This window comes from Gallinula chloropus, assembly GCF_964237585.1.
Source record: "Gallinula chloropus genome assembly, chromosome: 12".
Taxonomy (NCBI): Eukaryota; Metazoa; Chordata; class Aves; order Gruiformes; family Rallidae; genus Gallinula; species Gallinula chloropus.
Genome location: NC_140097.1, coordinates 22,463,582 through 22,531,059, shown reverse-complemented (window position 1 = coordinate 22,531,059; position 67,478 = coordinate 22,463,582). Strand labels below are relative to the sequence as shown.

General features: G+C 57.5%; 4 protein-coding genes across 5 annotated transcripts in view; 2 read left to right on the top strand and 2 right to left on the bottom strand.

Annotated features, from left to right (window-relative positions):
* Positions 1-7,026: 7,026 nt before the first annotated feature.
* GLYCTK (glycerate kinase) lies at positions 7,027-19,603 on the bottom strand. Its single transcript, XM_084269743.1, has 5 exons — positions 19,543-19,603; positions 10,679-11,035; positions 10,159-10,310; positions 8,777-8,952; positions 7,027-8,153 (listed from the first exon to the last, which is right to left on the bottom strand). The coding sequence occupies exons 2-5, from the start codon at positions 10,963-10,965 to the stop codon at positions 7,248-7,250; spliced, it is 1,521 nt and encodes a 506-aa protein (XP_084125869.1). The 5' UTR covers positions 10,966-11,035; positions 19,543-19,603; the 3' UTR covers positions 7,027-7,247.
* Positions 19,604-20,915: 1,312 nt separating this feature from the next.
* WDR82 (WD repeat domain 82) lies at positions 20,916-37,266 on the top strand. The gene is made up of 9 exons (XM_084269580.1): positions 20,916-21,195; positions 25,794-25,891; positions 28,997-29,063; positions 29,275-29,374; positions 32,794-32,910; positions 33,910-34,065; positions 34,194-34,263; positions 35,606-35,748; positions 36,240-37,266. The coding sequence occupies exons 1-9, from the start codon at positions 21,035-21,037 to the stop codon at positions 36,267-36,269; spliced, it is 942 nt and encodes a 313-aa protein (XP_084125706.1). The 5' UTR covers positions 20,916-21,034; the 3' UTR covers positions 36,270-37,266.
* Positions 37,267-40,242: 2,976 nt separating this feature from the next.
* On the bottom strand, positions 40,243-47,026 carry PPM1M (protein phosphatase, Mg2+/Mn2+ dependent 1M; the record flags this gene model as incomplete). Its single annotated transcript, XM_084269819.1, has 11 exons — positions 40,243-41,346; positions 41,593-41,741; positions 42,018-42,125; positions 43,058-43,121; positions 43,556-43,674; positions 44,001-44,085; positions 44,458-44,570; positions 44,994-45,248; positions 45,778-45,901; positions 46,402-46,638; positions 46,818-47,026. 11 exons carry the CDS (start codon positions 47,024-47,026, stop codon positions 41,202-41,204), a joined length of 1,608 nt encoding a protein of 535 aa, XP_084125945.1. The 3' UTR covers positions 40,243-41,201.
* An 8,953-nt stretch (positions 47,027-55,979) lies between these two features.
* The window catches only part of TWF2 (twinfilin actin binding protein 2), a 15,213-nt gene continuing 3,714 nt past the window's right edge, over positions 55,980-67,478 (top strand). For both annotated transcript variants that reach the window (XM_084269670.1, XM_084269669.1), the window contains exons 1-4: positions 55,980-56,249; positions 60,972-61,150; positions 62,624-62,719; positions 63,478-63,582. In XM_084269670.1, the coding sequence (XP_084125796.1) occupies positions 56,153-56,249; positions 60,972-61,150; positions 62,624-62,719; positions 63,478-63,582 (477 nt within the window). In that variant the 5' untranslated portion in view covers positions 55,980-56,152. The remainder of the gene's footprint in view (positions 56,250-60,971; positions 61,151-62,623; positions 62,720-63,477; positions 63,583-67,478) is intronic.

Here is a 67,478-nt window from a genome sequence, read left to right as displayed (position 1 = left end):
CTTGGCCTGCCACATGCTCTTGCATTTGGCTTTGGATTCTCCCTGTGCCCCCACCAGTGCTTCTCTTGTGATGTCATGTGCCCCCCCCCCCCACTTCCTTGGGTCCCCATGGGCTGTCCCCCACCTTGGTGGCCATGCCACCGAGCCCACCCTTACAGGCAGCCTGTCGCTGGGACAGACTGGGAGGTGGTGGCCTGAGCTGTGCCAGCTGCTGTGGCTGGCTGGTTTGCTTCAGCGCTGGTTCATTAATATCAAAGAGCTAATTAGGATTCCGCAGCCCTCCCTGCCCGTCCCTCTCCTTCAGAGGATACTTGCTGTCTGTGGGATTTCGCCGCAGCCCAGTGTCAGTGGCCGTCAGCCCGGCTCCATCCCAGCCTCTTGGCTCCCAGCTGATCCACATGGCTAAAGCCCCTTGAAGCCGGGCAAGTGGGAAGTGATATTTGCCAATAATCCCCTGCTCCCCCAGGCAGGCTTCTCATATCATGGGTTATTAAAAACAAAAACCCAGGCAGCAATAACCGGGCCGCAGAGAGCCTGGGCACAGGCTGTTCCTGGTCACACCCCACCCAGCAGAAGAGCCACATGCGGAGGTGGCACAGCACAGCATGGCTGGGTCTCGTGGAGCAGCTCTAGGCTGAGCCCAGCCCCTCTTCCAAGCAGAGAAGGGATGAGCCACGATATTCTTCCTCCCCGGGGAGTGCGTAGGGATTCCCAGGAGTTGCAGACTAAATCCTGCTCCTCCCTGGGGAGGCTGCAGGGAGCCCTGGGGGAAGCAGGATAAACCCCACTACCGCTCACCGGGGCCACCCATCCTGGTGCTGGCATCCCCTGGTCTCAGCACCTTCCCCAGCGACGGGGCTGGGCAGGGGTGGCTCCGGCACTGGCACCTCGCAGGGACAGAACCCACCTCTCCTCCCAGTTCTGCTTTGCTTTGCGGGGCTTTTGAGGAAACGTGCCCAGAATTGGGGGTGCCATTTCCAGGGGGATGGGGCAGGGATGCTGTCCTGGCCTTTTCCATGCAAAGAGAGCTCCAAAATCTCACCTCCTCGAGGGCTGGGCTGTCCCATGACACACCTGTAGCTACGACACGGAGTCCCACTGCCGCTCAGAGCATTTCCCTGTGCAGGCTGGGGGTTTCCTTCAGGATTTAAGTCAACGTTTCCCCTTAAAATGTCACTCAGGAAAAGCATTTTTGGGGTTGTTTTTTTTTTTTTAACAGCAAAAAGCCTGTGATGACATTTTAAGCGGAGAAGAAAATTGCTGCTTGGTTTGGAAATGTCAGCTGCGAGCGGGGCGGCTTTGGGGATGGGGTTTTTCTTTTTCCTATCCTGGTGCTTCCCCAGGGAAAAGCAAAATGGTTTCGTTAGGCTCATGTAAGCACTGCCCCCCCCCCCCCTCCATCCCCCAGTAAATCAGTGTTTATTTATTTATTTAATCCGAGAGCACCTCGTGCCAGGAGCAGCCCTGAGCTGGTGGGATGCCAAACCCGAGCCCCTCTGCCACCAAACCCTCTGCCACCAAACCCCAGCGGGGACCCACCAGGGCTGTGCAGAGGATGAGCAGGGTCTGACGCTCCCCCCTTCGTGCTCCCGGTGTTCCTTCACGCCGCTCGCCCCGAAAAATCACTTGTGCCAGATTAGGCTGGAGACTGGAGTTATCTTCCTTTTATTTATTAGGGTAATTATGTCTAATGATTCACATGCTCGTGGAGAGTAATTACTCCCAAACCCAGCCCCGGCAGCGCGCCCGCCCGGCCTGGGCGCGGTGATTCACAAGCGCCGCTTTCCCTACGGTTCCTCACTGCTCCCCTCAGCGCTGCATCCTGGCTTGTGTCAGACACAGTGTGGCCAGTAGGTCTGGGGAGGGGATTGTGCCCCTGGACTGGGCACTGGTGAGGCTGCACCTCGAGTGCTGGGTCCAGTTCTGGGCTCCTCACCATCAGAAGGACATGGAGGTCCTGGAGCGAGTCCAGAGAAGGGCAACCAGGCTGGGGAAGGGGCTGGAGGGCAAATCCTCTGAGGAGCAGCTGAGGGAGCTGGGGGTGTTCAGCCTGGAGAAGAGGAGGCTGAGGGGAGACCTTCTCCCCACCTCCCCTGCCCTGCCAGGAGGGTGCAGAGAGGTGGGCGCTGGTCTCTTCAGCCAGGGGACAGGAGATGGGACAAGGGGCAATGGGCTCAAGCTGCCCCAGGGCAGGGTCAGAGCAGATGGGAGGCAAAAGTTCTTCCCTGGCAGAGTTGTGGGGCTGTGGCACAGGCTGCCCAGGGAGGGGCTGAGTCACCTTCCCTGGGTGTGTTCAAAAAAAGGGTAGATGAGGTGCTCAGGGATGTGGTTTAGCACAGGATGGGGATGGTTGGAGTTGGTGATCTTAAAGGTCTCTTCCAACCCTGTGACTCTGTGACTCTGTGATTCTGTGCTCCGGCCTGGAGGCGGCTCAGGAGCCATGGAGGACCTGGCAGCACCGTCTCCTGCTGGGAGCTGGGTGCTGTGGCTTCAGCCTGTGTCTCCTCCCTGCCGTCCCGCTCCCTGAGCGGGCGTTGCTGGGGGGTGTGGGTGGGCCAAGGCCCTCGGGCTGGGGGACCCGTGGCTCTGTGAAGAGCCGCGGCACCTGATCCAGCAAGGGCTGGGGGTGCCCCCTCTGGGGTGGGGTCGACCCCTCCAGCCTCCCAAAATGTGGCTCAACCCTTGCCTTCTCACAGCCCCCGGAGCAGCGGGGGGGGCAGTCAAACCCTCCTGGTTTGGCCCCTTGCTGTCAGCTGCTGGGTGTGGGGACCCTTGCCCGGGGACCCCTGCCCCTCTGCCACACAGGCCCCACATCTTCCCCCCCCCCGCCAATACCTGCACTGTGCTGGTACCATGCAGGGAGCGCTGGCTGGTGTCTGTTCCACCTCCATCCTCCTTGGTGGGGTCCCCACAGCCGCTCACACCGGCCGGCACCTGGCTGCATCTGGAGCTCGGGAAGGCAGCCGGGGCTGCTTGTGCTCCCACAGCTCCTTGGAAGCTCTCGCTCTGCCTGCTGGGCTCAGCTCTGGGTCAGATGGGGGTGGGCTGGCTCCTTCTTCCAACACCCCTGCCACCCCCTGCCCTGGGGTTTGTGATGGAGCTGGGGTTGCGGGACGCTGCCCTGGGGGGGTCGATGCAGCCCTGTGGACGATGGCAGTGGAAGTGGAGGGTCCCTGGGCTGGAGGAGCCCTGGGATGGGGGGTGATGCTCAGGGGTGGGCAGAGGGGAGGTCTGGGGGTCCTGCAGGACAAGCCTTGTCTCAGATCGGGGGGGGCTGGGGTGAGCAGCTGCTGTTAGCTGGTGGAGTTGGCAGCATGTGCAGCTGCCCCACAGGACCCCTCTCTGGTGGCTCCGGCCTCCTGTGCTTTCTCCTGGCTGGAACAGCCTCTCTGTCCGACGCAGGGCTGCCCTGTGTCCCCACAGATCCCGCTGGGGGGGTGTCCTGGGGGCTCCCCAGGGCCTAGCCCCATCCCAGCGGGAGCTGTGCCGCTGCAGTGGGACCAGCCCGTGACCCTGCCAGCACGGAGCAACTCGCAGCCTGCTGTCTTGTATGGCTTTTTATTCCTATGTGATTATACATCCCGCTTCATATAGGGATTGAAGCCGTGCAATACACCGGGGTCCTACGGCGGAGAACAGCCCCCGTGCCACGGGAGCCAGCCTCGGATCAGCCACCAAATCTATCCCTAGGGTGCAGGTGGAGAGCTGCTGGCGTCAGCTCGGGCTCTATCCCAAATCCCAGGCTCCCCAGCCCTCTCAGGGGGCAGATGAGGGGTGCAAAGCGGTGTTGGGGTGAGGCCCAGCAGAAGTCTCCCCTTGCACTGCCTCCCCTGATTCCGCACCAGGGCTGGTGCAGGGAGCTGCAGCAGCACCCATGGGCCCAGCCCTGGGGTGGGAGGTCCTTGGGGAGCCCCTTGCCTCACTCCTGCCCCCTGCTCACCCGGGAGATGGGGGACAGCCTCCCAGTGAGGGTGCTGGGAGGAGGTGCTGCCAGCAGGAGAGGAGGAGGAAGAGGAAGAGGAAGAGGAAGAGGAAGAGGAAGAGGAAGAGGAAGAGGAAGAGGAAGAGGAAGAGGAAGAGGAGGAAGAGGAGGAAGAGGAGGAAGAGGAGGAAGAGGAGGAAGAGGAAGAGGAGGAGGAGGAGGAAGAGGAAGGAGCTGGGGAGTGGCAGCAGCAGAAGAGATGCCCCAAGCACGACGCCCTCACCGTCCCTCTCGAGGCCTCCGCAGCCCTTCCAAGGTTTGTGTTGAATGCCACATGTTGGCCACAACAGCCCTGGTGTGGGGAGGGGGCAGGCAGGCCCCTTCTGGAGGCAGGGCCTGTTAACACCTGGTGACATACCGCCTATTAATCAGGCCCCGTGCAAAATAAACCCATTCCCATTTGTCATTATTGGCCCCTTAATGAAGTGATAATGGGAGTGCTGGGGAGCCACGGTATTAATGTCTCCGAAGAGGCAAGAGCAGAGCCAAGGGCGCCAGCCAAGAGTTTTAATTTACTGCCAGAAGCTCGTGCTGTTAATAACACAGTTAGTCCCCGGCCCCCAGCGCTGGCTGGCTGTGAGCAGCCTGCTCCAGAGAGCAAACCCACCCTGAGCGAGCCCACTCCCTGCCCAGCGCCTCTCCCCACAGCTGTCCCTGTTGGGGTTGGAAACAAGCAGCCAAGCAGCTTGTGTTGGCCTCGCTGCTTTCTGTGTCTTGTCTCCTCAGGTGAAGGCGGCCGGCATGCGGCGCCCGGCCTGGCCAGCATGGGCAAGCAGCAGGACCCTGCTCAGCTGTGGCAACGTGGAATTTGCTCCTGGCAGGCTCTGGCAGCCCAGAGGTGGGTAAGCAATGCTGCTGCATCCTCAGGTGCAGCCCTTACCTTGTAGATCCTCGGGGAAGCCTGACCTGCGTGGCTCCTGAAGGGACTGCAGGGCAGAGGGAGCGGTGGAACGCAGCTCTGTGCTGAGTGTGGCCCCGGGGAATGGCATGCGCGGCGCTCCAAGGGGTGCACCCACACCAAACCTCCTCTGCTCCCTCAGCAGGAACTGCACAAGGTCTCCCCAAGCAATCCCTCAGAACCTTATCCAGTTAACACCTGGGAAAAGTGGTTTTGCAAGCCGGGTGTCCTTGGCCAACCTCCCCCCACATCCCATTATCTCCTCATTAGAAAAGGAGGGACAAGTTCAAAAACCCAGCGGCCCGGGGAGTGCGGGTGTGAAGAGCACTTCACACAGCTCCAGCCTTTCAGCAAACCCTTCGCCAGCCTCCTCCCCTCCCCAGCACAAGCCCTCCGGAGCGCTGGTGGAAAGGCACTGTTTAGAAAGCAAGGACACTGCTCCAGGGATGCGTGGTGCTGCCTCTGTTGGCGTTTCCCGGGAGAAGCCGACAAGCCTCAGCCCAAGGTCTCCTCAGCAGTGCCAGCGGCAGCTCCAAGGACTGGCACGGCGCTGGGCAGCACCGCAGGGCTGTGGGTGGGTGGCACAGGGGCATGGTGGGCGCAGTCTGACACGCCGGGCCTGCCGCTGGAGATGCCGGTGACCCTTTGGCTGGGCACCCCAGCCCAAAACTGGAGTCACTCTGGGGTTCACCACAGCAGAACAGGGCAGGAAGCATTAACGCTTTGGAGCCAGCACTACCCCGTTACCCTGCCTGCAGCCCGGAGTTCTTTGGCTGGACCGCTGCCCGCGGCTGTGCCCCCGCGGTGCTGGCATGCCGGGCATGTGGGAAAAGCCAAATGCTCTGAAACCTGCTGGAGACCTCTGGAGCAAAACACGGAGCACAAAGCGGCTTCTCCTGTGCGACCGCGGCTGGACGCGGTGGGGCACAGCGAGCTTCCCAACGCTTGGCAGGCAGAAGCCCAGCAGACCTAAAAGCTGTTTGCCAGCGCGAGCGAGTTGGGGCATGTCAGGGAAGGCCTTCAGCCCCAGAGGACAAATGAGATGCGTGGGTGAGTTTAACGTGCCGGAGCTCTGAAATCCCCCGGCTTGTGCCTCGACACCACGCCTGGGCTGGGGCCCAGACAGGCCAGCTGCCAGCCTGGCATCGGCAGCGCGCCCTGTGCTGGTCCTGCTGATAGCCCTACTTGTTAGATATTGGCTCCAAAACCAAAGCAGGAGGTGTTGCAGCCTCCTCAAAATTCCACCCTCCAATCCGCCTCGGAGCAGGGCGCAGCACGACTGGAGTGAGCCACCCCGACTCGTGGTGTTGGCAGGATGGTGTGTTTATGTCACGAGATGAGATCAGCCTCACTGAGCAGGTCTGTCTGTCTGTCTGTCTGGAAGCAGCCTAAGTCAAGCGTGTCCTATTAAATTAGGGCCGGGCTTTCAAAGGAGCTCAGCTCCTGCCTGGGCTCTCTAACAAACGGGCTGATATTCTGAGAGTCGGGCTGCTGAGCCCTTTGAATATCCAGCCAAAGCTGCTGCTGTGCCTGTTGCTGCAGGCAGGGCTATTCCGAAATCCGGCCCCACCATGGGCTCCCCATCCCACGAAACTCATCCCTGCTCCCCCCCACTGCCCCGAATCGCACTGCTGTAGGTGACAAAGCTGTGATAACCACGCAGGGAGCAGCTCCCATCACAAGCGCGGCTCCGGCAGCTCTGCCCTTTGATCAGCCCAGCAGCACAGGGCAGCAGAGCCGAGCGGGAAGGTTTCCCTGCCTTTTGTTCCACAGAATTAGCCGAGTTAATCGGAGTGACAGCGGCTTCTGCCTCCACGCAGAGGAAAGGTCAGTGGCTCGGGCTGGATGCCTGACTGTTTTCTAGGCAATCGGAAAACAATGCTGGGAAAGCTCACAGCACGGGTGCTGCTGGCCTGGCCTGGAGGCTCTCTGGACAGGGATCAGCGGGGAGGACATCCCTGCGAGGGATGAAGGCTGGGGGGAGAAGGGCTGACACCACCCTCTGCGTCCCTGGTGCTGCCTCGGCATCGGATAAAGCACCGGGAACCTGCAGCAGCCAGGGTGAGGGCTCTCCCTGCCAGCCTCCATTTCCCCACACTGAGCGGGCAGCAGAGCAGCGGCTCTCCCCAGAAGTGCTGAACTCCGTGTCCGTGACGCGACCTCCTACCTCCCTCTGATCCCAGTTTCAAGTCCTTGCTTTTGCCAGGGCCGTCCACTTGTGTTTAATTAGCGGATTCTTTCTGTCAGGGATATTAGCAGCCCTAGCAGCGAGCCCTGGCTGAAGCAGTTTACGTCTGCCTGCAGCGTTGAAGCCTTCATTTACCCCAGACCCAATTAAACACGCCTGGATATCTGCAGAGGGAGCTCTCAGGACCTCTCCGTGGCTCTAATTAAAATGGCCTGGATGTCCATGACATTGGTGCCCGTCAAGCCGGTCATCAGGAGGTGGTGCCCACTCTGGAACTGGCTGAAGAAGGTGTAGGAGTCGTTGTTGGTGAGGAAGGCCTCTGCGTCAAGCCCCTCCCGCAGCGCGGCTCCCACCAGCCCAGGGCCGCAGACGGCGCCCGCCGCCTCTGTCGGCCCGTCCTGCCCGTCCGTTCCTGCGCTGAGGAAGACGACCTCCAGCCTCCCCAGGGGGCTGCCGACGTCGGCAGCCTGCGCCCTGTGCAGCTCCAGCCCCACGCGCAGGGCGAGCTCCTGGTTCCTCCCTCCCTTGCCAGGCCCTTGGAGCCGCACCGTGGTTTCTCCGCCGGCCAGGATGCAGACGGGTCTTCCGGGTCCCAACCCTCGCAGGGCCTGCAGGAACTCGGCAAGGTTCAACCCCGGGATGTCCAGCTCTGCCGCCAGCTGCAGGAGATTCCCTCTCACCTCCTGAGCCCGGGGCCCTTCTCCGAGGCCGGCGAAGCCCAGGCAGACCAGGCGGATCAGCTGGCTGTACAGCGCGGCGACGCGGCCAACCTCCCCGCAGACTGCTGCGCTCAGAATCAGAGCGGCGTAGCCCAGGGCCTGGGCCTGGCGCTTGGCCTCGCCCAGAGCCAGCGTGTTGGACCCGATGAGGACGTTGCAAACGTGGGAATAGTCTTCGGGAGCAGCGGGCTTGGCAGGAGAGCGGGACAGAACGGTCTCCACGGAGGTGGGCAGGCTGTGCCGCAGGCTGTACTTGGCGAGTATCCCAAGGCAGTCCTGGGCGCTGTGGGAGCTGGCAGTAGTGGGCCCACTTGCTATGATGTCCAGGGGGTCACCAATCACATCAGAAAGGATGAGGCTCACCACCTACCACGAGAAACACCCGCCGATTATCGAGAGGCAGAGCCCAGCGATCACACCAGAGCCCTGGAACTGCTGCTTTGAGTTACACCTGCACCACCCCCATGCCCAAGGGGGTGGGAGCGGGTGGACCTGGGGCCATTTTTGTTTTAGGGTCCTGTGACAGTCTCCTTGCCCTTCCTGAACTGACAGAGCTTAACAAACCTTTGACGCTGGATCATCGCGTTGGAAGATGTACCCTGTGCCGCTGTGCCTGCCAGGCCGGGCACCTGGTGTGGGCCCAGCGGCAGCACATGAAGAACGGGTCCCAGGGGAGCCAGGAGTCAGAGCCAGCCTCGGGAGCGCCGTGCTGGAGCACCGGCACCATGGCAGGGCCTGTGGGCGGGGGCCTGTGGGCAGGGGCCTGTGGGCAGGGGCCTGTGGGGTGGCTGACACCCGCAGAGTCTGAGTTCCCCTGTCTCTGTCTCCCCAAGAGTTTGGGTCCCCGATGAAACCTGAGCCACAGCATCCCAAACAGCGCGCGCAGAGGTTGCTCAGTCCGGGAGGGGAACCCTTAGGTCACTTGGTTAAACCTGTTTTGAGGGCAGAGGGGTGATCTCTGGGCAAGTAGGGGCTTCCCTTCAGTTTACCTGAGCGGGATACGCGAGCTGGGCCAGCCCTCCACCCTTCAGCAGGGACAGGGACTTCCGGACAATATTCAGCTCCTGTATAGTGGCTCCCCGGGCTGCCAGCATCTTCGTGAGTTCCTCCTTCTCTCTGAGGAGGATGGGAGGGATGGGAGCAGGCAGCAGGGCTGATCCACCCCCTGGGATGCAGAAGAGATGGCAAAGAGTATCAGCAGGGCAGGAAAAGGAGGATGGGGAAAGCCAGGCTGGTCGATGCCTGAGTCTTTCCTCTTCAGAACACTGCCCATTTTGGCTCTTTTCATGCAGGGCCATGTGTAAAAACACCAGGCACTGGAAATGCAGAAAAGGTTCTAAAGGAAGGGCAGAATGGATGGGAAACAGAGTGGGGAAAGGAGCAAGGACTGAGCAGAGGGTGCACAGCTGAAAGCTGCTGTCTGAAGGCAAAGCCTGCGCAGGCATCTGAGACAAATCGGCATCAATAAAACATGATGAGCAAGAGAAACAAATGCAGAGCCTGTGTTTCAGTCACTGGCTGGGATCTAGCAGGGAGTCGGGAGCAGCCGGGGACTGGCTGCTGCGTGGAGATCCTGTGCAGGCTCCCCGAAGGGTTGAGGAGTCTCCTGGAGATCCCTGGAGCCAAAGGACAGGAGGAAGCCCAGGGGAAGCTGCAGACAGCTCAGCTAAGTGCCGGTTGCTTGGGTGTTTGCCTAATGGCACTCCTGTCTCTGTGCCAGAGTGGGCTGCAGCACCCACAGGGGAACCAGAGGGAAAACAATCCCTGAGCACAGAGACCAAGTGGTTTCAGCAGGGCTGTGCCCAGCCCCTGTGTGCTTCTGCTCCCCAACACCCACCCACCCAGCCTGGGGTGAGGTCACTGCATTCCTCTGATGCCCAGTACCCGCCGTCCTTCTGCAGCCACAGGCCTGGGAGTGTTCAGGGCTGACCCCACCGGGCACCCAGCCCTGCCTGGGAACCTGGGGCCTTGTTTCCCCTGCAAAGCCCTGGGCAGGGTCGGTGTGGAAGCTCAGCTCACAGACTCGTACCCCTGCCCGAATTCAGGGCACGCAAGCCCACCAAGTGCTTCCTCCTCTGGGTCTGCATCCCCAAACGTACGGAGGGGGCAGGAGGAAAGGGTCTCCTTGCCAAGGGGTGGGAGCAGCTGGCGGGCTGTGCCCAGAGATGTCACCTCCCAGTGGTGGCACAACCACAGGCCCCAGCCTCTGCAGCTCAGCCCAGTGCTGGGAGGCAGCGTGTCCACTGCAGCAGCGGGCAGCCCTGTGCCATCCCCTGCTGCAACCCTGGAGAACAGCTGGCAGGCAGAGGGGAGAGGAAAGACCACAGTGCTCCCCTGCAGCAGAGCTCATTCCTTAGGATCCCCCCCCTACCTGAGATGAGCACAAGGAGCAGGTCATCTTCAGTCAGGCCCTCGGCCAGCTCCCGAATGGCAACTGCTCCCTTCAGAGCCTCCAGGTCTGGGAGGTTGTTCCTGGCACCTTCGATGACCTGGATTTTGCTGTGTGGCTTCAGGAGCATCTCCCTGGTGAGGTAAGTGAGGGAATCACACCAATGACACATGCACCTCCCTGGTTAGCCAGGCTGTCCCGCAGCAGGGAGTCGGCCCTGGCGTGCTGGGGGTGTGCAGGCAGTGATCAGGGCAGGGGGTGGCCTTTGCTGAGGGTCTTTTCCCATGAATTGGGGTGGCAGTGCATCCAGTGCAAAAGAGGGGCTGTGGCACTGGTGCCACTGGGATGTGATGGTGGTTGAAGACCAGGGCAGTGCGGTGGATGGGCTGGGCACCAGAGTGAGGGCAGCTGGCCAGGACTGAAGGGGGGTGGCAGTGACATCCTACAGAGGACAAGTCTGGCAGCCCACTTCCCTGCCCAAACCACCCCGAGCCCTACTTACTGCATTCCTGCTCGCTGCAGGCTCTCCTGGATGCCTAGAGGCACACTGATGATCCCCCGAACGAGGTGGTCTCCCAGGATCTCTTCTGCTGCTGCAGCCATCCCCAGCACAGCTTTGCCGAAACCCACCAGGTACAGGTCCTTCTTCACTGGAAAGGCCCGGCCCTTCACCAGCAGCTGAGGGCACCCATCTCCCTGGAGCTTCACAGCCCTCCTCAGCATGGGAGCTGGCTGGACGGTGCCCACCGCGCTGCGGAAGAGGGTCAGTGCGTGCTCGCGGAGGGCCATGCTGCCCAGGCCAGCCACTCTGCTGACACTGGTGAGCTCTGGACAGCTCGAGCAGCTGGCACGCTCCAACCTGCCAGGGGAAGCAGAAGAGACAGGGGTGACACAGGGAGGGGCACAGCATGGACCATGCAGCTCTAGTTCCCATTTCTTGTAGATCTCAATGCGCTATCAAAGCTCTGCCCAGGAGGGAGGGGAGGGCAGCGTCACACTCAAACTCCCCATCACCTTGTAGCTCCCTTGCAACCCTCAGAGAAGGTGAGCCCTGCCAGCCAGCTCCTCCGCTGCTGTGGCTTTGCCTCTGGCAAGCCTCTGTTTGCATGGTGTTTGATGCTTTTCCAGACTGTGGAAGCTGCCCTGTGTCCTGGGGAGAGCAGGGAGGAACGGCGTCTCCCTGCGATGCCTCCCACCCTCACGCTAGCCAAACGCTGACCTCACTCCCTGGCTGCGCGTTGCGTTGCCCCGCGTGTCGCTGCAGCGTCGGGCACGGGCTCCAGGGAAACAACAGCTCGCTGGCTGCTGAGCCCGTGCTGCTGGTGGCCACAGAGAGGCCTCCCCACCAAGGAGCAAATTAACCTTAAGGCTTAATTCGCTGTTATTTTTTCAGTCCTCTCGTTATCCATTAAAATCACATTTAGAGCCCAAATAGGATGTGTCTGCAGAAGCCCATTTGAGCTCGTCTCCACTGATTACTGGCATTATATGCAAGGGATGACTGTGGACCAAAGGCTCCTGGCTGCTCAAGGGCAGACACTTGTTCTGACAGAGGAAAGGCAGCCCTGGCCAGCATTTCCCCTTCCCTCTGTGAACTGGCGGCACGTTCACTGCTGGTTTATCAGGATCAAAGATCCCTGTGATCCCTGTGATCCACACCTCTCCCACTTGTGGCAATTACGGCACAAGCAATTAGGGCAGGGGGCCAGGAGGCTGGGGCAGCCCTCGATCACAGAACTGTCCCAATCACCTGAGATAATTAATCCTCTCTAGTAAATGGGTGTGTTTTATTGCAAGGCCAGTGGCTGGCTGCTGCTGGGAGAGCTCACGAGTCCAGAGGTCCCTCTGCTCCCCGGCATTGCATAGTGTTAATCATTAAGCCAGACAAGTTTTCCAACAGCTCCTCCGGGTGTAAATCTGCCTCATTTTGCTGCAAGACCCCAAGGGCTCTGAAGACCTTCGTGCAGGCTCCTTCTCAGGCCATGAAACTTGGACACACTCTGAAATCTGCCAGTGAAGGGACCCGCAGGTGAAACTGTACCGAGAATCGGGTGTGCCAAAGGAGAACATGGCTCAGTGCTTAGAAGGAACAGATTTTAAACATGAAACCCAGGACACACAAACTATCTATGCTCCCTTTAGATACTGGTCAGAAGGACTGGCTTTTCAGTCACGAAGAGAGAGAAAAGTAAGACAGGGCATCCTGACCTGTCACTGAAGTCCTAAACATCACAGCACCAGCAGTGTAAAGCACTGAGCCTCAGCCCACTTACAACAAGGGCCAGAGCAACCCTCCTGACACCAGGGAAGTCAGCTGTATGCACACCTCTCAGCAGGGCCACGAAGATGATTAGGGGCCTGGAACATCTCCCCTATGAGGATAGGCTGAGTAAGTTGGGACTCTTCAGCCTTGAGAAGAGAAGACTAAGGGGGGACCTAATTAAAGTTTATAATTATCTTAAGTATGGGATGCAGGGGGAATCAGCCAGCCCCTTTTCAGTGTCTGTGGAGACAGGACAAGGGGCAATGGCTGCAAGTTGGAGCACAGGAAGTTCCGCACCAACATGGGGAAGAACTTTTCCCCAGTGAGGGTGAGGGAGCCCTGGGACAGGCTGCCCAGGGGGTGTGGAGTCTCCATCTCTGGAGAGATTCCAGCCCCGTCTGGACGCCTATCTGAGTGATATGTCCTAGGGAGCTGCTTTGGCAGGGGGTTGGACCCGATGATCTCTTGAGGTCCCTTCCAACCCCTACAATTCTATGATTCTATGATCTCTGTTCCCAGCGTGTCTAGATTCACCTGGCAGCACAGCACAACCAGGGGAAGGTGTCACAAACAAGCAGTGCATCATGCCCCGGGCTGGCTCCTCTGAGCCGCACACAGGGGTTGCGGGAGCGACTGGAGAAAAAAAGGCTTAAATGGAGCCAGGGGAGGGTAATAAAATCAAGCCCCAAAGCTTTTAACAGGCCCTCTTAAGGCATCTCTTGATGTTTCTGTGCACGGCTGACCCCGAAGGCGAGGGGAATTGAGCACAACCAACCAGACCTGCGACCGCGGCTCCTGTCACACGCGCCCTCCTGGCAGCTCCGCTCGGCTCCAGCTCCAGCCGTGACACAGCGGGTGGGAGTTGTTCAAAGGCAATCCTCTCCTCCTGGGGCTGGGGAAAGTCAACACCGGCTTAATTCCTCTCCCACTGGTGTCCAGACTGCGAATGCTGGCTCCGGAAAGCGCTTCACTGCCATGCCAGGCATGCGAGCTGTCCTCTGCACTCTGAACTCAGATTGTATTTTAACTGCCAAGGCCTGAGCCAGAGCCTGCTGAAGTCAGTGGGTGTCTTTCCAGAGCCCCTGAGGGTTGTAGGGCACGCTGCCTGGCACAGGTCTCATTCTGCAGGTGTAAATGCAGAGTAAATCCGGTGTAAAACCCCCTTGCAAGCAGAGGTTACCCAGCTTTACACCAACCCAATGGAGAGCTGAATTTGGCACAGACCCATTAGCTGTGGAGGCCTCTGTGTGTAACTCCACTCCCTGTCAGCTCTGATTAGACACGCAGGCTCACTGGAGGCTCCCCTTGGAATGGGGGTGCTGCTGCTGATGCCACAGAGCCATTTTTATGTAATTTATTTATACAGTCTCCAGCACTGGTTCCTAAATGTCACCAGGGAACAGCTATAAATCAGCGCTACGAAACCCACCGGAGAGCTTAACGAAAACTAAACCTCCTACTCGTCCTACTAGGGCTTTAAAACCCAAGATCAAGTGAACCAAACATCACCCCACACCAAGGCACAGGCAGCCTTGGAAAGAAAAAGAACCCAAAAGACAGCTCTCAGGCTGCCTCTGGGGACGGCGGGTCTCGAGGTGATGTACTGGCCAGTTAGCTGCTGTGCACTGCACGTGGGGAAACATCCTCACATCTCCTCACCTTCCTCATCCCACTGCTGGCTGGGAGGCACCTGGGCCAGGAGAAGGGGCTGATGATGCAACTCCCATTGCTTCATGCCCTCATCTTTGTTCCCCAGTCTCTCAGGGACATCACAACCAGCCCTCTTCTACATGGATATAAAGTGACAAGCTGTAGGCACCAGTGGGGCTCCAGTTTTACACCTTCCCTTTGTCCCTGCTCAGAGCTGGGGTACAAGATAGTCTGTTGGAAAGTTTTCTAGAAGTTCTCACTAAGCTTAGGAGGAAAACAATGCTAAGAATTTCCTGTTCCAAAGAGAGCAGGACTGTCAGGGGCTTAGATTAATCCCCTTTAAATGAAAACTTCCCCAGCCTTCAGTGATGAGTAACACTCCCCGTCTCCACACTTGCTGGCGTGCATTATGAGCTCCCTCTTCACAGGGCTTCTCCTCACCCCACAGAAATTTTCTCTCTGACAATAAAAAGCAGCAAAACCCCAGCTCCTCATTTTCCCCATCTGTGGGAAACAGGGAGGGAGAGGAGCTGGACTGTGATAAAATACAGGCAAAGCGCTCATTAGCATTACCTTTCATTAACTTTTTAATTAAAGCAACTCTGCAGGCAAGGAGCCAACGTCAGAGGGAGACAGCAATAAGCCAGCACTCAGGGAAGAGATGTGTTGAGCTGCCAGGTAAGTCAGACAGTGGCATGAGACCAAAAGCACAGACATGGGAGGTGTGTGTGGGGGGCTACATCCCAAACCATAAACTCCAAGTCACACTGGGGAGGAACAGAGTGAACAAATGGGCTGGTTACGGACACACAGTGAGAAAAAGGAGCCAGGGCCTTGCTCCATGGCAGGTACTGGAAAGCCAGAACAACATTGCCTCCTTGGCCCTGCCTGCCCACACTGGGTAGAGCTGAGCTACTCCAGGGGCTGCCTTGGGGGTCTGTCCAAGGGTTTGCACCACAGGCTTGTGATCTTCTTGAAGCTGGGGTGATTGGGCTGGCTGCCAGCCAAGCCAGTCGCACGCCCCGAGCGTTTTGGGTGCTGTAGGATGCTGTATGTTAGTGCTCTGGGATCTCTGCTGTACCTGAGATCTGCTGGGGTCAGAGGCAGTTTGGTTTTAAGGTCACTGGGATGTCTCTGGACTTCCCCAGTGTGGCAGTCGACAGTGGCTGGCCCCAAATCCCCGGGGGGCTTGGAAGATTTGAGACGACACCAGACCAAACCCCAGTTGTTTGAGGATAACTTGGAGCTCAAACCCTAAAAGCCAGAACACATCTCTGTCACAGCAGCGAACTACCAGACACAGCGAGCTCTGGCAGTGTCTCTGGCTACTGGTTTCCCTTGCTGCATGGCTTCCCTCTGGCCTCCTGGGGTGGGTGGGAATCACCGGCAGGCTGGCCAAGGCTCACTGCTCCCATTTTTCATACGTTACCCCAGGAGCTTCCCTGCGAAGCACAGCAGAGCAGAGTTGTCTCTGCCTTTGACCCCCATGTGCCCCCTTATGACACAACGTTTCTATCACCTGATGCATGGACTGCAGCTCGCCTGGCAAACCCCGCTCGGCCTCAACTCGCTGCTCCAGGCAGTCCCAGAAGCCTGCTAGAAAATCTTCCAGGAGATCATAGAATCCCAGGGGTTGTAAGGGACCCCCAGAGCCCATGGGGTCCAACCCCCTGCCAAAGCAGCTCCCCAGCTCATATTGCACAGGGCGGCATCCAGACGGGGCTGGAATCTCTCCAGAGATGAAGACTCCACCACCCCCTGGGCAGCCTGTCCCAGGGCTCCCTCACCCTCACTGGGGGAAAGTTCTTCCCCATGTTGCTGTGGAACTCCCTGTGCTCCAACTTGCAGCCATTGCCCCTTGTCCTGTCCCCAAAGACACTGAAAAGGGGCTGCCCATTCCCCCCTGCATCCCATCCTTCAGATATTGATATACATTACTAAGGTCCCCCCTTAGTCTTCTTCTCTCCAGGCTGAACAGCCCCAGCTCACTCAGTCTTTCCCAGGCTGCACTGAGCCCAGGAGGAAAACCAAGTAGGGAAGGTTCATTCCAAGCAGCTGTTCTGGGAGGATTAGATGGGTGGGGGGGTTGAAGATTAATGTCTTTAAATATTTCGGAATTTGATTAATTTTTTTTCATCTCCACACAGATTTGTGTCAGGGAAGGCAGCAGGCCTGCCGGCGGCCTGGCTCTCCTCACCAAAGACACAGGCCCTGACAATATCCTTGAGTTCCCATGAGACAGTAAAGTTACTCAAGCTGAGAGGATTTTGATAATCACCTTCTCAAAACACAGCAGCCTTGATGACAGGGGTACAGACTGCCCTAAACCAGGAGGAGTTATGGGAAGGTATTTGGGAGTAACGGAACATGTTAAGAACCAGCCAGAATAGATGGTCGAAACAGCCGGTGTGCGGATGCCTTTAGACATCACAGGTAAAGTAACGATGTTTGGCTGGAAGAGATGCTCATCAGAACTCGATATAATCACTAACCAATCAGTGGGGTGTAAACAGTGTGTGTAACCAATTAGCAGTTTCTCAGCTTGCCACGTTTGCAGTAACAGATGTCTCTAATCTGTGTGATTCCACCCAAGAAATGGCTTCACCTAAAATTCCTATCGAGTTGCGTGTTGCCCATCGCCCATCTCCACAAGATCTCCATCAGGTTCCCACACTGCCTCACCCCTGGGCTGTGAGAGAAAACATCTGCAGCCAGGATGGACCAGCTCACCACTGCTCTGCTACACACAGACAGGGTCAGAGATCCTTCTGCCCTCGCTCACTGATGCTCCTGCATCCATAACTGGGCAGGAGGATGGTGGTGGACCTGCTGGGCAGCACGGCAGGAGCCAGGCTGGAGGCTGAGTACCAAGAGCACGCCGAGCTCTGGGAAACCAGGAGCCCTAATTTCCAATACCCATCTGTCTGTATGTTTTGTGGAAAAGAAATATGTTGCTCTCAGGACTGATTTACTCACCAGGAAAGTGTCAACAGGGTTTCCTTGCCTTTGATGGGGAATGTGGCCTAAGGCCAAGCATGGGGAAGACAAGCGTTCTGTTCAGCATTTTACATATATAGATCAGTGTCATTAGGAAAAAAATTAACTGGGTTTGACATATGCATCTTACTAGTTTTTCTAGGTCACAATCCCTTCGCTCTCTATCTACCTTTTGGAAATGATTTTCCCATGTGCTGGGAAGAAAAACCTTTCACTGAAACACCCTTCTGTAGCTCAGTGCAGAGCAGCGCTACCTCGACGCCAAGTCGACTCCCTTTCATGCTGCAATTTCTCAAACTACCTATTCTGAGTCAACTTGCAATCAAGAGTTGAGAGTCATTTAGAACCCAGGGAAGCATGGTGGTATTCTGGAGAAGAGGAAAAGTTGCCAGCCTTGAGGACTGGAATAGCAGGAAGGGTTTGAAATTCAATACCACAAAGTACAAGGTCATGCTCTTTGGGATTAACAGCAAGAAATTACAAGCTCCTCAACTGGAAATAACCTAAGAGGAGAAGGAGCCAGGAATATTAATCAGTCACAGGATGACAATTAGGGCTGAGACAAGGGGCTGTGGGGAAGGCAGAGAGTGACAGATGTGATCTCCCTTGACTGGAGTGAGGTTTTTGACGCTGTTCTCATGCCGAAGCAGCGTGCTCCGGCCCGATGCACCCTTCAGCTTGCTGACACAGCCAGAGCACAGCTCAGGAGGGCAGAAATCAGTGGCTCAGGGTCCAGCTGACAGCATCAACGAGGACTCTGTCGGGGTTGGTGTCACCCTATGGCTTTGTTAGTGAGCTGGAGGGTAGCACACTGGGGGAGGTGCTGATGGAACCACCTTCCTGACCCTCCAGGTCAGGGCCAACAGAACAGAAACCTCACGCTGCTCAGCAAGGAGAAGGGTGAAGTGCTGCTGCTGGGGCAGGACCCCCGTGCATCAGGGTGGGCTGGGAACCAAGCACTAAAATCAGCTAGAGAGCAACCTAATTGCAGCTACAGCTACTTGAAGGTTGGACAACAAAACCCACAGTGGAGATGAACCCTTCTTGGTAGTGGCAGGAGGTGTAAGGAGCAACAGCCACGACCTGCCAGTCAGGACCTTTGTAGCAATAAAGTCCTTTTTAGAGAGGGCTGTGTGGCACCAAGTGGGCCATGCAGAGCAGCTGTGGTCTCCATGCTTGGTGCCTTTCAGGATTTGGGTCAGCAAAGCCATGGCCAAGCTGATCTTGTGCCTGGTGATGGTCCTGCACTGAGGAGGAGAGCAGCACCAGGTGTTCCTTCCCCCTGTACCTCTGTAATTCCATGTTGGAACTGCAGGGATGGGGTTTGATGCTTCAGAGCATCATGCTTAGTTTCAAGAGCCTGTAAAGGGGTTGTAGGACCCAAGACCTCCTCATGAGCCGTAACTGTCACTCACAGAGAGTCACTGCTCCCAGAAGAGCCTGATGGAAAAGCATTCACAGAATCACAAGGTTGGAGAAGACCTTAAAGATCATCAAGTCCAACCATTCCCATCCTAAGCTAAACCAGATCCCTGAGCACCTCATCTACCCTTTTTTAAACACAGCCAGGGAAGGTGACTCAGCCCCTCCCTGGGCAGCCTGTGCCACAGCCCCACAACTCTGCCAGGGAAGAACTTTGCCCTCCCATCTGCTCTGACCCTGCCCTGGCACAGCTTGAGCCCATTGCCCCTTGTCCCATCTCCTGTCCCCTGGCTGAAGAGACCATCGCCCACCTCTCTGCACCCTCCTGGCAGGGCAGTGGAGGTGGGGAGAAGGTCTCCCCTCAGCCTCCTCTTCTCCAGGCTCAACACCCCCAGCTCCCTCAGCTGCTCCTCAGCCCTCCAGCCCCTTCCCCAGCCTGGTTGCCCTTCTCTGGACCTGAGCAGTGCTGTTTCCAGAAGCATCTCTCTGAAATTCACATCTGCCCATCTGAGTGAGCACAGGCCCATCTGCACTGTGCACGTTACAGTGGTATCTAATACAGAAATGCATAGGTAGAACGGCCGTGTTTGATCAATATTACTCAAGCAGCAATTAAACATCTTTTTTTTTCCATTAGCTAGTTTTGCAGGGGCATTATCCATAATTCCTACTTAATATGACATTCTGCTAAGAGATCCAATTATCCTGCCAGATAAATTCCAGCTCGGTGTAAACTGACAAACGAAGTTCCACCGATTAGGAAGAGAGGCAGAAGGAAGAAGAAAAAGGGAGTGACAAAACATCAAATCAACAGCCCACGGTGTTACACAACTCTAAAACTTAGCTAAGTACTGGAGGTGTTTGGAGGTACGTTGTCTCATGATGGTACTGGTGGGTGAGTCACCTCCAGGGCCTGCACGAGACGGATCGGGGCCGATCACGGGATTCACAGCGCGCGGGCGGCGTCACACGGGCTCTGTGCTGCTCTCACATCTCTCAGCGCCACAAAAACCAGTCCTAGGCCGTGAGCTGACCTGCAGCGGGGTGGCTGACCCCGGGACCCTCCCAAGTAGCGAAGGTGCCTCTTGCTGAGCCTCTCCCTAGGCGCCGGTGTGAAAAGATCTTGTCCCTGTTTCAAAGCAAAAAAAATGGGTGAATGGCTCTGGCGAGCCGGTCCCAGCACAGCACCGGGAGGTGAATTGGGCTGGGCGTCCAGACCTGGAACGGTGAACGCTGATGAGCAAACGGGGAGGGGTGCGGGAAAGGGCTTTTGTCTCCCCACAGCGCGCACGGTAACGTCTGAGCGCGGCTCTGACCACAGGAGGGCAATGTTACCCCCCAAAGCAAGCCCAGGCTCGGCTCCCGGGGGCTGAAAAGGCCATTAACGTTTACGAGGCACCGGTGGGCTGGCCGGGCTCGTTGGTTCGGGGGTTCTGGGCCCGGAGAGGCGCGGAGATGCGGCCTGACGGCAGGAGGGGCCAGGCGGAGAGGGAGGGCCGGGGATCCCCGCGGCGGCCGCTACCGCCGGGAAGAGCTTGCTAAGGTAGGAGCCGTCCAGAGCCGGGGGCACTCCCGGCGCCGAACACCCCGTCGGGGCGCCGCGGTACCGGATGAAAGGGGGGGGGGGGGGGGGGGGGGGGCGGCGACTGCCGCGTACTCCACGGCGGGAGGGGGCGACTCAGCCCGGCCCGCGCGGGCGGCAGAGCGCGGGTGCGGCCCTGGGCTGCTGCGCAGGGCGGAGCCGCCCCTCCCCGGCCCCGCCGCCACGGGCCTGCTGCCGGCCCCGGCGGGAAAGGCGCCGGGACGGAGCTCCAGCTGCCCGCGGGCGGCGTGAGGCTGTTCCCGCCCTGCGCCGCGCCGGATGTGACGCCCCCGCCGCCCGCTCTGCGGGGCCGTGTCACGCCCTTAACCCGAGTTCCCTGCCCGCCGCCAGGCGCGGGTGGGTAACTGACGGCCCGGCCCGGCCCCGTCGCAGCCGCCTTGCCTTGCCGCGGGTCGTGCCCTGCCGCGGGTCGTCCCTTCCCGCCCCAGGCCTCCCGCGTGGGGCGGGGACGCCGACAGCCCCCCCCAGCCGGGAAGCGGGCCTGGCCTTCCTGCCACGCTCAATATGGCCGCCGAGCGCGGCATCCCCCTCCCTCCCCTCCCCGCCCTCCCCTGTCCCAGCAGGCACTGCGCACGCCCCGCGCTCCCCCAACGCCCCGCGGCGCCTGAGAGCGCGGCGCCTCCCGCCCTTCCCAGGGTGCCGTGCGCGCCGCTTCCCCCCCCTCCTCCCTCCCTCTCCCCCCCCGCCGCTGGCGGAGCAGCAAGATGGCGGACACAATGAGGGGGAGCCGCCTCTCCGCCGCCTGAGCGGGCCCAGCCGCGCCGCGGGGCGCCGCCCGCCCCAGCCCGCCGCCCCTCCCCGCCCTCCGCCGCCCCCCGCCGCCCCACGAGGCCCCACCCGCCTGCTCCCGCCGCCGCCCGGAGCCCCGCCCGGCTCCCTTCAGCGCCGCCGCCGCCCTCGGCGCGGCCCGGCCCGGCGGCGGGATGAAGCTGACGGACAACGTGCTGCGCAGCTTCCGCGTGGCCAAGGTCTTCCGCGAGAACTCGGACAAGATCAACTGCTTCGACTTCAGCCCCAACGGCGAGACCGTCATCTCCAGCAGCGACGACGACTCCATCGTTCTCTATGACTGCCAGGAGGGCAAGTGAGTGCCGGGGGCCCGGCCGGGCCCGCTCCCCCGCAGGCCCGGGGGATGCCCTTCCCCCGGGAGGGTGGGGACCGGCGCTGCGAGAGGCGCTGGTGCGGCTGCCGTGCCCGGCCTCGGGGCTGGGGGGGCTAATGGGGCTGGCCCGGCAGGTTTGGCTGTTCTCTGGGGCCTTTTCTTGGTCGGTTCGCCAGCGGAGGTGGGGGGTGTGAGCGCTCGAAGCGGGGGGTGCCCCCGCCCGTACCCCCCCCCCGGTAGGCTGGAGCCAGCGGTGATGGTTTCTCAAGCCTGAGAGAGTTCAGTGCTGTGGGAGCCGAACAGTCGGGGAGAGCCGAAGTGGGGGGGGGGGAGCCTGGTCATGTTTCCAGGCCTCGGGATCGTCACAGATAGGCAAACTGACTGCTCCGTGTTTAAGCCTCCCTCAGGGAAGTAGCTCTTGCGAGTGCCGTGCAGATGTGCCATCTTAAGCCACCTACTCTGAGTGTGAAGTGCTTTAAGGCCAGAAGGAGGTGATGGTGCAGCATGTGTTCACTGTACCTTCTGAAAACTCGGCGGTTAAAACCCGGTTCCTAAGCGGTGTCTGGGGGTGTTGCAGGTAAAACTGACCCCCTGTGCTTTACATCCTGTCCTCCAGTTGCACTCTTACCCATAAAGCACAGTCAAAACACACACGTGGCTTACACACCTCTTTAAATGCCCTGTTAATTGATGGTGTATCAGTCAAGGGCTGTGTTTGAATTCTGTTCCTTAAGGGTGATGAATTCGGGGGGGGGGGAGTGTGTGTGTGTGTGTCTCCCTGACCAGAGCTGCCCAGTTTCTCTTGCCTCTTTCATTGGTCACCCCACGCTTCTTCACGTGCAGCCCCTCGAGACGTGGCACCCTTCTTCACAGGGTAGAGACAAGCAAGTGAGACCAGCAGTAGCAGCACTTGCACTTGATGTCTATGAAGAGAAAGTGAAAGAAAAGTGAAGATGCCTATCGTGGAGAGACAATAAAAGGGACAGGGTAATGCAGGAGTGACAAGGAAATGGTTTGGGAGTACCAGGAGGGCGATGTGTTCGTTTTGGGGGTATTTCTTAGTGAACCAGGTATTCTGAATCCTCATGCTTTTGGGAGCAGACCAAACACATCATGCTCTCTGTGTTTGAAGGACTGCATCCTGAGTAGTCTCCTCAGCTCCTAGATCACTTGTTATGTGTTAGTTTGCACTCATAACGCTCTTATTTGAAGTCAGTGAGTTTTTATTTATGAGAGAACAGGCAACTTTCCAAGTGTGGTGTCTGCCATGGGTGGTAGTCTGGATCCCAGCTGAGTGCAGCAATAGAAGGGCTTAGTGATGATAGTGGAGTTTGGGTCGACTGCTTTTCCCCTTCCAAACTGGGTAAGGGAGAGTTTGCTGGGTTGAAGGTCCTTTCATCCCTGTCCCCATCTAGCACTGATGTAAGCTTTTCCAGAGGGTTTGATTTAATTAAGTTAAATGTAGAAGATTGATGGTTGCCTGCTGCAGTGCTACAGGGTAACGAGATTAATTCCATCAAGATAACCCCCGATTCAGGAGGCATTTCTTGAATGGTTCTAAAATTATTCCTTATGTGCTATCAGTTGTAAGTGTGATTTTTTTATTTTTGAGGTACAAAGGGATAGAGGGCATGTGTTCACTAGGAAAATGTTATCTATGAATTGCTTTAATGGGAGATTCACGTGGAGATGATAAAATCAAATCCTCAAATGGTCATTGTTGGGGCACGGTGGAATTTTGGCAGTTGCAGGCCTATAGGTGTGTCATTTTGGTTTTGTGGCCTTTATTTTTTGTCAGTTTGGTTGGTTTGCTTGTTATTTCCCACTAAATCACCTTCCCAAGGGCCTGGAACTCTCACTTGCCTCCATATATGTCACTGCTAATGAATATAATGGCCAGGAGGACATGCCTCACTTGCTGGGTTTGTGTGCCATGCCTTGCTTCATCAAATGCTCTGGATGTTAAAACTTCTCCCCATGTAAAAGTGGGAACACTTGCTGGGGTTTTTTGTTTGTTTTTTCCCTATTAAGGAGTGGTTTTGCTGGTAGAATGAAAACGTTGGTTGGGTTTGGTTATTCATTAGGTTCGGCCTCACCCAGGTGACTTCTGTTTTGCCATAGAACAATGAGCCGTGGAGCTGAGAGAGTCGTAGCAGTGTGCCCAAGCCCCATCTCTCTGAGCTTCAGTTCCTAAAAGTGTGAGAGCAGCTTCACCAGTGATGTGTGGCCAAGGACAAGATTGTCTCCTGGAAACGCGCCTTCCCTTATCAGCTGCATTCCCGGCACAGGCAGCAAGCTGGAGAAATTTGCCCTGCTTCATGACCATCCAGTAACTTTGGACCCGAGATTCCACTTCTGTTTCAAAATGTGTAGGCAACTAAATGGTTATTTTATTTGGTTTAACCTCTTCTGCATCACCAGACAGCTCCATAATAGGCCAAGACTCAAAAGCACAGCCAGGAGGCTTGCCTGAGTCTGTTGGGGCTTAGGGGACTGAGCTCTGGAAGCTGTTAGAACAGTTGGGGTGCTCAGCAGTCCTTGGAGGCTGGGAACAGGAGGCTCCTGCCTGCAAACCTGTCACCCTGATAGGGTATAGTGGTGGTCTGGCAAAGGTTTGCCTTCAGTTTGGTATGTTTGGGTTTTACTTTCCTTATTTTAGTGTGTGTGTTTGCTACATAACAAGGTGATGGGTCTGGACCGCCCGCACAGCCGCGGTGTTCACCGCACACGTGGCGGTGGGGCCTGGTTTGGGACAGTGGCTTTGCCCACAGCAGTAGCGAGGTGAACCAAGGCACAGACACCACAAACCTCGACTGTGACGCTGTAAAGCATTTTTCCTTGGCTATGCTGCCTGATTCACAAGTGGGTGGGATGGATTAACCTTAAGCTTCGAATTATATTTTGTGATTTGTTTTAAAAAATAGGCAAAACTTGAGTTTCTTGTGGGTGGGTTTAAATAGCCAGTTGGGAACAGGCAGTTGATTTTGTGTCGGCTTCCAGGAAAACTTCCACCTTTCTGAAAACACAGAAGTACATCCTTTCCTTACTTTTGGTAAAACTGCTTTTGTTTGTCTGTCCATATTTATTATCTATGCATATATTGAGTCCATATCTGTTTGTTCTGAATGGATGTTGTAAGCTTTAAACTTCCCATAGATAAGGACAGAGCAGATTAGGCACCAGAGTCTTAATTGTGTTTTGAGGGGTTTTGCTCTCTGCAGAGAGCAGTATGGAGAAGTGTATCAGGCGTGGTGTTACAGACCTTTGGTGTCTAAATTTACACACTGGAGGTGCTGCTTTCAGTTTGCATCAGAAGAACTGATCCCAAAGCCTCCCAGAGGAGCTGAGGGAGAATCTGTTGAGATGTGGTGTAAGTGGGTCGGGGGGTGTACGGGTTTTAGTTACTCCCGCTGTATTGGCTTTCAGTTAATGGGACCTTGTCCCCAGCAAGTTCGTTTGAAGTCAGAGCCCTGTGGCTTCTGCTGCTGGGGAATTGGTCTTTAAGAATGAATGAATGGTTTTGTTCTGGTATGGAAAGGCTCCAACTTATGCTTGTGTCTGGGTGTGTCAACTTGAGGCTAATGAAAGCAAGGAAGAAGTTGAGCATTTTAGAAATACCTTGTCTGAGGGTGTAGTCTGATAAACTTTGCTTTTGGCAGCGGTATTGGTTTAAATACTCTCCTGCTGTTTGTTTCCATTCCCATGCTGTTCTCTGTTTGTGTTGGTAAAGTATTTTGTGGGCTTGTGTGATAACCAGAGTAATGAATTTCTGGATTAAAAATAACCCCCGGAAGAGACTTGTGTTGTTTCCGACGCTGAGCGGTACCCCGGTTGGTCGGCTGCTCAGCTTTGAAACCACGGTGCTACCATAGTTGAGGAAGAAGGGGGAAGGAGGGTTGTGGGGACCTTGCAGTGGTTAAACAGGTGCCACAGTTTAAGGTCAGCTCTTCTATGTTTGCTTTACAGGTGAAACTTCTAGTACTGCAGCACTTTGGTTGCTTACCAGCTCCCTAAAAATCCAACTCTCACTAGAATGTCTTTACTATTGTTGCTGATTGTTACATTTGAGCTTCTGTTTTTAATTAAGTTCAGATATGAGCATAATTCTCAAGTGATTTGCGAGTCCCTGGGTTACTGTTGCTTTTATAGACCACTGCTGTATGTGTTTGTGTTAATACCAAGAAGCCACGTTCTGAAACAGACACCCTGTTCTAGGTTTTGCAGTAACACAGGACAAATTGACAAATTATTCTCATCTAAAATAAGTGTGCATGGGCATGGGAGGGATAAGGCAGTGCTGCTTGGCAGGAAGGGCTCCTTTGGGAGAGGGAAAATCTCTTTGGGGGGATTAAATAAGTGCACTTTGCAGGTGTTGCAGGGCCTCACCAGGCCTGGGGATGATGGATGGTCTTGGAGAAAGCCCCAAGGTCCTCTTTGAAAGCAAAAGCTTTCCTTTCTTTGTATGACACATGGTCTGGCCACTTGAAAGAGTCTTGCAACGGCTCGGTGAAAGCGGGCTGAGGTCGTGTGGTGAGCTTTGTGTTGCAGTGAGTGCAATTATTTCTGCTTCCTTCTGACAGACCAAAGAGAACCCTGTACAGTAAGAAGTACGGAGTGGACCTCATCAGGTACACACATGCTGCCAACACTGTCGTGTACAGCTCCAACAAAATAGATGGTAAGTGATCTGCTGGAGTTGGCCGTGGTTACTCTCCTTAGGTTAAAAACTGCATGCCTGGGTAAATAGCTCTAAAGAGCTGGGGGAAATGATAGCAGCTTTTCAGTGATAAATGTGCTGTCAGGGACAGAGGAATTAATGTTCAGCTCTAATGTACAACTCTGTGACGTTCCCTCGGGTGTGCCGGTCTGAGTTCTGGTCGTTGCTGCGATAACTGAGGGATTAAATATTGTTAGTGCCATACAAGTTCGATTTGTGATTCTGCTGGTGGCTTTTGCTGCTGGATAGCAGAGCAGGCAGCCTCCTGCATTAATGTCCTATGCCTGAGGTGAGGGAGAAGGAGATTTGGCCAGAAGGTAGGATAACTGCTGTGGGTCCAGCCTGGTAGGTGCACAGGTCAGCTGCAAAGGAAGGGAATGTTTTTCTGTTCTCTGTACTTGGCAAGTGACCAGCCAGCCTGGAGGAGGTCACAGAGCTCCACTGAGATTAGCTGTGCTTCTGGTAATCTGTTTTGCTGTGTAATAGACAGAATAGACCCACTTTCATGCCGTTTTCTCCCCAGTTAGTGTCTGTGATAGCTACACTCTCATTGGTGACATCAAAGGGCTTCTAGAGCTTTGTGACAGGCTCGCTGTTTGTGCTTAATTTAAAATTCACAGGTCAGTACTGGCACAGATAGCTCTGTGTAGTTCTTCCTAAGGTTGGAAGCAGCTAGTGTTCATTGCAGATTTTGCCTCAGATTTGCTGTGGGTGTCTGAGGGTTCTTCAGTGAACAAGGCTTTTAGCGCAGCACTTTAGGAATGAGGTTTAACTTTGCATTTGTAAGCTCATCATCATTTCTGCAGTAGTGGTTTTGGGTTTGTTTGACAGTAGAGGTGCTGGTGCCTTGGCGTGTGCACTTGATCACTTAAGCAGTTTAAGAGAGTCTGAATTTGATGGAATTAGGAAGGTGGGTTAAACTAGAACTAGCTGGGCCTGAAACTAAAGGACATGCTGTTTGGGGTTTTTTTTAAAAAATTATTTCCTTATGTCATATTTCTGATTTGGCTGTTGTTTAATTTGCAGTTTATTAACAATTAACATCTTAGTGAAGCATTTTTAATGCTGTTTTAATTGTGAGTTTCTATTTGTAACACCTGGTAAGCCTTTGAGGAACCAAAACTTAGGAGCCTTCATCCCGCAGTGCGGCGTTCTGGTGAATAACTTGATTAGAAGGAGAGGGAAAGATAAGGCTGTGAAAGTACTTGTTGCTCTTAGGATGAGAGTGCCTTGTGCCACCACTGGTGTGTTCTGTAGGGGTCCAGATACCCTGTCATCCCCAATGTGTGTGGGTTTGGGTGAGGTGTGATGCATTTAGCGTTAGCTATTGGGAGGGAAACAACCCAGGAATGCATTACAGGAGAGCTGGAGTTTGCTCCCAAGTGTTTTATAGTTTGGAGTTGCTACCCATCTGCTTCTGAAGATTTCCTCAAGACCTTTGAACCTAGTTCCTCTTGCCTGATTCCAGGCTGAGGTAGTAGTTTGTACAGTTTGAGGGTCTATGATACCACCCGGTACAGGAGATAACTGTACAGGCCACTGCCTTGCCTGGGACAGAGCGCTGCCAACAGAAAGGATCGCAAAGGATCGCGCTGCCCCAGGGCTTCCTCTGTAGCAAAGGAAGATGAAGTTCTGCACAGATGCTTCAGGAACCAGGTAATGGCAGTACTTGGAGGAACAGCTAGAGATGTGTCTTGACAGCGTGCTTGAAGCGTGTCACTTCTAGCCACCGTGGGAGGTGACACTGGTCTCAGGGATTTATATTTTGGCTAGTCACCTCAGGTCACTTAGAGCCTTTGGCAACAGTGTGTCACCAGCATCATATTCCCGGCTTGGTCAGTCAGCTTTTCTCTTGTTAAATACTGGAGGGTGGTGTGAAGCTCTGGTCTCAGCTTAGTGTGAGACCTCAGGCAAAAAACTGTCACTTGATCTTTTTTTTTTTTCCACAGAAAGTAAATTTTCCTGAGTGGCCCTTTCAGAAAGCCCTGAACACAGGAACCTTTAGGAGGGTTAGAGTGCTGCTCTGTGCACGTTGCATCCTCGTGGCTCTTGTTCTTCTGAGTTAAGAGTACAAACGTTCTTTTCCCTCCAGTTCTTTGGAGCATCTGCAGGACTTGTTGCAGCCAGGTGGAGACTTGCAGTAGCTTAAACTGGTGTCCTCTAGTGTGAGAAGGGATTTTTTTTCTGATACCACTTTCAGGTAGCAGAGGTTTCACTTGTGTTCTTTATGTTTCATTGCCCAGATGGGCCTACATCTAAAAATGAAAAAGTGCCCTCTGAGTTTTAATAAATGTACCCTCTTAGAAGGATGTCTTTTTTTACTCTTGGGAGAAAGCCTTAACAGCATCTCCCAAAGTTCTGGGCTGCTCTTGGTATGCTTCTCTATACTCAGAATAAAACCACCACTTCACAAACCCCGTTGTGCTGCTTTGATTTATGCAGTATGTTCTTAAGATTGCTTTAAGTGGGCTAAGCTTTTGATAACTCTTCTGTCCTCTGTTTAAATCTTAGCTGCCCTAAGTGCAGAGATTGTGTGAAACTGTTGATTGGCAGATTAAAAAAAGATTTGCTACTCTTTAATGGTCTTGGGTTTGGCTTTGAAGATCGTGGGGTTTACCTTCTCCTTGGCTAAATGCTGGAATGGGCACACTTCCCATGGTTACTGTTTAGCTGGACACAGTTGCTGGACCTGCACGTTGGCACCACAGCAAGATTGATGCTGTTACTGACTTTGTAAACTGATAGATTTTGTGAGAATGATGGAATAAACCCTGCTTGTGCTTCAATATTAGTGGCTTTGAGATGAACTTGCATAGATCACGGTCTGCCTTTAGGGTGTGGTGTGACTGCAGCCTACAGGAAGGGTCTCTTCCTGGTACCCAATTTCCAGTTGGTTTACGTCTGTTGCTGACTTGAGCCTGTTTCAAAGTTGGACTTGAAATGGAATGGCCAGGCTTACTGTGGGAAGGCTGCTGTTGCTGCAGGGAGTGAGTTTACCCTGTCACCAGGTTTAGATAACGCTGGGCTCATGGTGTACTAAACCTTACTGTCTGGTTCTGTTTTCAGATACAATCCGGTACCTCTCCCTCCACGACAACAAATACATTCGCTATTTCCCGGGACATACAAAAAGGTGAGATGTGGCTTGGAGACAGCACAGGAGGAACAGTAATGGTTGTAATGAGCTTGAGTTGGGCTATGCTCAGTTCCTCCTGGCAGAATGAATTTGGCTTTGTAGAACTGTTGGTGGCGATTATGAGCTTGTTCACAGCAATTGGGGTGGGTGTTGGTCCGTTCGCTTCCTGTGTGTGTGTCTCTGATGCGTGTGGTACTCTGTGTTGCAGAGTGGTTGCTCTCTCAATGTCTCCAGTGGATGACACTTTTATTTCTGGATCCCTTGATAAAACTATCCGACTCTGGGATCTCCGCTCTCCAAATTGCCAGGTAGGATATCACACTCATGTGCGTAGTGTTGCGTTTCCAGCCCGAAGGAGGGAAAAATGGATGTGTCCTTGTTACAAAACATGTTTCTGTGCAGTATTTTTATGCTGCTGATGTACTGTTGACACCTTCCTGGAATGCTGAAGGAGCCTCACTCAACAAATTGCTGTGAAATATGTATTTATTGTGTGACATGGCTTGTTTTCACCTGTGTCTGCTGGAGAAGCACTGAGATGAGCAAGGAATAACACCCACAGCTGATGAAATGAGAGGAGCTGGGTGTCATCAGCTTGTTCATCAGGCAGTGCTATCCCGTGCAGAGTGTTCTCTCTTAGCCAGTGTCCTGGTTTTTGTCAGGAGCAGTGGCTTTTCACAAGAAGCTGGCAGTGGTCACAGCTGGGACAGCCGACCCACACTAACAAAAGGAGTATTTGATACTGTATGGTGTCATGCTTAGCTGGCTGGGCATCAGGTGGTGGGCAGACTGCATATCACCTGCTTTGTATGTGTTATTAGCATTGCTGCTGTTTTCCTTTTCCTTTGCTGTCCCAGTAAACCATCCTTATCCCAACTGATGGGTTTTACCTTTTCCTTCCGATTCTCCTCCCCGTCCCGTGGGGGGAACGAGCGAGCGGCTGCGTGGTGCTTAGTTGCCTTGCTGGCTGGAGCTAGACCATGGCAGCCAGCACCTCTCCTGGGCTGGGAATGTGTTGTCTGAGCACTCATAATGTGTGTTTAAAATTGATGCCTCAATGCAGTTAAATGCATTGTGTGGGTTGAGAAAAATGCCAGAACTGGAAGCAGGGGCAGGACTGAAAGACTTGGGAGTAGAATCTCTGCCTTTTATTGGTGATGAGCTGTTACTGTCCCTGTGTCTGCACATGTAGTGTTGTGCTTTCTCTCTTTTCCCATCTCTGGGACTATTTTGCTTATGAGAGAGGGCTGTTTACTTCCTCTAGATGATGTAACTGTAAATGTAGAATTAAGAAAAGATTGTATTTCTCACAAAATGGTTTTATTTGTCTTAAACCTAAGCCTTTTCTAACAAGAAATCTTAACTTTGCTTTTGTCTGGGAATATGCCTTTAATGCCAGTATGTAAGATTCCCTCGGGCTGATTCTCAGTCTCAGAGTTACTACAGATGAGATAGGGTTGTAAATTCAACAGCAGGTCTGTGATTTATACTAATGACCAAAGTTACAAGTACTAGTTTTATCCTTCTTGTAAGGAAGCTGCATCCAACAAAGCCTGGGAAGCAGGCTGAGGAAGCGTGTTAAAGAGTTTCACCAGACTTTGGGTTACTCTAGGCTGGCTTCTGTTAACAGCTGGGAGTTGGGCCATCACCTCAGTGAGTGGCATTGTGGGTGTTGTGTTTCCAGCCTTACACACTCTCTTCACACAAAGTACAGGACAGACAGAGTCCCCTGAACCTCCTTCGTTCGGTTGGCCGAAGTGCCGTAGATTTTTGTCTTGTCTTTGGGTATCACTGGTACTCGGTCTCTGTTCTGCTTTGGATCCCAGATTCTGCTGATCTGTCTCAGAGGTCACTGCCTCCTCTTCATCCTTTCTGAGAAAAGGTCTCTGTGTGCTGTGTTAGACATCTCAATTCTCAGAACTCCCACCATAAAATGCCTTATTCTTCTCTTAAACTGAAATACTTTACCCAACCATCTCTATTATATTTGTGCGCTTATCCTTTTTATACCTATCTACTGATTAACTGGGCTGGGGATCAGCTCACCCGTGGCCAGGGCTTGCACAGGACACCAAGGTAGCTTGGTATGGGTAGAACTTTGTTTAAACACCTGTGATTACACAGCTGTGGACCTGTCATTAATCCTATCCCTACATAACAGGAATGAACTAATTCTAACACACTATTTGTACTAAAGTCTAGTTCACCTTAAAGTGCTACTTGTCATTTTCATTTTGCCCGTGAGATGGCAGCCGTGGGGCCTGAAATGATGGTCAGGAAACCCACTTGGAGGGCCTGAGGCTCGCTTACTGCCAGCCTGCAGGGGTGGCTGGGAAAGCTGGCCTGGCTTGGGAAGACAAGTAGTTGTGGTGGTTTTACCCCGGCTGAGAGCCGAGATCCACGCAGCTGCCTGCTCCTTAAAGGAAAAGAGCAGGGGGAGAAGTGTGGAGGGGTGAAGGGGAGGGAAGGGAAAAGGAAGGGGCAAATAACCCCAAAACCAAGAAACCAGAAGCCCGTGGGTTGGGATAAGGAGAGTTTACTAGAATAGCAGAAAGATAAAATATAACAATGCTGACAGGACTTTAGAGCAAAACATCTATGAAACTGTTGCTACCCAATGCAGTGTCTCACCCAACCCACAGCTCAGGCCGTGCCACCCAGAGGTGTCCCAGAACCCAACTGTCCCCCAAAAACCACGCGTCCTGGAGCCGCCCCCTCCTCCTCCCATCAGCCCCCCTTTATACTGAGCAGGACAGAATTGGCATGGAATACTCTCTTTGGCCACTTTGGGTCACCTGTCCTGGCTTCGTCCCCTCCTTTCTCATGCACAGCGAAATATGAAGAGCTGAGAAATCCTTGACTGCTTGACACAACTAAAACCATCAGGGTGTTACCAGCACGGCTTCCACTGTAACCCTCAAACACAGCATCCCACCCGCTGCTACAAAAGAAGTTAACTCCATCCTGACCCCAACCAGGACAGTAGTAAAGTCTCTAGACTTTTCTAGAGAAGGATGGTGTTTCAGAAATGCAGAAACTTCTTGGATGGGTTGATGATTTAATCAAAAATGTGTTCTTATTTATGGGCATATGGTTACATAGGGACATTTGGCTGCCACACATGGACCTGCCAGTCAGGGTAACAACGATCATATCTCTTGTTGGCCTTTCTTGCATCCCTTCTGTGTGAGTTAAGGAAAAGTTAACATGAAAAATAAGGGTTGATGGTAACCTGTCAGTTTTAATAGGTGAGGACTGCTGCCTTCCAGAAGGTATGAGCCTTTAAACGGGGATGGGAGGTTCAGCTGTGCTGGTCATTGGAGCTGTTTCCACTTGCTTCCAGAATACTTCCCCCTGCCCCAACTATAATGGGTAGAGTGTTGCAGTCAGTCCCAGCAGCAAGTGTTTTGTGGCACTGCCTGGTATGGTTATCCATCCAGCCATATCATCCCTCCTTCTTTTGGAGGGATGACAGCTCAAACGAGGTCTTGATTTGTTCCAATGTAAACTTCACACTGTAGCAGACTGGAAGCTCTGTGTGATCACGTGCAGTAGTCAGAGTTGCTTTTGAGGAGCTGAGTTCTGAACCTTTGTCAAACCTCAGTGTTTGCAATGGAAATTCAGTTGTTGTACCCATAGGCTGCTGTCTGTGCACGGTGGGCTCAAGGGGAGGTGGTAGAAGTACAAGCATCAGTTTCACAACATAATTGGGACTTCTATTTTTTAGGGTTTAATGCATCTCCAGGGGAAGCCTGTGTGTTCTTTTGACCCAGAAGGGTTGATTTTTGCTGCTGGAGTCAATTCTGAAATGGTGAAGCTTTACGATCTCCGTTCTTTTGACAAGGTGAGCTACCCACACTTCACTTCAGTACTGCTTGGCTTGGAAGAAGTAGCCTAAACTCAGTGCTCAGAGTGCTCAGGGCTGGGTTTGTTTACTATCTGGGGTGCCTGCTTGGTAAGTACACGTCCCAGGGAAGAGTGAGTGCTGTCATCAGGTCCTGGAATCCACCACTTTGAACCAATGTTAAAGTTTATTTTGCTGACTTTTTAACCCGTTCCAAACTCCTGCTTAGGCTTTTCCTTGTTGTTGGGGTTTGGTGGTTTGTTTACTTTTGTCCCCTGGAGGAACACTGGCAAAGATGGAGCCAGGATTGTCAGAAAGGATGGAAATTTCCAAGGAAACAGTAAATGGGTGGGCAGCTGAACTGGTTAAGTGTTGAGCAGAATGAGCTCACAGAATCCCAGCATCACCAGGTTGGAAAAGCCCTTTAAGACCATTGAGTCCAACCATCCCTGTCCTGTGCTGACCCACATCCCTGAGCACCTCATCTCCCCATGTGTGAAACACACCCAGGGGTGGGGACTCAGCCCCCTCCCTGGGCAGCCTGTGCCACAGCCCCACAACTCTGCCAGGGAAGAACTTTTCCCTCCCATCTGATCTGACCCTGGTGTTCTGTGCCGTTCAGAAAGACACAAGACACGTTCAGAAAGGCAATAAGTGGCTCAAGCTCTTCCCCCAACTTGTATTAGCAACCTTCTTTGAAAACTTGGTCCTATGTGAGCTTACCTTCTGTTGAATGTAGTAGAATACAGGGCTGCTGGGCACTGAAACACGCTCCTGTGGCTTCCTTTGCTGTGGCAACTAGATCCATACCTCTTTGCAGCTTTTACATAATGCAGTGATGTGGCTTCACCATAACACTTCCCTGTGGCATCTGAGCACTGAGAGCTTACTCTTGAAAAGTCTGAAACGCTTTCCTGAGCAAAGGTGAAAGGGCAGCTTCTGTCAGCAGCAGCAACACACACACAGTCTGCATCTCTTGCCTTCTCTTTTCCTTTGAAGGGGCCGTTTGCTACCTTTAAGATGCAGTATGACCGGACCTGCGAATGGACAGGCCTGAAGTTCAGCAACGACGGGAAGCTCATCCTGATATCCACCAACGGAGGCTTCATCCGCCTCATCGATGCCTTCAAAGGAGCCATCCTCCACACCTTTGGGGTGAGCACCTTGCTGCTGTTACCTGCAGGCAACGTGGCTCTGGGGTTTGGGAATGGGAGCCCTTTTTGGTTACGAGCTGACTGGGGGGGGACGCTCTGCAAAGCATCTCTTCCTGTTTTGTGCTGCAGGGCTATAACAACAGTAAGGCTGTCACGCTGGAGGCATCCTTCACACCAGACTCTCAGTTCATCATGATAGGTAAGAGAATGCTGCTGGGAAAGAATTCCAGTGCTCTGACGTTATGTGTGGTGTGTAGGGCTGGAGGTGTGTCTGTTGGGAAGTGCAGTGTGTTTAAACAACACAGTGCAGCTCTGAGTTTGCTTTGACAGTTTTCTGGGTGGTTCGTTTACTCAGTGTTTTCCAGGCTCATGTAAATGAGCCTGCAAGAAGGGGAATCGGCTTGTTAAAAGGGTAGGTAATGGCAGGACAAGGGGGATGGAGTGAAGCTAAAGGAGGGAAGGTTTAGATCAAATATTAGGGGGAAGTTCTTTGCAGAGAGAGTGGTGAGGGGCTGGAACAGGCTGCCCAGAGAGGTGGCAGGTGCCCTGTCCCTGGAGGTGTTCAAGGTCAGGTTGGATGGGGCCCTGGGCAACCTTGTGTAGCTCCAGGCCTGGAGGTTGGTGTCCCTGCCTGTGGCAGGGGGTTGGAGCTCTGTGATCCTTGGGATCCCTTCCAACCCAGACTATTCTATGATTCTGTGATTATTTGTTACATATAAACACTATTCCCAAAAAGAACCTGGCCAATCACTAACATGTGGAGATCTGTCATATAACTTACGTCCCTGATCCTTGCCCCGTGGCTGGGGTGCAGGTAGGTTGTGTAGCTGGTGTCCTCAGCCTCATTTTTCTTAGATGAGTGATGGCCTTGGCAGAACTTGCATTTGTTCTGGCTGAGAACTCCCAAGTGCTGAGAAGGTGGGCAGATGAAAGCAGGATGGAATTAGGGAAACATTAAATGCCCAGCCTCAGAGTTTTCAAAACGGCATTTGAAGAGACAGACCTGCTGTAGCAGTGCAGAGAGCCGACAGCTCAGTGAAGCTTCCAGTGTTTGGCACAGCACACTGAAAGCTGGTGGCCTTCAGTGAATTGATTCTGTCCCTACCAAGTGAAATGCTGAGCTGCTCTTGTGCCTGAGCTGAGAACTAGTGTGAAGTGACTCTTACACTGAGCTTTTGGCCTCTCACACCAACTCTTGCGAGCTGGCAAGGGTCTTTCCTCCTCAGTGCAGGGTGTCTGCTCTCCTCCTCTGCTGGGTGACTGCAGTTGTCAACCTCTTTGCCCAAATAGCATTGTGCTGCGGTCCATAGCTGAGTCTCCACAGTGCAGAGTTACAAACCCACTCCTTGGATACAGGTGTGTAAACTGCAGTGAGGTTTTGTCAAGGCCCCAGTGATGCTCGGAGTATTTTAAAGGTTAAGCATGCCTTGTCTTCAGAGCTTGTTCCTACAGGTCCCTGACAGGAAAGGTTATCTACTTAACTTTCTCTGCTGGCCTCTCCAAAGTCTCTCACGTATCTCGTTTTCCACTCCTGCCTGCAGGTTCAGAGGATGGGAAGATTCATGTTTGGAATGGGGAAAGTGGGATGAAGGTGGCTGTGCTGGATGGGAAGCACACGGGCCCCATAACCTGTCTGCAGTTCAATCCAAAATTCATGACTTTCGCTAGCGCGTGTTCCAATATGGTAAGGAAAGTGGTTTAAGTTCCTCCTAGCTCAGTGAGGTGCTGACCCTTCCAGCAATGAATCTGAGAAGGCTCAGTGCCACTGATGGGGATTTCCTTGGGCACTGGTGAGAGCCAGACCCGTGTCTGCTACGCCTTGGGTGGGCCTTGCCTGGCAGGTGGCTGCGTGGGCAGCGCGCCTGGCCAGCCAGCGGCTGGGCACGTGTGGGAAAGCAGAGCAGTGAGTAAGTCTGCTCAGGAGTGGGAGTTCTTCAGGTCACTGCACGTGGCCAGTATTGTCAGGCTGGGTAAGCCCAGCTTGCTCTGGAGAACGTGCAGTGCAGACCAGGGCAAGCAGAGATGGTAACATAAACTGTGGGGGAAGTGATGCTGCCTCTGGTGGTCTCTGTTCGCGTGCTCACAGAAGGTAGCTGTGATGTGCTCCTGCAGCCTGCTCTAGGAGAGGTTTGTGTTCTGCTCTGTAAAAGATTTCTCTTCTTTCCTCTTCTGTAGGCCTTCTGGTTGCCAACTATTGATGACTAATTCCTACACTGCCGCTGCTGTCAGGTGACTTCCATACTGCGAACAGCGGCGCGTCGTTGCAAGCGTAGCATTGGAACTGCCTGGCTCTCCTAGACTGTGTTCCCCTTCCTGTGCATTTCTAGCTCTTACCTTTATTTGCCACGTCCCTTTGGGAGGACTCCTCCACCTGGCCTCCCAGTGTCCTCAGAAGCGGCGTGCTACACCTTCTGACCTTCCATCCCTGCCCCGTGGGCTTCAGCCGAAGTTGGAACTGACACAGTATTACTTTTAAGAGCAGTGAAGTCCATTTTATTTATAAAATATTTGTGGAAGATTTTTAAGCTCCAAGTGTGTGTTTTCCTTCTGTAAGTTGCACACGGCTGTGGATGTTCCAATGTGGAACGTGCAGTCCCTTCCCAGAAGTGCATGTTTTTCACACCTGGGATCTCTGCTTTCACTGCAGTCCACAGATGCAAAGTTACTTCTGTGCCAAATGTGAACACATTTCAACTTCAATGGCAGATGCTGGTTTCTCATGCAGTGGGACATGTGCCGAATGAGCAGGTGACTCTAAATATACATTATGCATCCTGTCATCATCCTCTTGACGATTGAGTGTGCAACAAACCACATGGGTTTTGTCCTCCACTGCCAGAGCTTGCTGAAGCCTCCCTGCTGCTTGCTGTGCCAGCGTCCCGGAGGCCGCCAGCAGCACTGCTGAGGTCGGGTCAGTATCCTAAGCAATAAAGGAGTCTGTCTGCAGGAAGATGGGAGGAACCAAACTGGGACTGAAGGCACAGTCTGCTGTGTATCTTCCTTCTGTATTATCTTGGCTGGTCTTACCTGTAAATATTAAAAGGGGGGAGGGCAGTGGGAATGGGCCATATTTTTTTACTTTTAGATATTAAACATGACTCTGTGGGCCAGTGTTGTGGGGTGTCCAGGCTGTTTACCTTCACCAATGCAGTCTTCCCCTCCTGGTTTGTAAATAAGCTCCATTAAATTCTCCCTGCACCAGGCTTAGACCTGCATCCCTTTGTTGAACGAACCAGTGTGCAGTTAGCTCGTGGGGTTTGTTAGAGGCCCTGCAGGTTTTTGGTGGCAGCCCTGAAAGAGGGGCACTTCCTTGGTCAGAGGTGGGTCTTCAGAATCAGATCTGAAAGGCTGGGAGGCCTTGTCGGCTGTGGCACAGAAAGGCTGGGAGCTGGGATTCAACCCTGGTCTGGCTTCTGCTGCCCTGAGACGCTGCATCGATGAGTGTACCCACCAGCAGCCCAGACAGGCCCTTTCCTACTCTTCCCTTTCCAAACACAGGGCTTTATGTGCTGGGTCACAGCTTGGAAAGCCTATTCTCTCCCTTGTCCAGTGACCTGTGCTTCCCCTCTCCTGAATGTAAAGTGCTGCTGAGGCAACAAACAGGGTAGTGGGCATGTTCTCTGTGCTCAGGTGCCGGCCCAGGGAGCAGTGCTCCAGCATTTACCTTAGGTCTGTTGTTAAGATACTCCCCTATCACAGCAGAGTTCACCTCAGCTGTGGGGCTGAGTACAGGATTCAAAGTATGCCTCCCTGGAAAGTAAATCTGCTTGTAGAAGGGCATGTGGTTTGCTTTCCCTTGCTGTGACAAGAGCTGAGCATGGGGAATGAGCATTTCTCTGCTGCTGTGTCCTTTAAAGTAGCAGTGTGGGGGTGTGACAGCAGGAGTGCTGCCAGGCAAGGGGCGGTCCAGTTGACTTGCTGTTTGGATCAGTGCTGTGGCTGAAGCTTCTCCTCAGGCTCTGTGGCCTGCCATGTGAATTTGCCCTCCTCCAGGCTGGAGGAGGGAAAGGAACAGCTGACCAATGCTTTTGATCTTGCTGAACAGACCTGGAGATGCAGACAAGGGATTGGTACAGCTACACCAGTGTCTCTTTTTCCCAGCACACACTGTCCCACCATCACCTGTCAACACCCAGTAGGAATGGAGACTGGTACCTTGGTCCTCACAGTGACGAGGTGTCCACAGCCACCTCTTCAACACAGTGGTGCTGGGTTTCAGGCTGCTTGGTGCTATCTTACTGTTTGTGTTGCTGTCAGCAGCTGTGTTTCAGTGGGTTTAACATACAGGTACTTGGGTGGTTGTGTTTTAACAGATAAAGTTTAGCATTCAGTAGCAAATCATCTTCCAGGGTTTTATCAAGTCTGATGCCTGAGGAAGTGCACAGAGAGCCTCCAGCCATTTATCATGCTACTTTTCACAGGGAAGCACTTCCACTCCCAAGCATTGCAAGGCACTGGGTGTTGCAGTGTGAAATGCTGGAGAGGACCAGAGGACTGATGCAGAGGGGCACTAACACCAAGAACACCGGTGGATTTCTGCAGTGAAGATGAATTCACAGGCTCAGAATTAAAGCTGATGGTCACCCCCGTGGGCACAGGCTTCCTTGACTGATGTAGCAGTGAGTGTTTTCCATCTGCCTGCATAAGAGGGAAATGTGCCCAGTATTGTCAAGGAACTCAAATACCACATGCTTCTGAAGGGTTAGGCAGGAAAGGTGAATAAAGCTGCTGCCATCCTGCTTCTGTGTGCTTCTCTAGAAGCTTCCATCCAGCTAAGGAGGCGCAGACCTCGCCACAACCAGCACTCCCAGTCTGAGTGGCCAACCTTCTGTAAAGCCAAGTGGGAAACAGCATTCTCCCCCCAAATCCAACATGTAAAAGACTAATTCCCCCCCACCCCCACCCTCTTCTTGTGAAGACTTCCCTTCAAAACAAGGGGGAAGTGATACTGGGACAACCCAAGATGAGAGTGGTGGTGGCTGAGCACATCTGCTTGAGCTGTGGGAGACTTGGGGTGTAATTCTCTTCTCCAAGTCAGCCTTCGAGAGGCCAGTTTTGTTACTTCCTTTCTTTGGAGGCTCCCAGGTCCTTGGTTAATGTCCCAGCCCCTGCTTGGGGGACAGGGGAGCAACTGTGTGAACAAATTTGGAAGCAGCAGTATCTTTTCCAATGCCTCTTGACTGTATTTGCACTTTAGGAGACTTCACTGTGGGTTTGAGTCAGGGGCTAGGATCCTGGTGAGCCTCTCAGAACCTGGTCTCTGTGGTTGTGAGCTGGGACAGGGAGCCTGACGCCCAGGTGGGATCTGCCAGGTGAGTGTACCTACCTAAAGTCAAATTACACTTTGTTGCAAAGTTCTCATGGAGAATTCAGTGTTGTGACTGTTCCCAATAAATATTTTGTAGAGAGATCAGAAAGTGCTGTAAATCCTGTGTTTGTCGGTGCCACATGGCTCACTGCTTCCTTAGAGGGGAATGGAAACACAATTTTTAAGGATTGTTTCACAAAGCCCCTTCCCTGTGGAAAGTGGGTGTTTTGGGAGAAGAAACTCTGGTGTCCCAAAGCTGTGCTGCTGCTTGGCTGTTTTAGGGGGCTTTTCTTGCCTGGCAATGTCCTAGGGTAGGGCAGCAGTCCTGTGACAGCCAGGGGTGAGGGGCTGTGCCCCAGGAACAGGGATGGTCTGGTGGGAAGAGCCAAGCCCTTTCCAAAGGGGAATAGCTGGGGAGTATCTTGCTGGTGTGGAGCAGCAGGAGCCTTGGATGCCAGTCTGTGTGTGTGTCTGTGTAGCAGTACAGCTGCTGTAGAGGGGATGGCAGCCAGGGTGATGTGGGTAAAGCCTCATGTCCGCTGTTCTCAGGTTAAACTCAGTTTTGGGGGGGTGGGGGGAACTAAGTTGGAGAGAGATGTCTTTTCTTCTGTCCCTTGTTTAAACCATGAGCAGATAGCTGAGAAGGCAGCCTCCTTCCTGGGTGCAGGCCTCCCACTGTGGGAAGCTGCCCGTTGGCACTTAGCCTGGGGGGTGGCACTAAGGGAATGCTTTGTGGTAGGCTGGGTTTTGGCAACACCCAGCCAAAGCAGCAACTCCCCCAGAGCTTCCTAAGGCAGCAGTTTGACCATCTCAGAACTGTGTAAACTCCCAACAGAAAACAAAACTGCAGGAAGATACGTGGGGTGGGCAAAAAGGTGTTTTTATTTAGACTTTAATCCCTGTGGAATTTAAACACACACTGGGGGGGGTCTGTCTGCTTAGGACATGTGGGATGAACGATGACCATGGAAGTGGGGGCTCGGGAAGCTCCCAGACCTGGCCTTGCCTGGCTAAGGGGCAGGTTGAGCAGCAGATCCCAGAACTTAAGGCACAGCTTGGCTTCTGCACTGCTGCTCTGTAAGGAGCACGAGTGCCTGAGACCCAGCACGGGGCAACAGGCCGGCTGTAGCTTACACCCCATGAGCTGCTGAGCTCCCATCGGCGCTACCGCTACCCCCCCATGCCAATGCTCTCAGATGCTCTTAAATTAAGGCACGTATCGTTACACAGGGGGCTGCTACACACCTGTGTGTAGCTACTACACCTGCTAACAGGATCTGCTGTGAGCTGTGCTGCCCACAGCCTGCTCAACAGGCTTGTGCCTAGTGTGAGAGCTGAAGCAGCAGCCCCTCAGGCGTGGCCGTGCAGCGGCTCCCGGGGTTTCGGCCCCATCCTGTGTCACGGGTGATGGACGTGAGGGACGCTTCAGCCTACACATCCAGTTCTATGCAGTTCAGCTCACAGCTTGAGACTGGCTGGGTCCCCACGGATCCTCATTCTCCAGTGTCAGAGAGGGAAAAGGGGGGTCTCCAGACATGTGGATTTCAGTTCACTGTACCTCAAAAAGCTTTGGAAACAGCACCCTCTGGCCAGCGTGGCCCCCTTTGGGCCAACAATGAGAAAGGAGGCAGGGTGGGGATTTGCTGCCCACTGTCCCTCTTGCATGTTCTCCAGCACCTGAGGTTCTTGTTGGTCTGCATTAAGTGCTGGCTGTGCGTTTTCAGGTTCTGCTGGGGTTTGCTGGAAGAGAGGGTACGTGTGTGGCAGGAACCCTTCCCTCTAGGGTCAATCAGGGTAGCACCACAGCAGGGGGATGTGGATGCCGAGAGTCAGTCCTTATCCCTGTTGTGTAGTGGGATGACAAACACAGATATGTCATCGTAGGATGCCTCGTGGCTGTCATCCAGCATCCACTGGTGGCCTCTCTTCTGCCCCCGAGCTCTGCATACCAAGCACCTGGCCAGTTCAGAAAACCTGCAGGTGGGAAAGAGAGGTTTGGTTTAATGTGTCCCTTGGAACACTGAAATGTGGCTCCACCACGTCAGAACAGGTAGGCACCAGCTTCAGAGCTGGTTCTGTGGGATGGGGAAGGATCAGGAGGCAGTTTCCAGAGTCAGCAGGCAGAATGCTTGGGCATGCAGGGGCTGACCTAGAAGCAGAGTGATCTCAACGTGCCTTTGGTCTGATCAGGCTCTGTGGGCAGAAGAACCCTGGCAGTACCTGTGGGGGTCTGTCTGGTTCTCTGCCAGGAAGCTCCTGACCGTGTGGGCCACCTCTGTGTTGCACAGCACGTCCCAAAGACCATCGGTTGCCATGATGAGAACATCGTTTTCCTCAGTGTTGTGCAGGGCAAAGTCAAACACCTTCACCTGGAAGCACAGCGGGAAGCAGGTCAGTCCTGGGGTGTAGGAAGGGTCAGGGAGGCAACTGCTCCCCTCAGGGGTGACTTTTCTTTTAGGTCCTCCTGCTGCAGTGCTTCTCCATTCTTCCATCTCAGAGGTTTCTCTGGGCAGCATGCAGTGACAGGGGTGGGGAAAGGACTCAGCTAAGCCGTGCCAGGGCTGTAAGGTGGGTGCTACAGAGGGTGGGGGGGGGGGGACAGCGTGTTTAATTCTACATGGTAGTTCCCATGTGTTGCAACTGACCTTGGGGATGCAGGAGAGGAAAGGTTTGACTTCGATGTTGGTGTCGATGACTTTGAGCTGATGATCCCCCAGGCCCCGAGACACAGCCAGAGTCCCCAGCAGGCGAGCCTGGCCACAGACAGAGCACAACCGCAGCGCAAGGTAAGAGCACGGCCCGTCAAAGGGCTGCCACGTCCTGCCTGGTCTCCCTCTTGCCTTCAGGAACCTTCTCTGAGCATCACCCAGAGAAGCCCCTGGAGACGTCAAGAGATGGAGCAGCGATGGGAATCAAGGTCCTGGGGTGAGCGTGGAGACCGGCAGCCTTCACACACACACAGCTCCTGTCTGGCCCAACGCTGTGCGTACTCTGGGCAGTGCTACAGCCTTGAAGCCTGTGGTGGCACCTGCTCCAGGCTTGGGGGACAAGAAAGAAACCTGGGCTGGCGTTGGATGGGGGGGGAAGAGGGTCCCTTCTGGCAAAGGAGGTTCTGCACCCACAGAAAGCCAACACATGCTGACTGAGGAGGGGCTGAGCTTTCTGCACAGCCCCAGCGGGCAGGTGCTGGCTGTGTGCAGTCATTGCTTCTCCCTGCCACCTCCTGCCCACCCTGGGCTCCTTTTCTCACCCTCTCCTGGAGGAAGAGGGTTCATGGGAAAGGCAGTAGTTAGAGCTGGAGGAGACAGCCCCTCTGTGTAGGAGCTGATGGAATGTGTTCCTGAGGGAGGTGAGAAAGGATGGGGGAAGAGAAGCTCGACATGAGCTGACAGTGTGTGCTTGCAGCCCAGAAGGCCAACCACATTCTGGGTGGTGAGGCCCTGGTACAGGGTGCCCAGAGAGGCAGTGGCTGCCCCTTGCCTGGAAGTATCCAAGGCTGGGTTGGATGGGGTTTTGGAGACCCTGGGCTGGTGAGAGGTGTCCCTGCCCATGGCAGGGGCTGGGACTTGATGGGCTCTGAGGTCCCTCCCACCCCAAAGCACTGTGAGGAAAGGGTAGGCAGGCTGAGGGCTGCACAGGGTGCAGACTGGCCTCTGCCTTCCCAGCACGTAGAGCATTAAGGTACCTGCTTCCCATGACCGTGGACAAGAGGATACTTGAGGTCAGCTTTCTCCACTGTCTTGTATCCCCTAGAACAGAGAGTTCACAGCTGGTTTGGGGTTATGTAACTCGAAGGCAGCATCCTGACCCTGATCTGCCCATTGGGGTGCCCCAAGCACAGACAGAGGCAGGGCCAGGGTGATCTGCTGAGGCAGATGCACTGCAAATGACCCCTTGCTGAGTGCCCGGGGGCTTTTCCCCTCTCCTCTTCCTCTCCAGCTTGTACCTGCCCCATCCCCACCTTGCAGGAGCCCAGAAGGACCATCTCAACCATTCCCCAGCTGCCCTGCCAGGGCCCTGATCCTTTAGTTGGGTGGGAAACCACTCCTGGCACCTCTCAATTCACCTGGCACCACCAAGCCCACCGCTCTCACCAGCAGGACACGTCCCCTCTCCCTTTGCTTCCCCATCACTACGAGCAGGTCAAGCTGCCCTGGGCCACCCTTGGGCAGAAGGGACTCACCAGCCCTCCATGAAGTAATCCCGGTACAGCACCTTCTGTCCCACGTCATCCCCCTTCAACCTCCGCGGAAACTCAAAGCGCGTGAACTCCCCATCCAGCAGCTTGGGGAAAAGAAAAGCCTGGGGGAGGGAATGAGGGCATGAGGAGGGGGTGAGGGCATGAGGAGAGACAGGTTCTGCCTCAGCAGGGATGAGCACCAAAACCTTTATGGGTATCACCCCCCAGGAGCAGAGTGGGAACAGCCAGGGGACTGGACTGGGAAATGGGTGTAAACCTCTCCCATGCTAAAGGCTGTTGGTTGAACCTTGTCCCCAGCCCTCCTTGGCTAGTGCCAGGTGATGTTCTGGCCCTTGAGGAAAGCTGGTGGTGCTCTTGGCACAAGCCCTCTCTGACCCAGGGGGATGCTCACAGCTGGATCACCGGATACCCACAAGGAATCACTCACCAGATGCTGGATTCGCTGCCTCTCTGTCTGGGGTGTGAACTCGCAGCTCATGGGCACAACGCTGTCCTTCAGAACAAGGATCGCCCTACAAGGAGGGAGAGGCAACGCCAATGCAGTGGCACCACTGCAGCAGGGAGCTGGGGGTGAGAGAGCTCACTGCTAGAGGAACTGGGCTCTGGGGCCAGGTGAGGAAGCCCTTGGGACCACCTTCCACTTTTAAACACCTTCTAGCCCGAGCTTACTGCTGCCCCACCATGCCAGGGCTGCCTGTGGCTGGGCAGCATCAGTCCCCTGAAATCCCCAACCCCCTCCAGGAGGCACGAGCGCATCCACCCACCCAGCCCCACGGCAGGCAGGAGTGACACGGCTGCGCTGCGTGTTTACCTTCTGCAGGGCCAAAGCAGACACCAGAGGCCCTGCCTGCCTCCCAGCAACCCCCCTCTTTACTGCTGCTCACCTGCTGTCCCCAGCATTAGCCACGTAGAGCTTTCCCTGGAAATAGAGGGCGGCCAGAGCAGTGCAGCCTCCTGTCTGGTTCATCGCTTCCATCTCCTGGCCGATGACTTCATCCTGTTGGAGAGTGAGGGAAGCTGGGCTGTGGCACTACAGTGGCCTCCTGGGAGAAGCCCAGGACCACAGCTGGGTACAGACAGGCCCTGGAAACCCGCAAGGCACAAGACAGGGGTTGCTTTGGTTCAGCTGGCAAAGCTGTTACCACAGGGTTAAGGGTGGGTCCAGGAGCGTGATGGGACATCTCAAACCTGAACTCACCCTGTGAGTCTGACAGCAGCCCCGGGCCAAGCCCCAAACAAAGGTATCCCCTGGGTGCTGCTGGTCTGCAGAGCCCAGGGCCTGGCCCAGCGCGGTCTCACCGCGCTTAAAGGCCGAGCCGAACGCTCCACGGGCTGCAGACCCGCAGACCCTGCAAGCTGCGGGCAGGGACAGGCTGGCTGCCTGGGGCAGCGGGGCCGGTGTCCTGCACGGGCTACTCACGCATTCCTGGAAGGCGTTTTCCAGGGCTCCCACCACCAGGTCTTCTGCGTGGATGTGCTTCTCCTCCACGAACTGCGGGTCGCTCTCACAAACGCAGCGTCTGCTGAGATGCATGGGGGGACGGGCCTCTGTGACCCCCCCCACAACCTCCTCCAGCTTCTGCTTGATGCAGTAGTGCAAATAGTTGGAGGCGATCATGGCGGCTTCAGGGCCACCGTGGCCATCAAACAGCGCCCAGTAGTAACCAGTGAGAAACTGCAGTGAGGGAGAGGGAAGACGGTCTGGAGAGGTCCTACGGACAGCAGGCTGCAGCCTGGACATCGCTCTGTGTGTTTTCCCTGGGTTTTCCACCCTGGCTCCCCTCCTGTGCCACCGGTTACCCCGCTGCGCAGCCCAGACTCAGGTGCTGCCTGGGTGCTGGCCTGCCAGGCCTGTCCCCTAAGCTCTGAGCAGCTGCAACCACAGGCTCCCACCCTCCCTGCAGTCCCCCAACCTCACCACAGCCCCAGAAAGCCGAGCAAGGTCAGGAAAGAAAAGGTGTGGACACCAAGTAAAGGGCTTGGATGAGCTCTGATGCTGCAAGGGGTGGGCTATGGAAATGGAAATGGCGCATATAGGCAGAGGTGGGTGTTTGCCAGCCTGGCACAGGGCACATGGGTCCTTCAAATGCCTCCAAGGAAGGGCTTTCAGCGTGTGGGCAAGTAGGACTGCCGGGGCAATGCTGCTTCCCGTGCACGGACCCAGCCTGGCAGCAGGGTGAGCTCGGCCTGCCTGGGGGCTATACCTGCGTGGAGCACAGGATCAGCCATTCCTCGTCCTCCTCCAGGCCCGGCTCTCTCCTCCGGATGGAGATCTGGCAGCAGGCTGCCTGGTCCTCGTTGAACTCTGACTTCTCAGCATTGATAACCCTGGGGACCAAACGCTGCGGGTGAGGCGCGCGGACACACGGCCGTGCCCATCCCCGGCACCCGCTGCTCCGCAGCCACGGCGAGGGGCTGCACCGTGTCCCGTCCCTCCAGCCCCGCGCTCCCGGCTCCCTCTTCGGACTGGAAAAATCACTCGATGGGGAGGAAGCAACAAGCCCGGGAAGCGCGGTGGGGAAAAGCCCGGCCAGGGCCGCGGGAGCGGTGGCTCTGGAGCGTCCCGGCCTCGGGCAGCCTGGCTCTGCTGTCAGTGGGGCCCAAACCCCCCCAGTGCCCAGCACGGGGCTCTGCTGCCCTCGCACAGCCCGGACACGTTCTGGGCTGCCCACCCCCCCTCCTTATCGGGGCACGGGGACGGCCGCCCGGTGCCGCCAGCCCCCGAACCGCCCCAGCCCCCGGCCCTTCCCCTGCGAGGGGGGCTCGCTGCCCCCCCCAACAGCTCGGCCCAGCCCGAGCTGGGGCCGCTGCCATCCCGGCACCGGGACCATAGGCAACCGCTGCCGTGTTCGGGGCCGAGCTGTCCCGGTTCGGGGCCGAGCTGTCCCGGTTCGGGGCCAGTCCCGGCCGAGCGCCGCTCCCCGCACGGCAGCCGGCTGCACCCCGCGCTGCTGCCCGGCCCGGGCGGGGAGGGAGCGGGGCCGGAGGCCGCGCCAGCTCCTGAAGCCCCGCAGCGCCGTGGCCGGGCGCGGGGAGCCGCTCCCCCCTGCTCCCCCCGGGCCACTCTGCGGGAAGGCGGAACCTCCGCGCGGAGAGAACCGGACCGCGGCCGCCCACCCCTCCAGCCCTCCGCCCCACGCAGACCCCATGCGTCCCCCCACACCGCAACGGGGCTCTCCCGGAGCTCCCTCGTCCCGCCCCCCCGGGGCTCCCCCGGACCCCCCCGCTGCCGACCCGCACTCACTCGGCGTAGCCCGCGCCCCAGAGCAGGGGCCACTCGGGCCCGGTGCCCCGCACGGCCCGCCCGCCCCGCGGGCTCTCCTCGCCGCCGCCGCGCAGGAACTTGGGCCGGCGGTAGCGGGGGGCAGCGGGCGGCGGGCCCGGGCGCCGGGCGGCTCCGGGCCGCTCCGCGGGGCCGCCCCACCGGAAAAGCCGCAGCCACTCGCCGGACATGGCGGGGCTCGGCCCGGCTCCTGCGGCGCCGCCAGGGAGCGCCGCGGCGCTGCCCCAAGCCGGCTCCTCCCACGGGGCGGCCCCGGAAGCGGGCGGCGCTGCCCGCCGAGCCGTTTCCTGCCCGGGACGCGGCGGAGCCGGAGCCGGAGCCGAGCGGAGCGGGAGCCCAGCCGGAGCCATGACTCACCAGACCGGCATCCACGGTAAGCGACGCCCGCCCCGCCTCGCCCCGCCTCGCCCCGCGGGGTGCCCGGCAAGGCTCCGGCCCCCGCGCCCGGCCCGCTCCGCTGCACCCGCCCCGGGCGGCACCCGCGGGGATGCGCCCTGAGCGCCCGGCCCCGCCGCGGCCGTGATGCGGGCGGTGGGGGGAAGGCGGCGCCGAGGGGCGCTCAGCGCATCCGGGCCCTCCCCGGGGGTCCAAGGACGGGGCCCCCGGCTCCGGGGCGCTCCCGGCGCGGGGCTCTCCCGCAGCCTTTGTCTGGGCTGGTGCGCGGTACCGCCCGGCTCCGCCGCAGCCCCCGTGGGGGATGCCCGCGTACCCCCTGTCCCGCGGCGTGCGGGGGGCAGCGCCCCGACGCCACAGCTTTTGGTTTGGGGCTGCGCGACCCTGCGCCCCCACTTTCCCCCCCTTCCCCGCTCCCCATCGGAGCGGTATCACCTAACGGTGTCAATCGGGAGCTGGGGCGCTGCATAATTCATGGCCCGAATCAGTATGCGAGCGGGGACGCGATGCGGGAGCGGGGACGCGATGCGGGAGCAGCTGCTGCCCGAGCCCTGGGTGCGAGCTCAGCACCGCAGCGTGCCGGGGAGAGCCGGGATGCCCGCCCCGGGGGGTAACCGGGATGCCCGCCCCGGGGGGTAACCGGGATGCCCACCCTCAGCGTCTTCCTCGCAGCCGGCCCGTTGGATCTGTGGTTGCCGTTCCGTGGTGGCAGGAGCATCCTTGCTCCTCGAGCACGTGGTTGCATCCCTGGGATGCTCCCGGAGGACCTGTGGCTGAGAGGCGGGTAGCGGGGGTGCTTGGAGGTTCCTCCTGCTTTGCTTGGGCACGCCGGCAGCCGACAGCGCTGGGGCTCAGACTCATCACTTCCGGAGCGAGCCGAGGCCCTGAAGCTCAGGCTCCAGCTGAACGTTCCCTCTGCTGTAAAAACATAATAATAATACCCCCCCAAAACCACAGGATGGACCCTGGTGCCTGCTGGAGGCCAGGGTGTGCTCTGTGGGGCTTCCTCTTGGGACGTGGAGCCAGCAAGGCCCATCGCGCTGCCTGCACCCCAAGGGGCTGCTGCCTGTTGCTGGCTGCCCAGCCTGCCTGAGCCCGCCCCGGTTCCCCCGCGGCGGCTGGAGGGGATGCACCGGCCCGGTGGAGCTGCTGGGCTGCTCTCTGAGGGTACCGACCTTCCCTGACCCTCGTTGCCCACCGCCCGGCTAGCCCTGCCGGGACCGGCTCGCCGTGAGTTACTGGGCCTAACGTGCCCCGCCAGCAGCTCTGCTGGAAGGGGAAGGGACTCGCACTTCCCCAGAGGAACCGCTGTGGGGTGGGGATAGACCCAGCAGCAGCTCTGCCAGGGCAGCACGTCCCCAGACAGGGGTGGTGTAAAAACCTACCCCTGGTCATAAACCAATTAACTTGCTGCAAGAGCGAGACCACCTCACACATCTCTGATGTCTCACAGCTCCGTGGGTGCCCTTCTGCATCCCCGGCCGCGTGGCCCCTCAACTGGGGAGCGGCTGTTTCCTCTCTGAATGCAGATCTGCCCCTCCAGCCCTTGTGATGCTCAACTGGGGCGCTCAGGGCTCTAAGGGAACCGTGCTGGGAGGTGTCCGGGGTCTTTCCATCCTCCCCACCCTGGCACAGCAACCAGACTAACTCCTCTGCTGAGCAGGGAGCAGATTCCATGTCGGCTGAGGAGCAGCAGTCCTGCTGCTGCTTTCATCCACTGTGCTGAGACACTGAGGCCTGCTGTTTGCTGAGGAGGAGGAGGAGGAGGAGGGATTTGCTGTGTCTCCCAGGTTCCAGGGGCCTGGGTGTTCCCATGCCGTGCATTGCCGGGGCGCTTGGGTTTTGTTCTCCTTTCTCCCCTGTTTGCAGGAAGTCATCTGCTCCCTGGGGAGTCACGGCAGGAGCTGCTGCCTGGCCTAGGGCAGGCTGCAGGCAAGGCCCTGGCAGGTTTTGGTTGATCAGCGTGAGAGCAGGGTGAGGAGGGAGCCCTGGAACAGCCCCCTGTTGGGTGCCACTGAGTCATCCCGGCTCTTGGGAAGAAGCAGGGGGTCCCCAGCATGGGGAGCTGCAGGTTTGGGGGGTGTAATCAGGGCTGAGCCTTTCACATGGGAGCAAGGGGCTAATTATTATTATTATTTGAGGTACTGGCAGCAGCTCCCTCAGAGGTGCTGGCGAGAGCTGGGCTGCCATGGAGACGGCCGGGCTGGTTGGGAGCTGTCGAGAATCGCTGGGGGCTGCTTGGGGCTGGCAACCTGCTTTTGAACTGTGGCTGGGAGGATGGATGTGCCGAGTGTTCCTGCAGCCCCTGGGAGGGGATGGGATCCACTGTCCCAGTTTGCAGTCCTTGGGAAGGCGACGCTGAACTCTGGGGCCTTGGGGAGATCAACAGGTGCCTCAGGGTGCTCTGGTGTCACCCCTGGGTAGACGCAGAAAGTGCCTTAAATGGGGCTTTTGTTATTATTATTTATTTTAATCTGAAACATACAGCACTCCAATGCATCTTGTTTCTTCAGTAACAACCCCTGGAGTCTGGGGCTGGCCCGTTCGGGTGGCGGGACATGGGGATGGGGGGGACACACCTTTGTCTGCCCCAGGCCTGGCCCCAGCCCTGGGAAAGCAGCTGGTGGGAAGGGCCCAGGAGAGGCTGAACTATACTGTGGGTGGGCAGGAGTGATGTCAGGTGGGGTGTGGGGGGAAGAAACAGGAACCTGGGAGCTGCTGGGTCTGTGAAGGTGCCCAGTGGGAGCCACAAGGTCCAGTGAGGAGGGGGCAGGAGCCTCCCTCTGTACCTGCTGCTGCTCTGGCCCCACTCTCCCCTCGCGCTGGGAGGCAGCGCTGGCTCCTGCTGTGCCCAGACACCTTGGCTGGGGGGCGGCCATGGGGCTCAGTGGAGGATGCTGGGGGTGCTGTGCTGTCAGTGGAGGAGGAGGAGGAGAGGGGAGGGTTGGTCTGTGGCGCCTTGTGTCCGCAGAGGGCACTGGGCTGCTGCAAGGGAGGTTGGCGGAGCTGATTCCCCCTTGCGAGCTGTTCTCTGGGGTCAGCACCCAGATTGAGGGTGGTGCCCGTTTGGGGCAATGCAGTGGGTGGCACTTTGGGGCACTGGTGCTGCAGCGTGGGTGGAGGGCCCAGCGAACACCCTGGGATGACAGAGCCCTCGAGCAGTGGGGCAGAGGGAATCTGGCAGTGTGTGTGGACAGGCTGTGGGTGCAGTACTGTCTGCTGGGTCTCCATCCCCACTGATGCCCAAACCAGTGCTCCCAGTGGTGGCTTTACTGGGCAGAGAAGAGGGGCAGAGAAGAGGAGCAGCAATGAGTGGCTTCTGCTGGCAGAGCTGGCACCAGCACCTGGCTCTGGGACGCTGTGTCGCTGCCTGGACCCAACTGGTGCTGCCTACCCCAGAGTGAGCGTGGGGATGGATACCTGATCCGAGGTGCCAGAGAGGGGGAAAAATGGGTCCCCAGGCACATGCACATGGAAAACCGGGTGTTGGGAAGCAAGTGGCTGGGGTGGGGTGGGTGTGGAAAGGTTTCCAGGCGGGATTTGTGCTAAGTTACATGAGATTCTGTGGGACACAGTCCAGGACCCCCAGAAAATTAAGAGAGAAGCTTTGCCTGTGTCCTCTCTGGCTCAGACACTTTTGTCCCCTCTCTGTATTTGATTCTGATACCTGCAGCTGCTTCTCCCAGGAAAGCTTCCCTGGAAGGATGCTGTAGTCCTTGCTCCGAGCACTGCAACCGGCCGGCTGCACCCGTCAGCAGCGAGCGGGCTGAGCGGGTGCTGAGTGATGGAGCTACACTGGGACAGACCAAAACGCAGGAGTTCTAGTGGCAGCTACAGCTGCTTTGTGCCTGGAGTGGCTGTTCCTTTGCCAGGAGTCCAGGGCAGCTGCCTGTGTGGGAACAGCAGGCACCGAGCAGGTGTAACCCCACCGTGGCCACCAGCGTCTCGCCCGCTGTCTAGCCAAGCGTCCCTGGCGCTTGGACCAGCTCTGCCTGGGCTTGTGGCTGGATTGTTGGCTGAGTTTCTCGCTGTGTCCCGGGCACTGGAAGGGAAGCAGCTGCCTGGAGTTGCATCAACGCGAAGATTATGTCTGGGGAATGAAAGATTGATGGCTGCAGGCTCGGGTTTCCCTCCGGGAGGGTGATGGGACTTGATGTCCCGAGAGAGGCATCTGTTTCAGGGACCATGTATTATTGATCTGGGAGCTGGGCGCTGTTGTCAGGTTGGGGGTGGGGGGGCATTGGGATGGGTTGGATAAGCACAGACCTGTTGCTTCCCCAGCAAGCGAGGGAGAGGATGGAGAGGGGAAAGGTGCACCCCTGCAGTGGCTCTGTCACCTGCATCCTTGTCCCCACAGTGCTTCCCTGGGGATGCTGGCACCCTGGCACTCCTAGGGAGAGGCTGGCCTGTTGTTGTGGCTACAGCTGTCATCACTGCACGGTGCCCATCTCCCTCCAGCCCCATCGCAGCCTGTGCTGCTCAGGCAAGCTAACTGGGGCTGTGAACATCCTGAAAGGCCCAGCTGTAGGGGTGGGGGGCTGCCTTTTGGGGGGGAGGGGGTGGTACCTGCCAGCATCACCTCAAAGCCTGATGCGCTGAGCCCAGTGCTGAAGCATCTGAAGAGCTGCATCCCAGGCAGGGCAGCTGCCTGTGCATCCCAAAGAGCCGCATCCCGGGCAGGGCAGCTCCCTGTGCGTCCCAAAGAGCCGCATCCCGGGCAGGGCAGCTCCCTGTGCATCCCACAGAGCTGCATCCTGGGGCAGGGCAGCTGCCTGTGCATCCCAAAGAGCTGCATCCCAGGCAGGGCAGCTGCCTGTGCATCCCGAAGAGCTGCATCCCGGGCAGGGCAGCTGCCTGTGCATCCCGAAGAGCTGCATCCCGGGCAGGGCAGCTGCCTGTGCATCCCGAAGAGCTGCATCCTGGGCAGGGCAGCTGCCTGTGCATCCCAAAGAGCTGCATCCCGGGCAGGGCAGCTCCCTGTGCATCCCAAAGAGCCGCATCCCGGGGCAGGGCAGCTCCCTGCTCTGCCTGCAGGCGCCTCTCCTGATGGAATGCAGGGACCTGGCCAGCCTGCCAGTCCCCATGCCGTGGGGTCCTGGGGCTTTGCTCCATGCCTGCTTGGTGCTACCAAGAGGGTGGGCATGGCTGTGCCATCCCACCATGAGCTCCTCTCTTCCTCAGGAGGCCAGGGCCACCTGAAGCCACCGCTGGCCAAGCCATCGCCTCCCGTCGCGTCAGCAGCCTGCTGAGTGCCTTTTAATCCGTGCAGGTGGCTGGGGAGTAGGGGACAGCTCATCAGCAGCCTACAAACAGGCAGGAGAGGAAGGTGTTGCACGACTCGATGGCTGGAGGTGATTTTTGGGCTGGTGGGGGCGTGGATGCGGAGGCACGGGTACATGCATGCACTGCATCTGCGAGGAGGGCTGCTGGATGGCCAAAAGGGTCCTCCAGATGCCACCAAGCTCACCCAGTCCCAAAGCAGCAGCGTCCCAGGAGGGTTTCTGGACGCCTTTTGGGGCAGAGACTGGGGGTATGGTGACCTTCTCAGTGGCTGGTCACCTTCATCCTGAGATTCCCCACGTGCCAAGGTGGAAGCCTGATGCTTCTGGCTGGAAAACCAGAACAAGATGTTCATATTTTTCTCCTCTGGGCCAGCCAGCCCTGCACGTGGTACCTCTGGCATAGGTGTGATCCTCCTTTGCCTCGCTCCTTGCACGATGCTGAGCCTGGACGTGCCGCCTGTGCTGCACCTAAAGCTTCTGTGGTACCCAATAACATGGCAGTGGTTGTGAGATGTGCTCCTGTCTGGCCCTTCCTAAATAACTGCCCACAGCAGCGTGAAGCCATTAACCTGCAGCTTGGCTTGTGACCTGCTTCTCCTCTCCAGAGCTGCTGGACCCTGTGTGGGTGTTGCTGGTCCTTCTGGTTACGGTGCTTTGCTCCCTCTTGAGTTTCATCCCATTTCTCTTGTTTTCCAGCCCGTTTCTCCAGTGTCCTGAGAGAATGAGACTACTTCTTCTCCAGTGCACGCTTGCATCTCCTCTGGCTTCCAGCCTTAGGGCTGCAGGAAGCGCTCGTGGAAACGCAGCCTAAACCTGGACCCACCACAGGTCCCTGGGAGATCTTGCTCCATCCAGCCTCCGATGCCTCCTGAGGGGCAGCTGTCCGTGCAGCTTTGTGCCTGTGCTGTAGAGGTTCACCACCACCACTGTGTTTCCTAAGCTGCCTCTGAAAAGCCGAGCCAGATCCCACAGTCTGAGGCTCTGCTGGAGGGAGCTGGGCTGGTCTTGTGCAACTTGTTCTTGGTAGGTGCCTTCTGGCTGAAGTCCAGCTTGGATTTGTTTCTGGGCTGCTTGTTCCAGGATTTTCCAGGAACCCAGGTCAGGAGGGTGGTTTGGAAACTCCCCTCCAGCCCTATGCCCATCATTTCCCCCTTCTGCTCTTGGAGATGAGGATGTGGAGCGCTGGCTGTGCTGGGGTGCCCACAGGCTCCTTTCCTGTTGGATGCAAAAGGGCTGAGCCCTGAAAAGCACCTAAATTTTGTGCTTCCCCACACATGGGGCTTGAGCCCTGGAGTTGGGTCTGGAGACTCCTGGGCAGGGATGCAGCTCATCCCTGCTCCCGGGTGAGATCTCCTCCCTGCTTTTCTTCCAGAGCATCTCAGGGCTTTGAGAGGAGTATTTCAGACAGTGGACCATCTTGTCAGCCTGCTGGGCCAGTTGTTCTGTAATGAAGCAGTGGTGGAGCTCGTGCTGGGAGCCCTTTGCTCACGAGTCCCTCTGCCTCCTCGCTGGCGCTGGGCTCTGCCTGATGCAGAGATGGGGGCGGCACTTGGGAGGTGCCCCAGGATCTTCCATTTAAACGGAAAAAGCCCTTTCTGAAGCAGCTGTTGCACTTCAGCAGTTGAAGCTCTGCAGCCCGTGCTGAGGCCATCCCCTCTGGAAAGCATCTCCCTCCTTGGCAGCCCTTGGGGTACCTCCTGCCTCTGCCAGCAGCACCCACACTTCTCCCCATCCCCTCTCACCCCCTGTGCTCGGCCATCACTGGCCAATCATTCAGCTGTCATCACCCAGCTGCTGGTCCAGTACTTCTGGGTGCTCCTTACGCTTCCAGGGGCTGGGGGTTGCATTTGCCCAAACTCCAGGTTCTCCAGCCCCCTCTGTGCCCCCTGGCTCTGGGAAGGAGGGGTGTACAGGCAGAGCTTTCCCCTTCTCCCCTGTAGGTGATGCTGTAGGAGCATCCAAGACCACTGTTCTTTGCTCCTGTCTCTGCGATGGGAATCCACAGAGCTTCATGCTGATGAGGAGCTTTTGTCTCCTGCCTGCGGCTTCCTGGGTGTACAAATGTCTCTCAGTTAATCTTTTCCTGTTTTCTTTTCTCCTCCTCTTCCGTCCTGCTTGTCCACATGAACCGCAGATGCTGCTGGAAGAAACGAGCCCTTCCCAGCAGGAAAGGGGCTAAAAATACTAGCACATCCTGGGTGGGAGCAAGAGGAGCAGGCTGAGCTCCCAGCAGGCGCTGGGAGAGGCTGGAAGATGGTTTGCTCGTGGTGGGACTATCTCAGCAAACCTTCTTTGCGTGACTCTGACTGATGTGCCTCTGCTGGGGGCCTGCATGCCCCTCCCTGCAGGGTCCTGGGCCTGCGTGGGTGCTGCTGGCTGTGGGTACCAGCCTGGAGCTCTTCCTGTCTGTGCAGCCCCTCAGCTGAGGTGGGGGCAGATGGCACAAGGGGTGTGGGGTGGGGACACACACACATGCAAGTGGGAGCTCCCTGGGACCCCCTGCCCACCTGTCCACCCGCATCGCCCGGTGCTGGGTGCAGGGATGAGCCCGTTGCTTGGTGCTGTGCCTGGGGATGAGCCCGTCCCCACTGCGTCCCCCTCAGGCTGGGGGAGCGGCAGGCAGTGCCCCAGCCTGGGGGTGCCTCCAGGGAGCAGAGGGCACATGGCAGGGGCAGTGACCTGGGGTCCCTGGGTGATGTCCCCCTGCCGTGATGCCGGGGGGGCTGTGCCAAAGGGCAGTCGGTACCCACTGCTGCTGTGTCTGGGAAGGGGCTTGAGTGGGCTCTCGGGGAGCTGGACTGGGAGATGCTTCTTGTTGGGGGGCTCAGCCCCTCCAAGCCATGTCTCTTGCGTGCTGCCTTCACGTGTAGGTGGGATGGGGAACTCTGCACTGGGGAGGCTTTTGGGGTGGGTGGATAAAGGCTCTGACGCTGGCTGTGGGCTGCCCCTTCAACATCTGCTGCCTCCTTGTGGGATGCTGCAGACTGGTCCCAGTGCCTGGCTCCGGGAGAGGAGGGGTGAGGAAGAACATGGCTCCCCAAAACACTTCCCAGGAACCTTCTGCAATCAAAACCTGCCAGCTCTGGAGTGAAACCCCGGGACCACTGCCTTTCCCTTCCCCAGGGGCTCAGCCTCAAACCAGTGCCTCTAGCCCGGAGCCAGACTGGTCCCCAGTTGCCTGAGGAGCAGCATCCCTGCTGCGCGTCCCCAGCCCGGGGCGTCACCGCCCGCGTGATCTCCACCAGCCGCCCCGCGTGCCAATCCTGCTCCTCTGGAAAGCAAATAAACTTGTCACTTGAGCTCTGCCTGCCTGTGCTGCCCGAGCCCTCGTCTAAATTTGGGTGATTATGTTCACCCAGGCCAAGTATCAGGTTCTTGGGATCACATGTGCTCCCTCCCAGCTGCTCTTTAGCTCTGATGCCCCGGGGAGACGCAGCGTTTCCCTCCCAGCTGTTTGCCTTTTGTCTTATTATTTTTATTACTTATTTTTCCCCCCCCACCACCAGAGGGGTTTATATTTCATCTTTCTTGTTTTTTAAGTTGTAGAATTTCTCTCCTGCCAGGTCGCTCCCCTGCACAGCTGAGCCCCCAGCCCCTCCTTGGCTGCTGGGTCTGATCACAATGTTTCTGGTTCTTGCAGCCACCACAGAACTAAGGGATTTCTTTGCCAAAGCCCGGAACGGCTCGGTGCGGCTCATCAAGGTCGTCATTGAGGATGGTAAGTCCCATGGTTAATTGCTGTGATTTATGCCATGTTGACTCCGGTTTGCCTCTCCTCCTTTCCTCTGTGCTGTGGTGGTGCCAGCCCAGGGCTTTGGAAACCCCCAGAAAGATCCTACTGGGGCTTCCTGGTGTGTGGCAGCCTGGAGCTGGCCTCCCAAGCCCAAAATATGGGTGTGCCAGAGCCACTGGACCCCCCAGGATGGCTCTGGGTGGGGGGAGCGGCAGCTTTCCCAGCAGCCTGACACCCATGCCTGGGGCAGGGGGGGGTTGTTGCCACCGTGTCAGGAATTTTGGTTGGGGAGCCCTGTGAGAAGCTGCTGTGGGTGCTGTGGGGCTGCAGTCGGGGGCGATGGCAGCACCGTCCTCCTGGGCAGGCAGGGAGATGCTCCAGGCAGGGGTCACCCTGTGGTGCGGGGGGCCCAGTGTGGGACCCCAGCTGCACCCCGTGAAGGATGCTCTGAAACCCACCCCAGCCCTGTTCCTGTGTAGGGGCTGCCCCGGGCCCGGCTTGCAGGCCAGAGCCACCCTGCCCACGTCTGCCTTGGGTGGCCCCTGTGCTGATCAGACCAGCAAGGGAGCAGAGTGCTGAGGGGAGCAGAGGGCTGAGGGGAGCAGAGTGCTGAGGGAGCAGAGCGCTGAGGGGGGGCAGAGGGCTGAGGGGGGCAGAGTGCTGAGGGGAGCAGAGTGCTGAGGGAGCAGAGTGCTGAGGGGAGCAGAGGGCTGAGGGGAGCAGAGTGCTGAGGGAGCAGAGCGCTGAGGGGGGGCAGAGGGCTGAGGGGAGCAGAGGGCTGAGGGGAGCAGAGGGCTGAGGGGAGCAGAGTGCTGAGGGGAGCAGAGGGCTGAGGGGGGCAGAGGGCTGAGGGGAGCAGAGGGCTGAGGGGAGCAGAGGGCTGAGGGGAGCAGAGGGCTGAGGGAGCAGAGTGCTGAGGGGAGCAGAGGGCTGAGGGGAGCAGAGTGCTGAGGGAGCAGAGCGCTGAGGGGGGGCAGAGGGCTGAGGGGGGCAGAGCGCTGAGGGGGAGCAGAGCGCTGAGGGGAGCAGAGGGCTGAGGGGAGCAGAGGGCTGAGGGGAGCAGAGGGCTGAGGGGGAGCAGAGGGCTGAGGGGGAGCAGAGTGCTGAGGGGAGCAGAGTGCTGAGGGGAGCAGAGAGCTGAGGGGAGCAGAGGGCTGAGGGGAGCAGAGTGCTGAGGGGAGCAGAGGGCTGAGGGGAGCAGAGGGCTGAGGGGGGCAGAGTGCTGAGGGAGCAGAGGGCTGAGGGGAGCAGAACTTTGAGGGGGGGCAGAGCGCTGAGGGGGGCAGAGGGCTGAGGGGGGGCAGAGGGCTGAGGGGGGGCAGAGGGCTGAGGGGGAGCAGAGTGCTGAGGGAGCAGAGCACTGATTGAAGGCCCCAGCCTCCCGGTGTAGGTTTTCCATCACTGCTCCTGTGATGCATATGAATGGCTGGCTTCTCCTGGCAGCGGGATGTTAATGCCCGGCCAAGCTGCCCTCACCACCTCCCTCCTCCCTCCAGCACCAGGCTGCCAGCCCTGCAGTGGGTGTGGTTGTGAGGGGCCTAGGCAGGGCCTGCTGAGCCCCTTTGGGAAGAGCAGCAGCACTTGAAACATGTCAGCAGGACCACCTTGGAGGGGCTGACTTTGTCCTCAGCACGGTCCCCAGATGTCGGGACATGTGGCCTCGTTGGCTCATCCGTGTGTCCTTGGCACCCATCTGGCTCTCTGGGCTCCTTTTGCTTTCAAAAATCAGGAATGGGGCTTGTGTTGGGATAAGCCATGGGTGCCCTGGAGCCTGAGCTCAGGGTGCTACAGCTTTGAGTTGTGGCCAGTGACACCAGCAAGGGAGTGTTTTACCATCAGAGGAAGCCAGTCCCACCGTCTCCACTCAGCTGCAGCTGCTTCATCGAGCGGCCTCAGGCGATGGCACTTGGTGCTTCCCAGTCCAGCACCCCCACCCCACCAGTTCCTATTCCCCTAGCCCGGCCCAGCCGTGAGCAGCTCTGGAGGAGCCTCTGAGATGCTGCAGAGCCTGATGCCCTGGTGAGGAGGCAGGCAGAAGCACCTCTGCACTGAAGGACTCGGTCTGTTGGGGACAAGGTGGTGGTGGTCCCCGCAGCCTGGCTCAGAGAACCCCTGTCTGCCTCCCCATGTGATTTGGGATGAGGTGCTTGGTCCCCCTGGGCCACTGCTCTTCCCTGCAGTGCAGAAGACATCACCCTGCTGCTACCTGTCCAGGGAGGACCTTCAGGCAGTGATACAGCAGCCAGACACATGTCACAGCTGGACAGATGGACACAGGCTTGGTGACCCCAGGAGGGACATCTCAGCCAGAGGCACGTGCCAGCTGCCCGGCCTGCACGGGGACCTGGCAGAGGAGCCTCCAGCCCTGCTCAATGGCTTGTGGAGGATCTTCTGTCCTGCGAGGTGTTGGCCATGGGGCATGGCAGGGTCAGCAGCGGTGGGAGGAAGGTGGTGGAAGGGGAGGAGGACAGTGCTGGAGCCTTACAGCAGAGGCTGTGTCTGGAAACCTCAGGACAGCAGCTATGGCTAAACAGCCCCTTGGGAGTGCTCTGAGCCGATGTTGCCTTGGGGGCTGGCTAGGAGGAGCCAGGGTTGGGTAGAGAAGGTGTGCAGGGGGGAGCAGTTGGCACCCTGAGGCTCAGTGATGTTTTCCTGCCATCGTGGCCCTGCACAGTTTTCGGGGACGCTCTGCTCCTTGCTGCCAGGGGGCTCTGGACAGGGAGAGCGTGGCAGCCGTGCCTGTCGCGGTGTGTCCCTCTGCACGCTGGGGGTGGTGTGTGTGGAGCTCTGCAGGCGCCTGAGCTGTGGCCCTGCCTTGTACGGGCATTGTGGAGCCTGTGGCTGGGGAGCTGGGGGCACCTCGAGCCCCAGAAGTGCTCCAGCTGTGCTTTTCCCAGCGGCAGCACCCAGCAGAGCCAGAGCCTGGAACAGCTGGTGCTGCCGGCGATGCTGCCAGAGGGCAGCTGCTCTGGGTCTCCCTTTCCTGGTGAGAAAAGGAGGAATATTTGACCCTGGATGGGTTGAGCTGAAGTGCAGAGAGCTCGCTGGGATAGATGCAGGGGCATCAGCAGCACCCCCAGCCCAGGGGGAAGCTGGGGGCTGCCAGCTCGCAGCGGCACAGCCAGGGTCCGGCTGGGGCATGGTCGGGAGTGACTCGGCTCCGATCGCCTCGTCCGTGAGGTGTCGGGGTGTTTGGCAGTCAGAGACCCCCACAAGCTGCCTGTGGGTTTGGCCAGGCACAATTCCTCATGGGCTCCCCGGGATGGGGGACTTGGTGAGGCGCAGATCCCTTTGTGGGGCTCTGTGTTTATTTTAGGGGTACGTGGAGGTGCTCCCGTTCCCCTTCCTCACACCGGGGAGCTTTGCTGGAGGGGAAGTGTTTCCAGAGCCTGTTTCTGTGCCATCCCTGTTCCTGCCCTGGCACTGCATGCCCCTTGTGCTGGAGCAATGGGAGATGCAGGGTCACGCCACTGTCCCTGGGGGAATGCCCTGCTCACCTGGGAATGGGCTTGGGGCTAATTCATCCCAAACCCATTACTCCTCAACTATTTCCCTTCAAAGCTTTTCCTGCCGTGGGATTTGGAGCTGCTGAGCCGGGGGTGTTGGGAGGGAGAGCGCGGTGCCCCGGCGGGCTGCGGCGCTGGGGGCAGAGGTGCAGGTGAGGCACCTGCCCAGCTGAGCATCCTCTTGAGCACCAACTGTCCAAGACCCCAGCTCGTTCTGTGTTGGCACCTCTGGATTTTCTGCATCCTGTCCTGAGTCCCAGCGTCTCCCCACACATCTTTCTACAACTGACACCAGAATAAACCTGCAGACTCTTTCTCAGCAGCCCACACCCATCACCTCCAGTGCTGCTGCTGTCCCACTGCCCATCTCAAAGCCCTGTTTGCCCCTCACAGTGGGGTTTTCACGTTCATTGGGTGCCTGTGCCAGTGTTTCAGGCCCAGCTGAGTGCTGCCCAGCTTGGGGGGGCTTGTGGCCCCACTGCTGCCTGGGGAGCAGCTGAAAAAAATACCCCCCAGAGCCTCGAGATACCTGTGGTTGTATGTTCGTGGCTTACAGAGGCTGGGGCTCTCCTGCAGTGTGGTTGCTCCCTGGCTGGGGTCTCTGGGACAGCCCCTGGTCCCTCTGGCCGTGGGATTTGGGGATTAGCACCGATTTTGACCCATTGAGGTTACAGGGAACGTGATGAGAGCAGCGTTGACTCCTCAGCCTGGCTTTGGCTATGGGACCTTCATTTTTCCCAGCACCCCGAATATAGGTGGTTCCTCACATCCAGGGTAAGGTTCTTCTGGAGCCCAAGGCACTAGAGTTTGTCTAGATGGGATGGAGGAGGTCTTGTGTTCCCCTCTGCAAAAGGAGGGGTGGTTGGGGTCAGCCCAGAGCAGAAGGAGGCTAAGGATGGTCACCAGAGAGGAGACCCCAGGAGGGAAGAAGACGGTTGGACAGGAGTCAGTGGGATTCTGGCAGCAAACCAGCCCCTTTAAGGTGGCTGTAGCCCTGATGGTGTCTCCTGGGTTGGGGGGTGTCATCCATGGGGGTGTCACCTGTGGAGATGTACCCTCCTGCATGTTTGTTGTTCTGTGGGATGGCATCACTGTCACAACGGGTGCTGTGGCGAGCCTTTAGATAAGCCACCCTGTCACCCTGCAAGGTTTGCTGAGCCCCCCACCATCTAATGCTGCCTCTTCTGCCTTCTCCTTCCAGAACAGCTCGTGCTGGGAGCCCACAAAGAGCTGTCCCGGCGCTGGGACGCCGACTACGATGCCTTGGTGCTGCCCTTGCTGGACGAGCAGCAGCCGTGCTACGTGCTGTACCGCCTGGACAGCCAGAACGCCCAGGGCTACGAGTGGCTCTTCATCTCCTGGTCCCCCGACAGCTCCCCGGTGAGCACCCGCGGAGGGCTGCGGCAGCCGGCGCGGGGACGCGGGGTGCTCCGGGGGGCGGGGGGGACGCTGGCGGTGTGGAGGGGCTGCTGCTCACCCTTCCTGAGGTTCCCTTGAGCCCTGTGTGGGTGAGTCGGTGTTGCCATGCTGGTGGCGTGGGGGATTCCAGCGGGACGGCCTGGGGGTCCTGGTGGGTGACAGGGTGGCCATGAGCCAGCAGTGTGCCCTGGGGGCTGAGAGAGACAATGGGATCCTGGGGTGCATCAAGAGGAGTGTGGCCAGCAGGTCAAAGGAGGTGATCCTCCCCCTCTACTCTGCCCTGGTCAGGCCCCACCTGGAGTGTTGTGTCCAGTTCTGGGCTCCTTGGTTTAAAAAGGACAGGGATCTCCTGGAGAGAGTCCAAAGAAGGGCCACGAAGATGATTAGGGGCCTGGAACATCTCCCCTACGAGGATAGGCTGAGTAAGTTGGGACTCTTCAGCCTTGAGAAGAGAAGACTAAGGGGGGACCTAATTAAAGTTTATAATTATCTGAAGCAGGGGATGCAGGGTGAATCAGCCAGCCCCTTTTCAGTGTCTGTGGGGACAGGACAAGGGGCAATGGCTGCAAGTTGGAGCACAGGAAGTTCCACAGCAACATGGGGAAGAACTTTTCCCCAGCGAGGGTGAGGGAGCCCTGGGACAGGCTGCCCAGGGAGGTGGTGGAGTCTCCATCTCTGGAGAGATTCCAGCCCCGTCTGGACGCCGCCCTGTGCAATATGAGCTGGGGAGCTGCTTTGGCAGGGGGGTTGGACCCGATGATCTCTTGAGGTCCCTTCCAACCCCTACAATTCTATGATTCTATGAAACACGGCCTGGCTGAGCAGCATCTCTGTGTGACAGGCCCTCAGTGGGACCCAGGCTCCCTGCCTCCTGTGTGTTGCCTCCACGCCGCAGCGATGGGTGTATCTGTGTGCACTGTACCCCCAGTGCTGGTGTAGTAACAGCAGTGGTGCTGCTGGCGGTACAAACCTTGCTGGTCTGTTGGGATGTGTGTAACACACCTGTCTCCTGACATACACCTGTGTGCTCACAGATACAGCCATGGTGATACGTGTGATTTCACATGTGTGTGTACACACACACACACAGTTGCAGTAAAATAACTCTCTGGGTGTGCTGTTTTAGTGGCTGTGCCTCAGGGGTCTTGCTCCTCTGAGGACTTCCCAGAAGGGGGCTGCAAAAAAAGCACCCAAAGGCCCTTTTGGGTGGCTCTGGTGGCATTTGTGCTGCCTGTTCCCTGGAGGTGGGTGGGAACTGAGGTGCCGGAGCTCAGGGATGGGAACGCAGCGCAGAGAATGCGCTGGCAGATCGTGGGTGGTGCTGGGCTTTCCCAGCAGTTCCCTGAGGCTTGGGCAGCTGGGGGGTGGGTGGGATGGTGGCTGCCACCACGCTGTGGGCTGTGCATGACCACCCTTGCCTCCCTCCTCACGCAGGTCCGGCTGAAGATGCTGTATGCTGCTACCAGAGCCACGGTGAAGAAGGAGTTTGGCGGGGGGCACATCAAGGATGAGATGTTTGGAACGGTGAAGGTACAGTGCTGGGCCCTGCATGGCCTTTTGGGCTTGACTCTGGGTTTTGGGAGCCTATCCCAGCTCACGTCAAAGCCGGGTGGGATGTGGGATGCCGGCGCTCTGGCTTCATCTCCCACTCTGCTTTAGTCTCTGTGCGGCTGCTTTCTCCTGCCTGCCCATCCTGGCACGCTGGTGATGGAGGCGGTGGGAGGAAGGCTCTGAAGAGATGGTGGTGGGAGGAAGGCTCTGAGGAGATGGCAGCAGCACCAGGCGGTGGTGGTGTCACTCTGGCACCGGGAGCCGCTGCGCTGGATTAATCCGGCTGCGCTTCCCTGGCAGCACTGGGTGCCAGGTTTCTCCTCCACTGTGGGCTCTCCACACAAGCAACTCACAGCTGGGGCCTTCCAGGCATCAGACCCCACACTGGGGCTTCTGGTGCCGATGGGAGCCAGGGGCACGTGTGCTGGTGGCCCCCACTGTGCTCCAGGCCCTGGGGTCTGCCTGCCCACTGCGCTTTCGTGCCCGTGAGCTCTGTCTGTCAGCTGGAGGAGCTGTGCAGCCGTGGGCATCCTGGGAGGGGCCAGGTGGTCTGGGCATGGCCACTGGCTAAAGCCCAGCGTGGGGTTTGCATGGAGGTGTCCAAAAGTGCTGCTGGGGCTGACCCTCCTGGGCAGGAGAGAGAGCCCGAGGTCCTCTGTGCTGTTCGGAGCCAGCCTCAGGCTTGGGCTGCCCCTGGCCCCTCAGTGGTAACTGTGTCGCTGTCCCTCTGCCCGCAGGAGGACGTGTCCCTGAGTGGCTACCAAAAGCACGTGTCCTCCTGCTCTGCCCCCGCCCCACTCACCGCAGCCGAGCAGGAGCTCCAGCAGATCCGCATCAACGAGGTGGGTGTCTGCAGGCCCAGGGGCGAGGAGCCCGAGACCCTGTGGGGTGCAGGGCCCTGCTTGCTGCTGGGGATGTGGGGTGTGCCTCCCCAACACCAGCGTTCCGTGTACCTCTGTTTAACCCATTCCTGCCTTTGCTGATGGGGGCCGAGCATCCAGATGGGTGGCAGGACACAGTTGGGTTCCCTCTTTGCATGTGGGGCCAGGGCTCCGTTGTGCTGGCAGTCGCAGCTGGCCTGGCACAGCAGTATCTGGGCTGGAGCAAAGCCTGAGCTGAGCCTGAAGGCGTGAGGGAAGGAGCAAGAGCTCAGACCTACCTTTGGGCTGCAGCCCCCTGCTCTTGCTCCCTTCCCCATGGGCTGTAACACAGGGGGTGCTATCCTGAGGAGTACAGATCTTACCCCGGTTTGGGGCTCATGGGCTGGAAGAAGATGTGGAAGTGGCCCCAGGGCAGCTTGGGGGTGGGATGAGGCTGTTTAACACCATCATCTCCCCCTGGCATCTCCTGGCCCTCATGCCACCCTCCATGGTGCGGTGAACCACTGGGATAAGGAGATTTGCTCGCTGGGATGGGGGAAAGACCCCCAAAAGCAGTACTTCGTTGGGGAAGGGAGGGGGGGTTACACTTGGACACCACAGAAAGCCTTCTTCCCCACAGGAGCATCCCGTTCTCTTCTGCCTGTGCTGGGGCTGTGGGGCTCACAGGTGTAGTGGGACATGCCTGGGCCACACAAAGCTCATCAGCCTGATGGCAGAGGTGAAGCAGGAGGATTCCACCTGCTGCAGCAGCTCTGGGGGCGCTGGGAGATGCCACCGTGGGGTGCTCTGTGCCCTGTGGCCTCCGGGTAGTTATCCCGGCTCCTGGCTGGGTGGGATTTGTTGTGGGGGATCTGAGGTGACTCCTGTGCTCAGAGAAGATTCTGATGGCGGCTCTGTGGCTTGTGTGGCACCTTTGGGGTCCATGTCGTCGCCTGGGCTGGCCAGTGCGGTGGGATTAGGCAGTGTGGGGGGTTGTTTTGGCTGCCTCTCGCGGGGTGACATTGCCCAGGTAAGAGGTGCTTTTGGTGCTCTCTTCCCAACCGAGCTACCGTGCCCTGCTTCCCACCCTGGCCTTGGCAAAGTGGGAAGGTGCCACTGCTGTCTGGTTCGGATAGGGGTAGCTGTAAAGGTTGGCTGTCCCCGTGCCAGCCCTGCCATGGGGCACAGCCCCCAGCACAGAGTAAGAGGCAAGTGGCTGAATTTTCACCTGTGGGTTTAAGGGTGGGGGAGAGCCTGTCGGTCTGGGGGGCTGCACCCACCCCGCTGCAGAGCTGGAGGCAGCGCAGCCTGTGGCAGCACCCGCTGGGGGCAGTGAAGGATGCCTCCCGCCATGGCGATGCCCGCACGCCTCCTCAGCCCTTGCACGCGCGTGTGCACTGAGCACCAGCAGCGGGGGCCTTGCACGCGCACTGCGGCTTCGTTTGGGGCGGTGGATGCAGCCTGTGGGGCCTGGGGCAGCCCCTGGGCACCCTGCCCTTGCCCGTGCCCCGCTCCCGGGGACAGGGCCGGCGCGTCACCGATCCCGCGGGATGCTGGGAGTGACGCAAGGGATGCTGCTTCCTCGCTGTGCCCTGGCCTGGACTGTGGCTGGTGGTGCAGCTCTCCCCTTCACGCCTGCCCCTTGGAGATGCCGACCTGGTTCCCAGGCTGCAGAACCCCTGGATCCTCCACAACCTCCGCATGAGCACGGGGAGGGGGTGGGAGGGGAAGGGCAGTGGTGAAGCAGGAGCAGGGAGGCAACAGGCTCATGGCAGCGGCACAGCAGCCCTTCTCCCCAAGCTGAGGGGGGCTGGGGTCCCCTTTGGTGCAGAGGGGTGCAGGCCCTGTGTGCCCAGCTTCCCCTCCGGTTTGAGGGCTGGATGGCCAGTGGTGATGTCCTGAGCCACCCTCTTCCTCCATAGCTGAGCGGGAGCTCCCGTAGCTGTGTTATGTCTGTTGTCACTGGCTGGAGAGCGTGTCACCAGCCCGGAGGGGCTGGGGGCTGTGGGCAAACCGTGCACTGAGAAACCCCCCTGAATTTGGGGCCGAGCTGCAAGGGGGAAGCCTGGGGAGGCACCGTGGAGGGGAGCCAGGCGTGACCCGTGGCAGGGTGCAGTGGGGAGGAAGGTGGCTTCAGGGGGGACACGGGAGAATGCAGAGGGAACTGGGTGCAGTGTGCAGGGTGTTGTTGCTCCGAGCGCCTCGCAGCAGCGGGGGGTGGGTGAAGCAGAGTCTTCACCAGAACCGTGTCTGCCCCCCGCTCCCGGCCCCCGTGAAGGTTTAGTCATACAACAGAGAAATGCTCCTTAGCCAAGGCCGGGAAAGGGACAGCAGGGGGAAGCTTCACCTAAGGAAAAGGAGGGGAAATAACCTCTGTGGCCCAGCTGGCTGCTGGTGGGGTTGGGCACAGGATGCAGCACGTGCTGGGCATCCCAGGTGCCGCTCCGGCTCCGCATCCCAGGGCTCTGTGGGCTGGGCTTCACTTGCTGGAGAAAGGAAGGAGGTGAACACAAAGTACAGGGGAGTCAGCATCACTCCCACCCCTGGGGGTTTCTGGGCCTCGCCGTGCCGCAGCCGTGGCTCGCTCCAGTCCTGCTGGAGCCCTCCCAGGTCCTTGGTTTATGGGGGAGAAGGATGAAGGTCTGGAGGTGCTGACGGTGGTGATACCCTCCCGCCGCACATCTCTGCCGGGTAGGACTGGGAGCGTGCCTAGTGTGCTCACTCTTGGGCCCTTGCCGGTGCTGTGGCACCTCCAGAGACTCAGGGATGGCAGGATAGAGCTCAGCAGCAGGACAGACCTCTTGCCCACCCAGCACTGGGGGCCCCTTGAGCATTTATTTCCCTTGAGCTGCGTGTTCACCCCCTGTGCATCCTCCGGGATGCTTGGTGTGGATACAGGATCAGGCATGGCTTCCCTTGCCCAAGTACATGCTGCCTGGCAGGGGATAGCCTAAATCTGTTGCTCCCACTGCTGAAGCCCCCCAGGCCCTGGGCTGCTGTGGCTGGGGAGCCAGGGAGGAGGCGAGCGGGGCTGGGGCTGGGGCTCTCCCTCCTGCTGATGTCTCCCCGACTCCGATGTCTCCCACATCATTGTTTGCTGCTCTCCTGCCTGTGCTGCCAGGAGCCACCTTCCCTGGCCGCCAGCAGAGAGGTGGAATCCTTCCATCCTCACACATCCAAGCGTCCCCCCCCTTCTTGCTTCCCATGAGACCCCCCCTTCCCGTCCCCGTGCGGGGTGCCGTTGATGGTGTGTCTCCTCTCCCCATGCTCGCAGGACTCCTGTTCCCAGGACTCGAGCACCGAGATGGTAGGCTGCTCTGCCTGCTTGATGCCCGGTCTTTCCTTCTCCCAGGGGTGTTTTTCTGCATGCCATGCCCCAGGGTGTGGGACCGTGTGGGGCTGCCATGACCAAGGGCAGCCTTGTAAGGGGATCCACTGCCGAGCTGTGAGCTCAAACTCCCGCGTTGCTCTTGGCATGGCGTGACTTCTCTTCCTTTCCTCTGCTGGGGGGAGGGATGGGAAGGCCGGGAAGGCCACTGGACTGTCTTTATCCCAAATCCCCCAAGCCCAGCCCAAAAGAAAGGGCCCAGGCTCGCTGCAGAGCGCTCAGGTTAGCGTGGCTGGACCCTTTGTCTGGGGGAGGGGTGTGTGTGTGATCTGGAGGTGGGGTGGGCTCAGCTCCTCTGCCGTCGGGGTGACACCGTCTCCCTGTATTCTGTGGCAGATGGTGGGGGGCTGTTGCTGCTGCCCATCGCTGGTAGAGTACCCCGGCCCTGAGGAGGTATGCCGCGCCGGCCGTGTCCTGCCCCCGCTCCTGCGGGCTCACGGCACCCCCCCTGGTCCCAGTCAGGGACCCCCACCCACGCTGTGGCTGGATG

Excerpts from the sequence above, each read along its gene's own strand:
- GLYCTK (XM_084269743.1), bottom strand. The coding sequence starts at position 10,965 with ATGGCCCTCCGCGAGCACGCACTGACCCTCTTCCGCAGCGCGGTGGGC. Across the intron at positions 10,311-10,678 it reads CTGCAGCGAGCAGGAATGCA|GGAGATGCTCCTGAAGCCAC; the intron begins GTAAGTAGGGCT and ends TTACCTCACCAG. Across the intron at positions 8,953-10,158 it reads GCTCCTTGTGCTCATCTCAG|GGGGTGGATCAGCCCTGCTG; the intron begins GTAGGGGGGGGA and ends TCTGCATCCCAG.
- WDR82 (XM_084269580.1), top strand. The coding sequence starts at position 21,035 with ATGAAGCTGACGGACAACGTGCTGCGCAGCTTCCGCGTGGCCAAGGTC. Across the intron at positions 29,064-29,274 it reads TTCCCGGGACATACAAAAAG|AGTGGTTGCTCTCTCAATGT; the intron begins GTGAGATGTGGC and ends TCTGTGTTGCAG. Across the intron at positions 29,375-32,793 it reads TCCGCTCTCCAAATTGCCAG|GGTTTAATGCATCTCCAGGG; the intron begins GTAGGATATCAC and ends TCTATTTTTTAG.